General features: G+C 39.8%; 9 protein-coding genes across 17 annotated transcripts; 5 read left to right on the top strand and 4 right to left on the bottom strand.

Annotated features, from left to right (window-relative positions):
• Positions 1 to 3,325: 3,325 nt before the first annotated feature.
• LOC115729057 lies at positions 3,326 to 28,283 on the top strand. The gene is made up of 3 exons (XM_048283911.1): positions 3,326 to 3,339; positions 6,850 to 6,852; positions 27,930 to 28,283. The coding sequence occupies exon 3, from the start codon at positions 28,031 to 28,033 to the stop codon at positions 28,232 to 28,234; it is 204 nt and encodes a 67-aa protein (XP_048139868.1). The 5' UTR covers positions 3,326 to 3,339; positions 6,850 to 6,852; positions 27,930 to 28,030; the 3' UTR covers positions 28,235 to 28,283.
• On the bottom strand, positions 4,090 to 6,390 carry LOC115729896. Its single transcript, XM_030660529.2, has 3 exons — positions 5,884 to 6,390; positions 4,657 to 4,845; positions 4,090 to 4,575 (listed from the first exon to the last, which is right to left on the bottom strand). Exons 1-3 carry the CDS (start codon positions 6,388 to 6,390, stop codon positions 4,285 to 4,287), a joined length of 987 nt encoding a protein of 328 aa, XP_030516389.1. The 3' UTR covers positions 4,090 to 4,284.
• A 660-nt stretch (positions 28,284 to 28,943) lies between the features above and the next one.
• On the bottom strand, positions 28,944 to 32,116 carry LOC115729043. 2 transcript variants are annotated; one of them, XM_030659498.2, is made up of 6 exons: positions 31,730 to 32,116; positions 31,577 to 31,638; positions 31,304 to 31,359; positions 30,731 to 31,213; positions 30,128 to 30,299; positions 28,944 to 29,553 (listed from the first exon to the last, which is right to left on the bottom strand). In XM_030659498.2, exons 1-6 carry the CDS (start codon positions 31,881 to 31,883, stop codon positions 29,398 to 29,400), a joined length of 1,083 nt encoding a protein of 360 aa, XP_030515358.1. In that variant the 5' UTR covers positions 31,884 to 32,116; the 3' UTR covers positions 28,944 to 29,397. The 2 variants fall into 2 exon arrangements, with proteins under 2 accessions (XP_030515358.1, XP_030515333.2); XM_030659473.2 differs by having other exon boundaries at positions 30,128 to 30,302; positions 31,730 to 32,108.
• A 726-nt stretch (positions 32,117 to 32,842) lies between these two features.
• Positions 32,843 to 38,376, bottom strand: LOC115729044 (E3 ubiquitin-protein ligase BIG BROTHER-like). Of its 5 annotated transcripts, none has more exons than XM_048283907.1 (10): positions 38,088 to 38,376; positions 37,619 to 37,699; positions 37,458 to 37,501; positions 37,163 to 37,354; positions 36,371 to 36,599; positions 36,088 to 36,122; positions 35,538 to 35,582; positions 34,002 to 34,129; positions 33,284 to 33,392; positions 32,843 to 33,198 (listed from the first exon to the last, which is right to left on the bottom strand). In XM_048283907.1, exons 4-10 carry the CDS (start codon positions 37,304 to 37,306, stop codon positions 33,157 to 33,159), a joined length of 732 nt encoding a protein of 243 aa, XP_048139864.1. In that variant the 5' UTR covers positions 37,307 to 37,354; positions 37,458 to 37,501; positions 37,619 to 37,699; positions 38,088 to 38,376; the 3' UTR covers positions 32,843 to 33,156. The 5 variants fall into 5 exon arrangements, with proteins under 5 accessions (XP_048139864.1, XP_048139865.1, XP_048139866.1 ...); XM_048283908.1 differs by having other exon boundaries at positions 38,145 to 38,376; XM_048283909.1 differs by lacking the exon at positions 37,619 to 37,699 and having other exon boundaries at positions 37,163 to 37,357; positions 37,458 to 37,500.
• A 3,742-nt stretch (positions 38,377 to 42,118) lies between these two features.
• Positions 42,119 to 44,721, top strand: LOC115729047 (transcription initiation factor TFIID subunit 9-like). Its single transcript, XM_048284326.1, has 3 exons — positions 42,119 to 42,395; positions 42,748 to 42,950; positions 44,683 to 44,721. Exons 1-3 carry the CDS (start codon positions 42,119 to 42,121, stop codon positions 44,719 to 44,721), a joined length of 519 nt encoding a protein of 172 aa, XP_048140283.1.
• A 501-nt stretch (positions 44,722 to 45,222) lies between these two features.
• LOC115729055 (zinc finger protein WIP5-like) lies at positions 45,223 to 46,202 on the top strand. Its single transcript, XM_030659496.1, has 2 exons — positions 45,223 to 45,708; positions 45,783 to 46,202. Exons 1-2 carry the CDS (start codon positions 45,223 to 45,225, stop codon positions 46,200 to 46,202), a joined length of 906 nt encoding a protein of 301 aa, XP_030515356.1.
• A 459-nt stretch (positions 46,203 to 46,661) lies between these two features.
• On the top strand, positions 46,662 to 47,864 carry LOC115729045. The gene is made up of 2 exons (XM_030659481.2): positions 46,662 to 46,949; positions 47,562 to 47,864. Exons 1-2 carry the CDS (start codon positions 46,718 to 46,720, stop codon positions 47,789 to 47,791), a joined length of 462 nt encoding a protein of 153 aa, XP_030515341.1. The 5' UTR covers positions 46,662 to 46,717; the 3' UTR covers positions 47,792 to 47,864.
• A 2,717-nt stretch (positions 47,865 to 50,581) lies between these two features.
• On the top strand, positions 50,582 to 56,646 carry LOC115729052 (putative RING-type E3 ubiquitin transferase C3H69). Of its 4 annotated transcripts, none has more exons than XM_048283774.1 (9): positions 50,582 to 50,762; positions 51,515 to 51,602; positions 51,687 to 52,471; positions 52,895 to 52,964; positions 54,101 to 54,341; positions 55,102 to 55,190; positions 55,332 to 55,394; positions 55,604 to 55,676; positions 56,374 to 56,646. In XM_048283774.1, exons 1-6 carry the CDS (start codon positions 50,752 to 50,754, stop codon positions 55,155 to 55,157), a joined length of 1,251 nt encoding a protein of 416 aa, XP_048139731.1. In that variant the 5' UTR covers positions 50,582 to 50,751; the 3' UTR covers positions 55,158 to 55,190; positions 55,332 to 55,394; positions 55,604 to 55,676; positions 56,374 to 56,646. The 4 variants fall into 4 exon arrangements, with proteins under 4 accessions (XP_048139731.1, XP_030515348.1, XP_048139732.1 ...); XM_048283773.1 differs by having other exon boundaries at positions 50,583 to 50,762; positions 54,101 to 54,363; XM_030659488.2 differs by lacking the exon at positions 54,101 to 54,341.
• A 781-nt stretch (positions 56,647 to 57,427) lies between these two features.
• Positions 57,428 to 59,036, bottom strand: LOC115729050 (anthocyanidin 3-O-glucoside 6''-O-acyltransferase-like). The gene has a single exon (XM_030659484.2). It carries the CDS (start codon positions 59,009 to 59,011, stop codon positions 57,515 to 57,517), a length of 1,497 nt encoding a protein of 498 aa, XP_030515344.1. The 5' UTR covers positions 59,012 to 59,036; the 3' UTR covers positions 57,428 to 57,514.
• Positions 59,037 to 63,430: the final 4,394 nt, after the last annotated feature.

The following is a 63,430-nucleotide window of genomic DNA, read 5'->3' as shown; positions in this document are numbered from 1 at the left end:
TATTCCCATCCCAAAAATTTGGCATCGAGAACCACCCAAAACCAGGATTCCATCTGGTCCTGTCCGATTCTAACATTAATTTTTTAAGGTTAATAAATTAATAGAACGTATTTTAAAATGACTTCCTTGATAATCATAATTTTTCTCGATCGATTTGTAAAAATTTACAATTCCCTGACTGATAATTTATTTTAAGATTGTTTGGATTGGATGGATGAGATCTTTTGGCTCTGAATCGGACGGCTAATTTCATAAAGCCTGAGCTGAGTCAAGCAGTCAATCGAAGCAGCACCGTACGTGCAGAGGAATATTCCATTTCCGCGTCAATCGAGAGCGAGCTAGAGCGAGACGAGAGGGTGGGTGCGACGTTTGCTTTGACAAAGAGAAAGAAGGGAGAAGAAGCAGGAGGAAGGTGACGGCCATGGGAGGAGAAGAAGAGGAGCAGCAGCAACAGAGCAACGGTACAGAGGACCGTCCCGTTCGCCCATTCCCTCGAGCGGGCCAAGAAGCTGTATTTTCACCTCCCTGTTTGCGCGTTTCTGTTCTGCATGTGGACAGACTCGCGTGTTCCTGAGCTACATTTCTATTAGCTCGTACCCATGTGCCGTAATGTCCCACGAGTTTGCTCATCGTCTCTGTAAATGATCCGCTTTCTTGGCTAGTTCTTCGTAGTCTTGTAGGTTCATTTTGGATGGGTCATCATATCACAGTTGATGGTCTGAGTATGGAGTATCATTGGGTGCGCTTGGCATGGAAGAAGCTTAATGTCTTAGGCTACCGGGACCCATCTGCTTTAACTTGCCGTCTTGTGGTTTTGTGCTCTTATGCTTCTGGGTGCTTTGCAAATGTCTTCCCAGTTCTTGAGTTCTTCCCCCAATTGTATGCTTTTGTAGGTTTCCTAATACTTACCAGCTCGTTGGATGCTGTAATGATGAGCTCACTCACAAGAATATGGGGAAGACCGTCATGAATGAACAGGAGCGCTACGAATCTCTCCGCCACTGCAAGTAGGCTCACTGCTTCTGTTTTGGCCTCTGCAAAGTGGAGCAAGTTGACATTTGACTTACTTCATCCTGTTCGTCTGTGCTTTTTTCATTGCTTGCTCCATGGTGGAAGAAGGGATTAATTTACGTTTCTAACTAGTTTGGACTTGTAGCATTCGGACTCTCATTAACACATTGAATTCTAGGGAGGAATAAGTGTTGACACCTGATTTTTAATCTAACATTTTTTCCGATTTATTTTTGAGAAATTCATAAAAAAATTCGTAAAAATTTGAAAAATTGCAAAATCAACTTTGGTAAAAGCTGTGTAATATCTCCTTTGTACCTGGAATATTTCGAGTCATTACTCCAACAATATAAGTACATCTTGTTGGATATTTCAATAAGTTTTGAAATATTAAAAACTATTATTATTGTAATGGTTTTTTACTGTCATCAATTCGTAATGTTTTTTGTCCATCATTAATAAATAACGGTTTTGCAACGGTCTTATAATGGCTTTCTAACGATTTTCTAATGGCTGTACAACAATCACATAACGGTTTTGTAATGTTTGATTTATGACTTCATAAACATTGTATTATTTTGTAACAGCAATATAATAACCGTCAATTAATTATCAATTGATTCTTAATGGCTCTTTTGGTTGCATATAAAAATAGAACTTCAAAAGACAATCTTGACGATACAACGAATTTACAAAGAGAGATTCTTTTTCTTCTAAAAGCTTTATTTTTCCTTGCTGGATTATACACATAACGTTATTCCTGTTCCTTCTAATATTCAATGCGGGGTATAGAATAAGGTCTGTTGTATCTTGGGAAGATAGCGCTAGAAGCCTTACTCATCGAGTTTCATACTCCGAGGGGTGAAATTATCCTTAAGGGCAGTGCTTGCACATCTCGGACAATTATTCTTACTTTTCTCGTCTTTTCCAACATATTTTCTATAGTTGTTATTTTTCATCTTATTTTAATATTTTTCCAACACATCTACAGATGATTTCATACGTGTCATTAAGGCATGTTTGAAAAGAAATTAACAAATTTGCTTGTAATTTTGTACTATGATGAAGGAGGCAACTCCAATAGGGTTACACCAGTAGGGGTTTGCACTGATTCATCTTTTTCCTTGCACATACGCGAATATCATTATACAAATATCTTCAACCCAACTAAAATAGTCTAGATTATGTACAAACCCGACTGGACTAAGGAAATGGGATCTCAAGAATCTTTTAACCCTACTCGTTTATAAATTTCTCCTATCAAATATATCGAAATGGATTGGTTGAAAAAACTCTACCTACTTATGATCCTATGATATTCGGCTTTGACATTTGAGGTTGAATATATTGTGTTTCATGCAAAACTAGACACTTTCAATACTGTGATGCATCGACCAAAAAAAAAAAAAAAACTGGGATACAAGTATTGTTTTTTATTTTTTATTTTTTATTTTTTATTTTTGGGTTGCAAGGGATGTATTTACCTTAAAAATGGAAGTTGGACCATTCAGTTTATGTTTAGTAACAATAAAGATTACACCTGCATTGCACAAAAATAGAGGAGTTTTGTCCATTCAATTTACTGTTTAAAGAGAGGTGATTGTTCTTAGCAAACATGAAAGTAGGAAAAAATTTGCTATGGAATAACATACTCTAGACTACTCCTAAGAGATCTATTTGGCCTAAATGTATAGCTTCGAAGAGAGATATCAGAATATTAAGAACGTTTAAGTGAATTATGACCAGCATAAGAAAAATACTCTACGTTGCAGAAACAAATGTCTTCTAAATTACAATAAAAAATGACAAGACTGTGTCTATTCAAATACACATAGTTTGAATAGAAGTGCTGGATCATGCTAATAAAGAAAAGAAAAATGTACTATTTATTTGCACTATTTAAATCATACATACTATTTCAATGAAATCAATGACATTGTGAATATATATAGTTTTTAAAGAGAAGTATATAGATTGTATCGTTTTGTTGTACAACAGAAAACTACGATTTTGAAGACAATAATCTAATAATTAATCATGTATATTTTGCACGTAGTTTACGGAGAAGTAGATATTCAACGGCTAAATTGTGGACGGTAAGCTTACCTTGTTTTACGTTGAGTCAAGTGGTTGATTATCGTTGAGCGTTGGGAATTAGTAAAATTCCACCGCATTATCCTCGAAAATGTTATGTACAGGGTTCGGTGAGGACTTTTACCTGTAAAGTGAACAATAATAGCACTAGTGGTGGAAAGTCGCGTTGTCAAACCCTAACAATGTCACGTGGGGGATGTCTAGCTGAGCTGGTTCTTTTTCCTCTCTTTTTCTGTACTTTGTGACAGTGACTAATGTCTTGCTCAAATCGTGCTGCTAATTCCGAAACTCTGAATTCTTTTTGGTGGATGATACGTCATGAGAAAATGAACGCCTGTACTTTTTCGATCCTCTTAATCTAATCCATGGGATAATAACTAGTCTTTATCAATGAGATCCATTGTTATGTTGCATCCCTTATCTCACTTGTAAAGATATCTAATTTCTACGTAATACAGACAAGGTAGGAGATATAGATGAAATACTACGTCGAAAGTATATTTTTTTTTTTGGTCAAATGGACAATATCATCTCTCATAATTAAGGAACCTAATTTCTTGGAGGTCCACGAAATACGCAAAGTAATATTAGAATCTCACATTGAAAATTTGGAGGTTGAAAGAGCACTCGAGTGAATCTTTAGGTCGGCTGTTAATTTGAAGGAAGCCGCTAGCTTGACATTCTGAAAGTACTATCATTATTTCTAACCCCACCATATTCCAATTAATGAATGCTTTATATATAACACACATTGATGGTGTGTGGATCAATAATCAGAAATAACTGATAGTACCGTTAGACTATTAAATTAAAAAAGCATTTTCCTAATTGAAAGATGGTCAAACTTTATGGGAGAAATTAAATTCGAGTGGGCCGTAGAAATAGGTACCACCGATGTGACTCAAAACAAATGTGGGCAATGCATTCCCATGCGTTTTTAAGTTTGTAACTCATCAATCAAAGGCGGATAAAAAGTATGGTATGCAGAAAAATATGAGATTTTCGATGTGTATATTACCTTGAAATAGGCTCAAGCTATAGGATACATTACGTACTTGCAAAATTTTGCTCTTTCACATGTACACGATGATAATAAATGGAAGGAACTTCATCAGAAAGTTTCAGAATTTAAGATTTTGCACCTCCATTGCAGATGATACTAGAGCATGCATCAATGGATCAAGAAACTGTAGGTACGAGCATGCAGGTGCTGTGGAATGTCTGGGCGTCGTCGGCTTTGGACAGCAACACCGAGCAGTGGGCTTGGTGGTGGAACCGGACGTGCACCAGTCCCTCCACCACGCGAATGGTCGACCTCAATCTCACCCCAACCCTCAGAGCCAGGCCTCCCTTGCTTCCCTCCAGCATGTCTTGCATGCTCCTCCCCGCCCCGTACATCGCCTTGTTCCTCGTCCCCACATACATCCCGAACGACGTCGTCCCTCCACTCCCGGCGTATAACTCCCCACCCTACGAAGCTTAACAACATTAGCCACACGCTTATTTCGAATTGAATCGACTTGTGTTGAAGGAAAGGCGAGGGAAGCTCACATGACGTGCAATGGCGAGAGGTAGGCGACCGAAGTAGAGGTGAATGATCGGGGGTTGAATGTGAAGGCCGAAGAGCTTTGACTTGTTGTCCACCCAAAGTCGCATCGATATGTTGCAGCTCAAAATCTTTGTGGATACTCCCGTGTCGTCCACTCCCTCTCCCAATACGAAATTTGGGATCCCGTCCACCTAAAACCCGAATGCTATGTGCATCTTACTTTTATATTTTTATAGAGAAATCTAACTTTACATGTTGTTCTATTGCCTCCATGAATCTAGGAACTGCTAGTAATGGAATGAATTGATCTTTTGAAAGAACGCTTCTACTTGTTCTCTTATGTTTGGACCACCCCAGACTGTACCTATGTCGTATAGAAGAGTTCTTCTTTGGAAAGTCGTTGCGACCACTTCCAAGGAGAAAAGGATTATTCATGATATTGATCCGATTCAATATCATCAAGGTGTAATTCATCCCATTAAATTTATAGGCGAAAGATTTATCATCTCTATGGAATTAAATCCCGAGTTATTGCCAAATTAAAAAAAAATGAGATTATGGAAGTAAGTATTCTTGCATTTATTGCTACTGCACTTTTCATTCTAGTTCCCATTGGTTTTTTACTTTCTACTCGAGCTACATCACATACAGTTTACACTACAACTCAAGTGAATTATGCCCTTCATTCCACTTTCAGTTCCTATTTTAATAGGTAATGGGACTTCTACTTGGCAACAAAAAATTTTCGCCGTATGTGGGTTTTTCCTAGTATTTCATTGCTAAGTATAGTAATGATACTTTCGGTTAACCTCAGTTTTTCCAACGATAAAAAAAATCTTATTCTTTGTAATAAGATATGTGGGCTCTAGGACAACCATACATGTGAAGGATGGGACCCACTAACGCTAATCTAGCATTACCGTTGACAAAGGGACCGGACGGCCTAATTTTTTTTTAATCGAACCGGACGGCCTAATTGAAGAGTGAGAAAATGGCCAATCCGGTTTCTTAATCCTTCCAAAATTACCCAGTTGCTCAACTCTTAAATTCACAAATCAAAAAAATTACCTTTTATGGCTAAACGTTTAACAACATGATAATCCATATTTCATTGCAAAAATCTAAGCGTACCATGATAAGCTACTAGATTTCGTGAGAAGAAGCGTGTGTGAATCGAATCGTTTATGGCGAGGATATATTGCTAAACGCATGAGTATCGATTAAATTACCTTAACGGAAACGTCAGGTTTGGGGGGTTTGGTGGCTAAAAAGAAAACGAGCAATGCTACTCCCAAGCTCACCATCATCCTCCAACTTATCTGCAACAAAATCCAACCATTGGACGAGGGATTATAACCGAAGGACAAGTACCTCCACCACTTCACTTTCTCTTGGAAAGACACTTGCTCATCGTCATCCTCCTTATCATCGCCACCGCCCATGTCCCCATTGAAAGCAATGAGGCGCTTCTCGGCATTATCGGAGACCACGGGATCATCCCGGTGTTGGGGCAATATGGCCGAGGAGTAGTTGGACGCGCGGGAGGAGTGGCGGGAGAGGGTGTATGCGGAGGAGGAGATGGCTTGTTGGGTGGGATTGGGATGGCCGGGGAAGGATGTGGAGAGTCGCTCGTGGTTGCTGTAGTAGGCATGAGAGACTGTGGAAGGACTTTGCACGTAGAATCCGCACTCGTACGTTGGGAAGGGGAACGACCCTTCTGCCTCTTCCATCTCCATCGCTCTCTTGCTTCTTCCACATTGGAGTGCCCTGAATTTAAACTGGATTCGTGTCCCCACTCCGTTTTCTTGGCCACGAGATTGGATCCAATTTGCAACTTTTTATTAGAGTGGTACTAAAGAAATCGTTTAATGTTGGTGCTAGGATCACGGGGGAGCACGTTATCATAACAATTGATCATGAATATTGTAACATGATTCGACGTAACCCGAACATAATCAATCGAAAAAGCTGGCCTCAACATGATCGGCCATAAAACTCTCACAAATGATTTAACAGTGAAGATAATAATTCTTGCTTCAAAATCGACTATATTCGGTTGAAATCAACAATACGATAAAATTAGTTTAAAGTTGAAGGAAAAAAATATCGAAAAGTATTCTAAATGTAGCTTTATTGCAATTGCTTTATGCACCCCAGCTCTCGAGCTTATGGACATCCCCCACCCTATATTAAAGTCCGCAAATTTAGGATTTACAGCTCGAGCACTAATCCCACCTAAAGCGATTAGCCTTCGCTTTACACCGAATTGCCTTTATCCTTTTTTCCTCCACAACCTGAGAGACATGATGGCCTTGTAATCACGCCTTCCTAAATTGTTCTTTTATTGTCTTCCTTTTACGACATTGGAATAAACTAGTTGGGGTTTGTCAACAAAGAGAGGGCAAGCGGATCTTGATCCGAGGTGATATTGTCTTTCGATACATTCACAATCATTCATTTACTGCGAGGCCACATTCCACATGTATAATGAGGGTTAAGACCACGTATAAACTCCAAACAATTAATACACAAATGATAAATTTACCATTTGTTAGTTTTTTTTGTTAAATATTACCATTAAATTACTAAGTTAGATGATGCGCGGCAGTTGATGAGTATGCCGGTTTGGGATTTTTAGTGGTAGTAACCTAATTTTATGAAAACTAACGAAGGGTAAATTTGTCATAGGTGTACCAGTTTAGAGTTAATTGGCTACTGTATTTTGTGGTCAAAAATTAAATTTCGGTAAACTTATCACATGCGTATCGGTTTGGGATTTTTTTTTTCGTGATATAACCCACATAATAATGAAGCCTCTGTTCCGCAAGATCAATTTTAAGGTGCGTTTGTTTTGTGTAAAACTCATGATATAGGAAAACAACTTTTATGGAGATCTTTTTAAGGAAGATTATTAGTTTTTCGTCGACTAACCATTTGCAGCCAACCAAACACGTGAAAGGCTGGAAATCTAATTCATGGGAAGCTCTTTCATCGAAACAAACGACACCGTCAAAAGCGTTACATTGACTTCCTCTTGGGATGATTTTGATTAACGCGCACCATTTGTCTAACCTTTGTATCTTACTAGAGGAAGCTTTTTGAACCTTGGTGGCCGAGCGTATATACTTGCATTGGAGAAGGCCTTGTGAAATGATATTTGAGAACTGGAGAGAAATCTTTTTAGCACGGGCCAGTACAGATTGATCATGGATAAAAACGCATAGTGGTAGTGACTATGAATCCATGACTAATAAATTACGGTTGGCCGGCCAATTTCTTTGCCCAATAAGTTTCTTCCACAAGATAAAATGCTCACAAGATCCTAAATTTTATTTTTTTGGAGAAAAGAGTCGAAGCATTGCTTGCTCATGAAGCGATGAACCATGGATGGAGTCTAGAGTTGAACATGCGGTCATGATGAGAAGCAATGCAGGTGGTTGAGAAATATTGTAGTGTGTTGACACTTAAAATAATCCAAGAAAGACTCGTGATGAGCACGTGAGGAAGCGATAATCAGCTACGGGAAGGAACACCGAAGCAAGGTACGTGCCAATCAGAAAGGTGCCACGTGTCGGGGTAAACTCTGGCGCCACTTCCTTCTAGAGCAAGAAAAAGTGTGCGGAAGGAGGCCACGATCGAGGCAGTTGGCGGTAATCGCCACGAGGTAAAAAGAAAAGGCGCGAAGACTGGGAAACCGCCATCTACGTGGCTTATGGAAAAGAGCAAAGCGTGGGGCCAAAGGAAGAAACCGCTCAGCGGTTACCAAAGAGCTTGCCTATAAATACCTCGCAGTAGCAAGATGCACACACACACAACAAATCCAAAACACTTGCATTTTCAACTAGCTCTTAGCCTTTAACCTTTAGCCTAGCCTAGCTATAGTTTTTAGATCCCCATCATCGATTCAATTCCGGCGAGTATCATATCCAGAGTTGGGTGTCGTCGATTAGATTCCGGCGTCTACTTGTTAGATTCAGATCCGTTGATTAAATTCCGGTGTTGCACCCTTCACCCATCTTGTCCAAGACCGTCAATTTAATTCCGGTATTGTGTCCTACAATCCCCCGTCCAGTCTTGTTGATTGAATTCCAGCATTGTGTCCTATATCATCTCCCGATCCCGTCGATTTAATTCCGGGGTCGTGTCGAGACTTGTTATATACTGCTACTATTACACATATTGGGCCGTCGAAGTTGTTTTGTGACACACCTTTTGTATGAATCTACCGCATTTGACACTCTCTGTCCAAAACCGACCCAGAACTCCTTTTCAAAAAACGAACGGATTAAGTTCGATAAAAGATTCTCGCGTTATTAACCCTTTTTGGGCCATAGTCGTTTTAGGCCTAGAACCCATAAACAGAAAAAAGCCCTGTCGAAGGATTTCGACGCGCAATATAGTGAAAAAGAATTTTTTGGCTTTTACTCCAAGGCATTGAGAATTGCACTATTCCCCCATCATTATCTAAAAATGAACTGATAATCATTTTAAAAATGAAAAGTTGTGTGTGTGTGTGTGTTTTTTTTTTTATAATTTTCTTAAATAGACATGGATTTCCGACAAAAAAAAATTTAAAAAGAGACATGTATTACTTGTGTGATATAAGGGCTACAGATGTTATATCATCAAATTCTAAAGAAAATTTTATTCAATTATATTTCCTAATATAAATACTTTTGTAGATTGTAAATAGTTAATTTTCTTATGTTTTTTTTTAATCATAATCTTTTGTTCCTTACGCTAAAATTAGCATCATAATAGAAAAAAGCATGAGTATACGTTTTATATGTCGTGTGATAGAAGTTAATTAAGGCTTAGTACATTTTGCAAAGAGTTTAATGCATCCGTGAAAAAATATTTCCTTTTCAAAAAGAAATTTACAACAAATTTTCCTTGAAATTATAAACGTAACCATTTTCTAGGTGCTTTTTTCCATAGTGGGCCTCACTTACTGCTCATCATGGGCTTTAAACCTGACTTGAGCCCAACTATTTGCTTATTATATTCGGTTTCAGCTGACTTCTCCTAATTAGATGTAAGCAAGTTGAATTGATCGAATCGGGAACCTCCCCGGACTAAGGCGGACTAGTGGTCCGGTTTCCGATTTCCGGAGGGTGGCAATCTAGTTCCAAGTCGTTAAAATTGGAATCAGAGTTCGGGTGGTCTGCTTTCCAATTCCATAGGCTATAGGATCGGACCGGACTAGATCGAAAGATTTTAATTTTTCCTAGCAATTCTACTCTTTAATGTTCTTTCTGATGGATAAGACATCATTGAATGAACTCACAGGTAAGAGACTGCTAGTAAATTGTACAAAACTATAGTGTGTTTCTATGAATTTCTCTATTTTTGCACTGCGGGTCACTGGCTAAAGAAATGTGATCCGTATGGATGTATGGTCTCTTTAGTCTAGTCAACAGGACATAGTCTCTTTGGAGACTATCAATAAATCTGGGTTGCTTTTCAATTCCTAGGCTATTTTCTATTTGGTTGGTTTCGTTCCATTTTTTTGGTGCAAGTAACGGCACTCATTTGGTTGTTTTGATTGTTTGGGCCGCGTTTCTTTCTTCAGACTTGTTGTTCAGGAGCAGAACAAAAATTTGTGAAGGGGGTTGCTGCTAGTTCATGAATCCCTTCCTGGGATTTCCTCAGTCATTTACTATTGAAAACGCTGGAACAGCTTCTTTGAAAATCATATGATGACTAGTTTGCATCGAAATCAGCCGCACTAGAAAGATGAACTTCATGTCAAACTATATGGGAATCCTTTGGACCGGTTTTATTGGACCGCCAGGGAACCGGTCCCGTCCCCGGGTTCGAAAGGTGGGAATCGAGACCACCGATCCGGTTTCTGATTCTTGAGAGAAATTGGACCGGACCGAAAACCGATTATCCCTACTCGTAATTGTTCTTCTAATTTCATATATATTATTTCCCTCGTTCCTCGTTCACAATAAGAATTAATCCCTTAAATCCTCTTAACAACTCAATTATAGCAAGCCATGGAAACTCAAAAATATGAATGGACGGAAATTGGGTAGTCGGATCAGTGGAATGAAGAAAGGTGGGGAGAGAATAATCTTTCTATTAGGGCACTTTAAAGTACATTCTATGATTGTAAGGTCCAGGTGAATGGCATAGGAGCTATGTTCATTGTTCACTAGATGGACATTGCCTCCCGAGATGGATCCAAAGGCATTTAAGACTTCGTCCCATCCCATGTACATCGTCACGCCATGCATTGGACCGACAAATCTCAAAGCGCCTCCTCTATCTTGATTGGAAAACATAAATGGGTGCACTTCCTCAGGTGCGCTCATCTCCATTAACTGAGAGCTCTACTGAAACCGACAGCACACAGTAAGAAGTTTGACTTCACTTGTCCCAAGACGTATTAGGGCACATACTTCTTGGGGACACGTCCCGTCTAGGTATTGACTATCTGGTGCGGAAGAACTCACAATATTATCCACATCAGAAGCTGTGGGATTGACTCCGAGACGTAGAAGAGAAAGAGAGAGATGGATGGTGTCCGTGGAGAGATGGATGGTGTCCGTGGAGAGACCGTTGGTGGTGGAAGAATGAGTAGTTACGACAAGGCTGTTGGAGAAGAAGGAGAAGAAGCAGAAGAGACGGCACGCAGTGTGTCTCCCAAGCCCAGCTTTGATTGAATTACGTGACACGATCATCTTTTTATTTTATTTTTTGGTCGAAAAAGATACTTTGTCCTTTAAGTGTCGTAGTTACAACGTAGATGTTTGATATCACAATTAGAGGATAGAACATTCCTACTGGTAGCTTTGGCGATCCAGTCAGCCCCTTCATTTGCTTCTCTCGGACAGCGCACTAGTAAAACACTTTTAAATTGGGCCAGACATCTCTTACAATCTTCTATAACATTTTGGACTTGCCAAGTGCTTGGATGAACACCTAAAACAAGCCCAACAACTGATGGACTATCATAGTGGAGTTCAACAGTGGCACGATTAGTGTTGATGCATGAGTTTTTGTAATTTTTTTTTAAAATGTCGAATTTTTTTTCCTTTTCATTTCCTTTTCTTCTTCCATATTTCCCTCTGCTAGCCAAGGTTTCCTTGGCGATTGTCGGGCCATAGGCGAGGGCTTCATGGCCCTCCCCGGTGGCTGGCATGGGTTGCCGGGCCTTTGCCCGTAGCCCCCTCCCCCCCCAAAAAAAAAAAAAACAAGTATCCCAGAATCTGAAATTGTAGCATATGATCACCATATAACAAAACTTCATGGTATTGTCAAGTGAAGCAGTTAGTGTCTATCTTGACAGGTCCACGCAAGATCCATAATTGCATAATAGTTTTCGGACACTTGCCCATAACCCTTGCTGGTTTGACTCATTTATGCCTAATTACATCTTCTCGATTCGTAATGTTATTTTGACTTGTGATTAACTGCAGGTGGGATGGGTGGTCAGCGAAGTTCTGCGGCTGAATAGCCCAAGGATGGATGTGCTAAGACAGGCACCGGAGGATATTACAGTACACAACATGGTGATTCCTATGGGAACGAGTATGTGGACTGATGTGGTGTCGATGAATCATGACCCCACTTTGTGGGAGGACCACGTGAACTAATATTTCCATTTTTCTATGGAGGGAGAATGTGCGTCCGTTGGAACTTGAACACGTAATGGAGTACAAGATTGTCTTTAACCCTAATTCTCTCCGAGTTATCCTTTTCTGTTTCACCAAGCTGTTCCCACTCTCTTTCGATTTTGCTCTCTCTTTGACCTTCCCAAGGCTTGCCTCTCATAGTCAAGCCTCTTCAGGATAATCAGCAACAATACTACTTTAGGTTGAAGAATAATAATGTGTACCATTAATAACATAGAATCTCATGTACTTATCAATGATAATGTGTACCATTAACAAGTGCTTATCAAAAGAGACTTGCGTAAATTGGTTATTCTAATATGATGTGGCCACAAGATAGTTTTCCCTTATACAATGGCCGGCCATGATGATGAAAGTCACAGAAGTACACTTTGGGCATGTTTGGATTTCTTCTTACAACTTTAATAACGAGAGCTTTCCCGAAGTTGAGATTGAGATGATTTTTGGATTTCTTCTTACAACTTTAGTAACGAGAGCTTTCCTAAAGTTGAGATTGAGACTGGATTTTCAATGTAGTTGCGAGTTTACTGTTGGGTGGTCTTGGACCATTCTAATCTCAAAAGCTAGCTCAAAGGATGAGATTTTCCCTCAAACTTATAAATAGACCACCGGCTCTTTCCACAACCGATATGGGATAAACCCCAACAATCTCCTTCTCACATATCAAGGCATTGGTCGGAGTTGCAAAAACTCGTATCTCTCCCGTGTGACTATTGAGTTCAAACTTGTTGCTAACCTAAGCTTTAATATGGAATATGAGATAAAAACTATGACCTCGTTTGTGGTTGGGATGGATTTTTGCATGTTGAATTCACTTTGTTACTGTTTGGGAAGGTGCTGCTAAATGTGGCCCACCGGAGGAACAAAATTCACGCAAAATAGAGAACTAGCACGTGACTTGAAAAATGAGACTAAGGCACTCTATCGACTCATTGGTCACCGGTAAGTGATTTAACATGAGTATGGCTTCGAAAATTATTTATATTTCTACTTTAGTCCACGCTAGAGCACCACGATTTTAAAATCGTATGATTCCATTAAACAATGAATCGTAATTGATTGAATGCTAAATCTATAGTTACTGAAGAATACATCCTTTCATTATGAGAATCATCATCGATTATAATATCTGGTGTGAACAAATTAAGTATGTCAAACTAATATTCACTAGAAGCCTAATGAAGAACCCTCAACATTCACAATCCGTCCCAACATGTTGTAGCCTGGCTAATCTCATCTCTGGCCCTAAATTAGGTCACCAAGAGATTATCATTTGAGAACCGGGCCCGAATAGAAATGACACTCCAAATCCGATTGGGTTAAACCTAACTTTGGGCTATACATTATGCAGATCGACACTCTTCGAGTTAATGCGTGTCGGATTTTCGACACATGGTCAACTCTTCTGACATGCCAAATCCGACACGTACGAGTCAATTTTGAAAATTTTCAATCTTTTAGGGGTAAAAATGCAAATTTATAAAAACCTAATATTGTAAAAAAACAAAAAACAAAAACTCCACCAAGAAATGGTGGATTATTATAATGGAATGTTGTTGAATTTGTCAATTCAAAACAATGAATGATACTAATAAATGAAGGATTAATGTTTTTAGTGTAAATTCATTGTAAGATCTTTTTATTTATTTATGGATTTGAATCAAATTAATTTGATTGAAATAATCATAAGAATCATAATTTATTATGTATATATATAAAAATATGCATTTAAAATATAACATATCCCAACATGTCGAATTTTCTATAGTTTTCTAGCGTTCTCTATAGAATTCTCAAGGGTGGGCAATATGGTAATTGTCCCGTGCTCTATAACCTTCTCATTTAATGTCCGTAGTTGAGTAGATGGAAGATACGATCTTAATCTTTGGATCGACAAAGGATCAACGATTGTAACAAGATGCCCTTCATTATATAAAGATCGAGATAGGATCAACGGTTGTAACGAGAGATCCTCCACTATATAAAAACGTGTTCCCCTCATTTTGATCATCCGCTTCTCTCTCTAGAACTCCCTCTCTACGCTAAGTTAGGCTAAATTTAGGCGCTCCAACGATCAAAGGAAACTACACTCTTACCTTACCCAAAAAAAAAAAAAAAGGAAACTTAAGGTGGTACACGGATTGACCCTTAAAAGTATGCTAGTGACACTTGTAGGATGAGCTCGTGACACTTGTACGAGGACAAGCGCCAGCAGGAAGCACCTTTGTACCCACTTGTGCATCTACATGAATCGGTGGTCTCTTGCATTCACTTAGACACTAATCCCATTTTACAGTCATGATGCTCAAGATTAAACGGCATGCTCAACATTGGGAGCAACTTGGTAATTACAATATAAGCTAAAGGCTTATGCACATATTAGCCGCATCATGATATAAATATAAATCTTAATCATCGATACCACATGCCCAAATCCGTTTGGGGGTTTTAAGCATGGTTTGTCGAACAAAAGAGGAAAAGGGGAAAAAGCTCGGTCTTTGAAGACGCTTGATTAGTTCGAGAAGAATAATTAACTTGACTATGGGAAGAATAAGAATGTTTCTATGTTTGTTTTGTGGTCAAGTAATCAACTCCATGCACTTTTTGCTGGGTCTTGAATATACAATTACAAATCTCACATTGTTAAATTGGAAAATTCCGGTGTGTACGATGAAAGATTCCCTATTACTCTGAGACAATAGAAGAGCCAGTGCCCCATGCTCTAGTCTGGATAAGACTTGCCTCATTGATTGTTGTTGTACTTCCAAAACAAGTTGCATCTAACGGTGTTGAAGTTTTGGTGAAGTAGCAACGTTTTAGGGTTTCAAGCTTCTTGTTGCTTTGTCTCGTTGATTGGTCACTGCTATTGCTTCGGAATGGTATGCTGATTCGGGATGAGTAAGAGTTCTTCTGTCATTATTTTAACCTCAACTTTTGCTATAGAACTAAAGAAAAAGCGTGCCATTTTTCCTTGGAAGATGACATATTGAACATATGTGTTGGCGTGGATCCTCATCTTCTTGCGATGGGCTGTGCATTAGATTTCAAACGATCTTCCCAAGCAAAAATAGAAATGAAAATCGCCTGAACTTGCAGCTCTTTGGATCACTATCATCAACAACACCAAAGGGGAGAAAAAGATTAACAGAAAAAATCAGATCGACAATGAAGATAAGAAAATTACAGAACAAAGCATCAGAATAAAAGAACCCCGAAACCATAACCATGTCCTAAAAAGAGAATAGCCAAAACGCACGAACATAGAAAGAAAAAGGGCCGTTAGCATGTATGGGAAAAGTTTTGCAATCTATTTGTATATTAGGCCAAGCCATGTCAACATGCTTATAAAATCATATCTACACAAATCAATTAGAAATAAATATGTTAACTGGGAAAAAGTAACAAAAGATTCGCCACATTAAGCTAAAAAATCAATTTTTCCAATGCCATAGAATGTAGAGAAGTTTTTGCTAGGTGCCTAAGGACATTTAACTTTGACAAAAACAAATGAGAATCTATCTACACACTTGTAGCCTGCTCTAAAAGTGAGGATGATCTTCTTTGATATTATGTATATCAACTAATGTAAGGTTAGTTACATAGGCATCTCCATCGACATCTGGTTTAATGTGCTACTCACTTCCAGTAACACCACTTGGTAACAGCAAATCACATATTGTGTGGTTGTATATCTTCAACATGTAAGCTTAAATTGCAACTCCATATCAGCCAACAAAACAAATCAAACAAAAAAAAAAAACAAAATATAATATGCAGAAATTTACTTCTAATCGGTACTTCCACCCTTGCGCTGGGCGAGGATGATCTTTTTGAATTATCCATGACTTTCCAACGATGCGAAGGCCTTGTTAACACCTAAATTTTGATTTTTAGTAAATCATTCATTTAAGTATAAAATGAGAATTATCATAGTTCTCACGATTACGGCGCGCCTTACAAGCCCATTCGTCTATAGAGCATGTGGCCTCTAAGAAAAGAAAGACCGTTTGATTTCTTGCTTTGCTTAGAAAGTTGAGTCATGTCTTTACTTTCATAGGTCGATTGTTTAGGAATTTCATTATCATGTTTCTAATTTTGTACTTTATGACTTCGATTCCGTAGTCTTTACATTAATAGTAACTTCATCAGTTTCCCTCAATTCTGATTTGTCTTGTTCTGTTGCGCAATTTTTACTAAATTCTACGATCAAGCTTCGAGTAAACACTCTCAACAAAAGTTGTGGGCAATGTAATAATCTCCAACATTTAAAAAATCCAGAACTAAAGGGATTTATTTACTTGGGACGAAGTGAAAGAGAACTCACGTTTTTTCTGATGCACAGAAACTGCAATGTATTTTGACTGGCAGACCTTCATTCATTCGGTGATTTTTCTAACCCTTTTCCGTTCACAATTCAACAAACTCTTCTTCATGAAAAATGTTCGGAAGATCATAATATATCAGAATTAAATTTTTCGTGACAATCCAATGTATTTTCCATTTAATAAGGAATTAATAGTCAAGATAGAGCGGGCTGGAATTTCACACGTTTTCAGACTCCAGAATCATTCTACGGTTTAGTATCGGAAAACGTGCCCTTTTTGCAGAATGTCCAAACACAAAAGTTGTAGGTCTATACTTCATCTAATAGTCTACAAAATTTCATAATTAAATTCACAATTTAAGTGGGCCCTCCGTTCTTTCAACAATAGGCGGATAGAACAGTTTTCTGAACATGAGTTTTCGAAAATACACATTAAATTGATTTTATTCGTCCATTTCTAGTATGACCACCCAACATGAAAGTTGTTCGTAAGCCTCTCGGCTACAAGGTTGTAAATTTTTACATCATTTTGACCATTAAGTGACTTTTCATGAATTTTCCTCTAAAGTCCGATGAAACTGAAATTCCCTGCAATAAGGTAATGAGTCTAGTCATGCACTGTCTGTGAGTCTAGTTACGCCATGGATAGACTTGACGTCTCTCGGGTATTGTACTCGTAAGCCTCTCGGCTACAAGGTTGTAAATTTTTACATCATTTTGACCATTAAGTGACTTTTCATGAATTTTCCTCTAAAGTCCGATGAAACTGAAATTCCCTGCAATAAGGTAATGAGTCTAGTCATGCACTGTCCGTGAGTCTAGTTACGCCATGGATAGACTTGACGTCTCTCGGGTATTGTACTCACCATGTCATCTCCTTATGCAGGTAATTTATCACGGATTCTCTACACATTACTCGATCAGTAGCGAGAAAAATACCCGAAAGAGCAGATATCAATGTTGCTGTCCAGGATGCTCTGAAGGAGCAGTTTGAAGCCATGAACCAGCATTTCGAAAGCATGATTTCCCAGATATTTTGATGTCTCGATAGAAATAAAAACACAAGAACATAGAACGAAAAAGGGCCATTAGCATGCAACATGAAAAGTTTTGGAATCTATTTGAAGATTAGGCCGAGCCATGTCAACATGTTGATGAAATTAGATCTACACAAATCAATTAGAAATAGATACGTTAACTGGGCAAAAGTAACAAGAGATTCACTATATTAAGCTAAAAAATCAATTTTTCCAATGCCATAGAATGTAGAGAAGTTTTTGTTAGGTGCCTAAGAACATCTAAATTTGACAAAAACAAATGAGAATCTATCTACACCAAAAGCTAAAAAACTCGTAGCCTGCGCCAAAAGCGAGGATGATCTTCTTTGATACTGTGTATATCAACTAGGGTGAGGTTAGCTACATAGGCATCTCTATCGACAACATGTTTAATGAGGTACTTACTTCCAGTAACATCACTTAGTAATAGCAAATCACGTATTGTGTGGTTGTATGTCTCTAATATGTAAGCCTAAATTGTAACTCCATATCAGCCAACAAAACAAATCAAACAAAAAAATATAATATAATATGCAGAAATTTACTTCTAATCGGTACTCCCACCCTTGCGTTGAGAGAGGATGATCTTTTTGAATTGTCTCTGGCTTTCCAACGACGCGAAGGCCTAGGACCAAATTGATGTCAACATGCTCAGCCTAGTTTACCGGGGCAAAAGTCTAGGAATCTATTTAAAGACTAGGCCGAGCCATATCAACACACTCATAAAATCAAATTTACACCCAAATCAATTGGAAATAAAAGCGTCAACGGGAAAAACTCATCATCAGCCAAAAGGGGAGATATTACGCATACAAAAAATTAGAAAGAATAACCAGTGTGCCTAAATTACTTGTAGGAATGCAAGGCAACCACCAACGCTTATCAAGCATGACAATACCCAAGCATAGTAGGGTACTTCACACAAATCACGAAGAACTCATAGTAGTATAAAGCTAATTTATCATATACCCTTCTTCTAAATCTTCTACCTCTTTAAAACTAATTTCTCTTTTCGAGATTCACAAGTAAATGTGAACTTAGCCATTCTACGAGGTTTTTTTCGTCATATTATTACATGTTATTTTTAATTTCTTGTGGTTCTTGCACTATATTATCTTGTATCTTTGTTCTTGTAATTGAATTTGAGATTTTCTCGAATGTAGAAGCTCATGAAATTGACAATGCCAAAGAAAAAATAAATTATGATGTAAATGTGATTGATTGATACTCATGTTTCAAATGTGTAATGCATCGAAAATTTGCTCGTAGAAATAGAAATGTTTGATGTACTACTCATCTAAGTTAATTATATTCAATCACGGCAAACAGATTGCTATCGAGGAAAATATTGTGATCATTTTGAAACAATTGGATTACCGATTTTCCGTTGGTGTAAAAATCGAGTTAATCGGAGATCGAATAAAAACATGATGTTTGATCAAAGTTTAGCCAAATTCGATAGAACCCGTGTACTGAAAGGTAAATGCATTTCTCTTTAACTGTTTTGATGCCTTAATAGATATAAAAACACATGAACATAGAAAGAAAAAGGGTCATTAGCATGCATGGGGAAAAGTTTTGGAATCTATTTGAAGATTAGACATAGTCATGTCAACACTTTCATGAAATCGGATCTACACAAATCAATTGGAAATAGATTCGTTAACCGGGCAAAAGTATTAACAAATTCGCCTTCAATGCCATAGAATGTAGAGAATTTTTTGCTAGGCGCCTAAGAACATCTAAATTTGACAAAAACAATTGAGGATCTATCTACACACCTACAGCCTACTCCAAAAGCGAGGATGATCTTCTTTGATACTGTGTATATCAACTAGGGTGAGGTTAGCTACGTAGACATCTCCATCGGCATCATGTTTGATGGGGTTCTTCCAATAACACCACTTGGTAACAACAAATCAGGTATTGTATGGTTGTACATCTCCAATAAGGAAGCCTAAATTGCAACTCCATAACAACCAGCAAAAAAGATCAAACAAAAAAATATAATATAATATGCAAAAATTTACTTCTAATCGGTATTTTCACCCCTGCGCCGAGAGAGGATGATCTTCTCGAATTATTATTGGCTTCCCAATGACAAGAAGGCCCAGGACCAAAACGACGTCAACACACTCGACCTAGTTAACCAGGGCAAAAGTCCGAGAATCTATTTGAAAACTAGGCTGAGCCATGTAACACGCTCATAAAACCAAATCTACACAAATCAATTGGAAATAAAAACGTCAATCGGGTAAAACTCCTCATCATAATCCAAAAGGGGAGATATTTTGCACACAAATAATTAAAAAGAATAACCAGTGTACTTAAAATACCTATAGGAGTGCAAGGCAACCACCGACGCTTGCTATAGTTTGCCCCTTTCTTTTACTTACTCAAAATGTTGTATTGTCAAGTACAGTCATACCCCAAGCATAATAGGGTACTTCATACAAATCACGAAGAATTTATAGTAGTATAAAACTAATTTATTTTCTACACATTCTTCTAAATCTTCTATCTCTTTAAAACTAATTTCTCTTTCCAAGATTCACAAGTAAATGTGAACTTAGTTGTTCTACTTCCGTTGAGGTTTTTTCTTTGGTATTATTGCATGTTATTTTAATTTCTTGTGGTTCTTTTACTGGATTTTCTTGTATCTTTATTCTTGTAATTGAATTTGGGGTTCCCTCGAAAGTAGAAGCTCATGAAATTGACAATGTCAAAGAAAAAATATACTATGATGTAAATGGGATTGATTGATACTCATGTTTGAAATATTTGATGCACCGAAAATTTGCTCGTAAATATAGAAATGTTTGATGCATTAATCATATAAGTTAATTATATCCAATCACAGCAAACGGATTGGTATTGAGGAAAATATTGTGACCATTTTGAAACAATTGGATTACCGGTCTTCCATTAGTGCAAAAATCGAGTTATCGAAGATCGGATGAAAACGTGATGTTTAATCAAAGTTTAGCCAAATTCGATAGAAACTGTATCTTGAAAGATAAATACTTTTCTCTTTAAATGTTTTAATACATCAATATAAAGAAAAATACACGAACATAAAAAGAAAAAGGGCTATTGGCATGCATAGGGAAAAGTTGTGGAATCTTGAAGATTAGGCCGAGCCATGTCAACATGCTCATGAAATCATATCTACACAAACTAATTAGAAATAGATACGTTAACCGGGAAAAAGTAATAATACATTTGCCACATTAAGCCTAAAAATGAAAATTTTCAATGCCATAAGGATGATCTTTTTTGATACTGTGTATATCAACTAGGATGATGTTAGCTATATAGACATCTTCATCAGCATCATGTTTAATGGGATACTTACTTCCAATAACATCACTTGATAACAGTAAATCACGTATTGTGTGGTTATATATGTCCAACATGGAAGCCTAAATTGCAACTCCATATCAGCCAGCAAAAAAGATCAAAGTTTAGCCAAATTCGATAGAACTAATGTATTGGAAGATAGATGCAATTCTCTTTAAATGTTTTGATACCTCGATAGAAAAAAAAAACACACACAAGCATAGAAAAAAAAAGGAAAACAATAAACTGTCCGTTTGATCACCTACTCATCTTTTAGTTTCTCAAATGCTTCCTTGAACCACGATATTACATGAGACATAATGTCTTCCCATCGGGATATACGGGGAAATGTCTGAAAATCTATTTGAAAATAGGCTGAGCCATATTAACATGCTCATAAAATCAAATCTATACAAATCAATTGAAAATGAAAATGTCAATCGAGCAAAATTCATCACTAGCCAAAAGGGGATATTTCGTACACATATAATTAAAAAGAATAACCAGTGTACCTAAAATACCTTCATGAATGCAAGACAGCCTCCAACGCTTGCCACGGCTTGCCCCTTTCTCTAACTCACCAAGAATGTTAGATTGTCAAACACGTCCATATCCCAAATATAGTTGGGTACTTCATCCAAATCATGAAGAATGGTGAGGTAGTGAGAATCAATATCCCCATCAGAAGAAGGGAAAAGAAAACTCACAAAGACAAACATGAGAAAGGTTTTCCTAAAATCCTCATTTGCTTTGTCACCAAGCGAATCCAGTCTATCCTTAAGATATCTATAAGTAATCTTTCTGGTATTATGATTAGCCTAATTATTTCAAATCCTAGAGAAGCTGATCTTCTTGAATTATTGCCAATTTCCCAATGATGCTTAGGCCTAGTACCAAAGCGTCGTCCATGGGAGTCCTGGATATTTCATAATTATCTAGTTGGAAGGCATGTCTCTCACAGCTCCATTTGTCTAGCAATTTAGTTTAGAGAGTCTCGTTGACAACGAGGTTTGGTATTACCAACAGGTTACCAAACCATGTCTTCATTATTGAGTGCCGTTGATTGGCACTTAACTTTTTAAGTCTAAGTGCAAGAGACCATGCCGAATGCGCGACGTTGATGGGCTACATATCCTTAACAGGAAGCTTTCCTTTCCTCCATGAAAAACTCATAGTAGTATAAAGTTCACCTATCTTCTACGCCTTTTTCTAGATCTTGCACCTCTTTAAAACTAATTTCTCTTTCCGAAATTCACAAGAGGATGTGAACTTAACTGTTCTACTTCCCTCAAGGTTTTTTTTTTTGTATTATTGCATGTTTTGTTTTTTAATTTCTTGTGGTTCTTCCATTGGAGTTTCTTGTATCTTTTTTTTTTTTCCAATTGAATTCGGGGTTTTCTCAATTGTAGAAGCTCATGAAGTTGACAATGTCAAAGCAAAAATAGACTATGATGTAAGTGAGATTGATTGATGTTCATGTTTGAAATGTTTGATGCATAAAAAAATTGCTCGTGGAAAGAGAAATGTTTGATGCCTTAATTATCTAAGTTAATTATATTCAATCACGGCAAATGAATTGTTATCGAGGAAAATATTGTGACCATTTTGAAACAATTGGATTACCAGTCTTCCGTTGGTGCAAAAATCGAGTTAATCGGAGATTGGATGAAAAAGTTATGTTTGATCAAAATTTAGCCAAATTTGATAGAACCCGCGTATTGGAAGATAAATGCATTTTTCTTAAAATGTTTTGATGCCTTGATAGAAAGGAAAACACACGAACATATAAAGAAAAAGGACCATTAGTATGAATGGGGAAAAGTTTTGTAATCTATTTGAAGATTAGGCCAAGCCATGTCAACATGCTTATGAAATCGGATCTACACAAATCAATTAGAAATAGATACGTTAATTGGGCAAAAGTCATAACTAGCCAAATGGGGAGAAATTTCACACACAAATAATTAGATATATATTTTGGGCATGTATGTCAAGATTTAACAATGAATAACCAGCGCGTCTAAAATACTTGAAGAAATGAAAGATAACCTCCAATCCATCACACACATTTTTTCTTTCTTCTAATCACTAACATTGTTAAATTTTCAAGCATAGCTGACCCCATTCCAACCGGTGTACCTCATAGAAATTATGAAGGAGAGTAAGATAATGAGAATTACTATCCCCATTCAAACTCGGTTTAAGAAAACTCACAAATACAAATAGCAGAAAGGTCCTTGTAAAATCGGTATCGGCTACGTTCCCATGTGAAGCCCTAGAACCAAAGTAACGTTCGACGCAGTCATGGAAATTTCACTATGGGCACATCCAAAGTCATGCCTCCCGTAGCTCCATCTCTCTATCAACTCGCTTAACGTAATCTTATTAAGATTGCAGTTTGGTGTGAATAGCAGGTTACCGGACCCCGTACTTATTATCGCATCTCGTTGATTGGCGCTTAACTTCTCGAGTCAACTCGCAAAGGATGGTGTCAATTACGCAACCACGATGGTTTGCATATTCTCGACAGGCCTTTATCTTCTAATGCACGATGTCGAGATTACATGAATAGATATGCTTTCGAGGCATCAAAACATTTAAAAAGAAATGCCTTTATCTTCCAATGCACGGGTTCTATCGAATTTGGCTAAATTTTGATCAAATATAATTTTTCCATCCGACCTCCCATTAACTCAATTTTTGCCCCAACGAAAAACCAGTAATCCAATTATTTTAGGGTTAATACCATGGAAAACCCCAAACTGGTACACTTGTGACAAATTTACCCCAAATTATTTTTTTGACCACAAAAAACCCTAAACCGGTACACACGTGACAAATTTACCCTAAACCGGTACACATGTGACAAATTTACCCTCTGTTAATTTTCATTAAATTTAACTATCAAATTGTTGATTTAGTGACATGTGATAGTTGACGGGTATACCAATATGGGGTTTTAACCATCTATTTGTTACAGGTTTATCAATTTGAGATAGGCGATCTTCGGATCTAACAGGTGCGGTCTCGTGGAAGGCAAAAGCATTAGAGACGAGGTCTTCGAGCCATCGCCTTTCTTTGTAAGATCGAAGACTTGCTTTCCGTATCATTGTTACCGGGTTATCCCCATGGTCTCCATGGTCGGGATCTTCGCCGCCGGCTGCCCATAAGGCTTACCTATTTATGTCAAATCGTGAACCTCCTTCCTTCGGTAGTCTCTTCTTGTACGATGACACCATCCATAGCGCACGGATGGGTGGAGCACCAAGGGTTGTGTCCTCCCATACCGTAGCGAACCAAAAGCCAAAACAAAGTGACGATTTAACGGGGGGTGAATTTGTCACATGTGTACCGGTTTAGGGTATTTCGTGGTCAAAATAATTAGTTTATGGTAAATTTGTCACAAATATACCAGTTTAGGGTTTTTGGTGGTAAAAAAAATAGTTTGGGGTAAATTTGTCACATATGTACCGGTTTGGGGTTTTTCGTGGTCAAAAAAATAGTTTGGGGTAAATTTGTCACGGGTGTACCAGTTTAGGGTTTTTCATGGTATTAACCCATTATTTTATAGTGGCCTTTTGTAGCTTAGTCGTGTCACTTATGTTAAAATGGACGGTCACTAATATTTTCCTCTATAATAATCCGTTCGCCGTGATTGAATATAACTAATTTAGATAATTAGTGCATCAAACATTTCTCTTTCAACGAGCAAAGTTTTCATGCATCAAAACTTTGCTACAAATGAGAAAACTCCAAATTCAATCACAAGAACAAACATATAAGAAAAACCATTCGAAGAAACACAAGAAATTAAAAATAACATGCAATAATAATAATAATAAAAAACCTCGAGGGGAAATAGAACAACTAAGTTCACATTGTCTTGTGAATTTGTGCACATCCATTCATACAGCCAAAACTTGTCCGATTATTACAGCTTCCAACTCAACTGCAGGAGGCTAAAACTCCCCCATTTTCTAGTACATGCAAAAAATGTAGACTTAACAAATTGTCACCAGTGTCCTTAATACTAGTTTAGATGTTCGAAACACATGTAAGTTACTTCTCTTTCCTAAACAAAAACAATAATGGAACTATAATTCTTTAAAATGTGATGCAAGAATGACATTAAAAAAAGAAAAGAAAAAAACAATAACCTCAAAGTGCAATATAAGAATTAGATCAAATGAACATTGTTTCATGTTTGTGATTATCTGAATCTTGGAAATTAACAGTTTTAGGTGCCCCCAACTTAAATGGAGAGCATTAATGGCAATCTTGCGCGAGCCGGAGGCGTTAAGCATCCAGTCCTCGTTGATCTGGATCTACTCCTAAACTAAATTGCTTAGAACGATTGAAGCACGTCGAATGCAATTTGTGACAGAGCATGGTGGATGTGTCCAATGGCTAGACTCGAAGAGGCCCAGGTCAGTGCTTTGCGTCAACTTTGGGAGCATAGCATCTGTGATGCACCAACAACTGGTGGAGTTTGCGATGGGAGTGGCCAATACCGAGGAATATTTCTTGTGGGGTCATAAGGCCAGACATGGCGATGGATACAAGTGGAATGGATCTTCCTGGTGAGTTTCTTGAAGAAATTACGAGCGACAGATGTTTTCTCTCAAGAGAAGGTGTTGAATGGCCCTTCTGTCGATCGGAGGGTTCTTGACTCACTGCAGATGGAAATCAGCCCTCGGGAGCTCGACGGCTAGAGTATCAACAATTTGCTGGCCGTGTCTGGCCGGTCCATGTAAGTACGTTTGTAATGAGCGGGAGTTTGGGTTGGAGTTTGCGAGTATGTCAAGAGTGAGGAGGTGGAGGGGGCTGTGAGGGAGTCGATGATGGACGGAGAGCTGGGGAACAATATGAAGAAGAGGGCCATGGAGTGTAAGGAGCTTGCTCCACATGGTTCATCCGCCAATAATTTGGACCAGATTATCAAGGAAGTTTTATGTGTAAATAATTAGTTGATGTCATGATGAGCTTAGTTTTCTAATAGTAGTACTTACTTTTATCATGTCTGTGGTTTTTTCTACAGAATATGATCCTGGTAAGCTGCACGAGAGTTGTATTTTTTCTCCATTCCTTGATTGGAGGATCAGACTTCTCGATAGTATACTACAAAATATATTATTCACATTTTTATACGAATGATGTTTATATTCATAATCCACCAATCAAACGCATGGTTTCTCTAAAAGGGTGGAGATAACATAAAGCCCACGTAAAAAAGGAATAAAAAATAAAAGCAAATAAACATGAATCGTTTCAATTAATCATCATGCTATTAAGAGATCATTTATCTAGTAATCTCTTCGAACTATAATATGTCAAGTAAACTAACAATTTTGCTAGTTAAGTGTTAGTTAGGAGGTAGTCATTTAACCGCATCAGTTGGGACATCCCGCCTTTACTTCATATGAGAATTACCTATTGGATCTTGAACTTGACTCGGGCTAAACACCCCTACTGAATCAATGGTTTTTTTTTTCCTTATCAAACATGACTAGACCATGGGAATGGGATTTCAAAACCCGTTTGTGTTCATTCGTTTGTACTGTGGAAAGATTACTTGAAGAAAATTTGTGTAGTGTCGGCACATTGGTTAAGTAAGTTGTGTCGTGCACAAGCCGGCCGCCGCTTCCGCCACCATGGATGCAAGTATGTAGTGTTATAGTTCAAGTGATTAATGATTCAGCACCATCGATGTCGACGGAAGTAAATATAATTCTCTAGAGTTTGTACATCATGTACGTATACTTAACATCTGGGAAACAATGTGGGCCGTGCTCATGATTTTAATGAAGCTGAAGTAAAAGCATGATCAGTTTGTCTTGTCGAAAAAAGGCAAGAACGGGAAAGCGATGCATCCTCATTTATCCTATTATCAATCCTGGATAAATCCATTCAAACTTGAATCTTTCTGCAACCCTTCCAGTTCATCGGGATACCACGCCAATTATGTCTCTCATGAACAGTACAGAAATCAAATTTCCATTTCTGAGTTTTTTTATGTGGCCCCTATCGCGTATCGGTGGATCGAGAGCAATAATGACCACAAGTTGCAAGAAATAAAGGAGAAAAAGACTGCGAGTTCAAAGGTTGGGTCGACCAAAATTGTTGAAATGACTACAAAGATTAGGCCCAGAAGGAGAAAATGACTAGAAAGACTATCCCAGTGAAGCTAAATTCAGATTCATCTGACGAGGTTGTTCAGACTTCTGTTGCCCTTCTTAAAAACCTTGTTGAGCAGCCGTAAGAGCGCGAATCAGAGTTCACATGTACTTAAATTTGTTTGCTATTTACAGTACTTGTCCGTAACAGATCTAGCTTAGGAATGCCTATCCAAATTAGGTTCGCGAATAAAACTCACTTTCAACTTAGACCGAATTGTTGCAACGGGATGTCGTATCAGTCATGTGATACCGCCAAAAACTTGATGAAGATGAATCAAGTTTCCAAACATAGAGCCGGACGACTTAATCGTGAATTTGAAAAGAAACGTGGATTGAAAAATGATGGTAACCCAATAAAATATGATCTAATCATGACAAAAAAAAAACATTAAATGCTACATTTGGACGATGAAAGAAAAGAAAAAGGTCAGGTCAAATGTGAGAGAATCTAAAAATGTTTGGTTTGTCTTTGGAAGTGTTTGATTCCCCTTTTATTTTTATTTTTTTTCCCCTTGCCAAACATGGTGTTACATCTAGACCATTCCCGATTCGTCAAATTTTTGTATAGCTTTTATAAAATTTCCCGTGGACGGGGGAGATCGAAACGAATGACATTTAGTATCCATATAATTTACGAGTCAACCCCTACCTGAAAAGCCAACAACCAGTCAGTTCTTGCAGCATCCCCAGTTTTCAAGGGTTTCTTCAGATTTCCAGACCTCTCCCCCCTCCCAGTCCTCTGTCCTGATCTCAAAAGGCCCTGTAATTCCCGGATCTTCCATCGTCGCTCTCATCCTCAACGACCCATTTCGAGCTTCTTCGGATCCTGAGTTCAGATGGTGTTGCAGTTGTTCTTCACGGTGGCCTTCTCGGCGGTGCCTCTCACGCTGTATGTGCCCCCGATAAGGAGCTTGAATCTGTTCGTGGAGACGATGGAGGATCTGCTGCGAGAGTCCAGGACCTACACGCACCGAGTCTATCCTCGCGTTCGCCATGCCTGGGTCCGGATGGTGGACTGTCTTCTTTGTAGTACAGCCTAAGCCTGATCTTCCATACCCGATTCTCCTGTGAAGCTTTTTTTTTTCCTTTGCCTTTGGGTTTTTGGTAGGAAGTCATTTGGTTGGTGGAGGAGGGAGGGAGAGGCTGTATTCCTTTATGGTGGTGCTTTCTCTTTTTCTTTTTCGATTTGCGGGATGGACATCGTCGTGTTCACGCCATTCAAGAAACCAGGAATAGAGAACTTTTGAAGGCATGCATATAATACATCTGGGCCATCTTCCTCTCTTGATCATCCTATAGAAATCTTTCTTTCTTTCTCTCTCTTTTTTAATCTGTATGTGGAGAGCAGATTGGATCATTTTTCTCCACAGAGTGGAATCTGGCAAGGATCTGAGAATCTTGAGTTCTGCAAGACTGGCGACTGCATGTATGGCTTGATCCTACACTTTTCTTCAAACAAACCCAGAGTGGAATTCGGAAAATCATGGGAAAAAAGAAAATCGTGTTTGGTTTGGTTCTTGATCCTGACGATATTCACAACACACCAGAAGAACCGATATTTCACTAGTCACTTTTACCAGTTTCCTATCCCCTGTTCTTGCAAGAACACTTGATGGAATGACAGAGGAAGGGCGGTTTTGTGAATTGTCCACTTGCTAATCAGGATTCGCTTCGTCGTCACCCCCAACAATCTACTGGAACAAGTGAAAGAAGACATACAAGAGACAAAACTTGACAAGACATCATAGGATAAGGCCCGGGACCATACTCTGAATTATCAGTACTTATCCTCCTCAGTCCAACACCTCGAGTTCTCAGAACGAGTTATTTTCTAGCTACAGGACACTCCATGCATAGTAGTACATGAATAAGATAGTTATCCAAACTGGATTGGGGAAGGAGGCTTGTGCAGCTGTCTCATCCTGAATTCTTATCTAAAATACAGTAGTAACGTGACCTGCCTTGGTTTTTATTCTGTCCATCGGTACAATGAATACACGTTTGGATGTTGTATCCCATCAATAAGGAAACATATACGAAGGCCAATTGTGCAGAGCAGGTGAAAAAGTTAAATGGGAAAGTAATGAAGGAAAGAATGAATGAATATTTTGCTACTACACTTTGATACCCGCGACTTGAGCAACCGTTTGAAGACTCTTCCCTTGGATCTCTCTAAGAAACTACTCCCTCGAAATTTCTAGTTTCAGCTTGACAGAGTGCAGGGCTTCAGAAACCAAAACATGTCGAGCTGCCTTGCGTCTCTTCCATCAACCATAGAAATGGTTTTTCCTTTGTCGGGCGTTTCCTCCTTTGCCACGGCCCCTCTGTTCAACTTCACCTCTTGAAGGATTTGTCTCTCCTAGTAACCAGAATATCACAAGTGTTAATATTTATAGCAACATAATGTGCAGATTTGGGGGGATGGCAAAATAATCCGGTTTAAATCCAGATATATGAGATATATTAGGTCAGTTTCTGTTGAGAACTACCCATAAGATCACAGGTTTAATGCATATGGCTAAGCAATTCATAACGGGCCAATTACGTGGCTGACATATCTAGTCCCAATTTCCTCCACCAACTTCAACTTGACCATTTTTTCTGTTTCGCAAGCCCTTGATTTGCAGCCCAATGCGTCTTTCAAAAACATCAGTTCACCCAAAATGTGAAAAACAACTGAGGAGATCACCCTCAATTTTCCAGACTGGCATTCTCTCCTTAAACTTAAGATTAACGGAGGCATGTTCCAACATTATCTTGATGTTTAGTGTCCCTGTTATGCATCAAGCTGGATTTTGGCTTCCAGAAACTTTTGTATTGTCTCTTAGAAGGCACCAACCAGATTGAAATGGTTGGGAGCCAACCCAATACATTCTGGTGGTGGAAAAAGGCCAGGAAAAACATGCTGAAAAGAAGATGAGACAGTAACATACCATAAACCTAGATCTGGTAGCTTTTGAAGGAGTCGGTTTGCCAGGTTCACGGGTGGCTGAAAAACACTGGGGAGTGGGAGGGCTAGTGCGGATTTGCGACAAGCTCTCCTTCCCATTGTGCCTCACATTCTCCAAGTCTAGCTTGATTGGAACATTTTCAGCCTCTTCAACTCTTCTGTACAGTAAGTCATCAAAGTCAATTACCCAGTGACAACACCAGGCACATGATATAACAGATAGATCATATGCAGTCTAATCTCCTCAAAACCACCAGGAGCTCAATAAACGTGGCACCTCTCTGGGGCTAATTTGCATAAATTCTGAATAACTGGCCTGGAGATTCTTTCATATGATGAAAATTAGCTTTCACTGAGTACGACAAATCAACTTGGGCAAACCATAACCTAGCAAACTGTCATTCTAGACAGAAAACTAGGATTTTTGTACAACACTGCTATTTCCTACTAAAGGTGCGCATGAAACCAAAAACAGGCCAGCTGATCCTTCCTCCATGCACACCCCAACATATTCTTACAAGCACACAAACATCCACCCCCACACTCACGCACGTGCAAGAGAGAGAGAGAGAGAGAGAGAGATTACTTAATCCGTCGGCCCTTTTCCTTGGTGTTGCTCTTCTTCATGCCATCGGATTTCTCAATACTGACTTCAATTAGCGGCTTTCTCTCTTTCCCTTCGCCACCTAACTCCTCCAAAACATCACTAGGTTTGTCCTTTTCTGTAGGAGCTACATCCTTCCCCGCATTCCGCTTCTCCGCATTTTCTTTCTCCTTGGTCCTGGTCGCCAGCTTCTTTAGTTCGCTGCAAAATTCTGAAATCTGATTCAAAATGTCACGACCAGCGAACAAATTCCTTGCTGAGAGTGTGCTTTTGAGTCTTGGAAAAGCAGTAGCCTCCGACGCATCGTCCGCTGCTTTCTTCTTTTCAGTGCTTGATTTGATCGTTTCTTTGGTGATAGAATAGAGATTGAGGGGTGTAGACAAATTGGGGTTCTGATTTTCACTATCTTGATTGGCTATGTTGGGACTTTTACTTGGTGGAACTCTTCTCTTGAAGACAACATCTCTAAATGGAAAACGAAAACGCATGGGATTCAGCTAAATGTACAGAGTATTATCACAATAACCTGTTTGGAGAGAAGGTCATCAATAGTACCTTAGATTCCGGTCACCAAGCGGAAGGATTTCGTACATATTAGCTGGTCTCCGGAGCTTCACCACCCAAAAGGGAGGAAAAAAAAAAGGCAAGCATACATTAGGACGGAAAAACCAGTCGATTCTGTGTTTAGTAAGTCGAGTTTCACTTGAGATAGGCCTATTACAAGGGCCAGTTTAGGTAAGAGGGACCAGCTTTCATAGCCGAGATCTTGATCGGACCTGCTTCTACACTGATATAGCAAGAAACAGAAAAGAGACGGAGATGGGAAACCTTGGAGGTCGAGGTGGGGGTTGATTTGAAGAAATCCTCGGCCGTCTTCGGATGCTTGCATTCTGCGAAAGTAAAAAAGAAACCCTTTTTCCTGGTGAGGAGGCGTGGAAGTGAAGAGTGGGGAGAGAGCGCTTGCGGGAGCGTTCAAGTTACCGGGTCTGCAGAAGAAGCGGGCGTCGGCGTCGTCGTCGTCAAGGTGGGGGGAGGAGGAGAGATCGACCCATTTGGGGGCGTCGAAGTGCTCGTACAGGTCGTCTTCCACGAACACCGACTCGATCTTCCTCCAGTCGATCTTTGCCGGTTCCATTTGCTTCCCCCGCCACAAAGGGTGTCTGCGTGTTTCGTTGGGCGCGTCGGAGAGACCCAAGATTTCCTCCTCTGGCTCACCGTATCACACTACACTGTAGGAGTTGCTTGGGAAGGTAGACAGAGAGAGAGAGAGAGACGTTGGGAGGAGAGAGAGATGGGTAAGTGAACGTTATGCGAGGTTTGTTAATATGGTGACCGTTGGGAGATTCGCTTTATTTAGCATATCATTCGTTTTTACTTAGGAGACAAAGCGATCTCCAAAAACCAGAGGAACAGCGCCCAGCAGGGGAGCTGAAACCATCCACGTTCTCCTTAAGACAGTAGTACAAACTTACTGCGTTGACTCGACTCTCGGCCCGACACCCGTTAAACCACCATCCCAAATTCAATGTGGCTATAGACCTGAAGCTGAAAGAACCCTAAATTTATATCCCCTCTAAACTCTCGTCAAATTTACCGTTGAAAAAATAACGTCTGGTGTAGGGTTAAGATGCGGGGTTAATACCGGCACAAGGTGCACGGACCAAGCCTATCACCATGTCAGCTTTTTAACCGTGGATCCCGAATGCAAAATTTGTACTCTTTTTCTCGGACAAATGAATAGTTCATGTGAGATTGGGCCATAGTCATAAATTTGTGCTTTTCTAAAAAAGAAAAAGAAAAAAAGAATTAGGCCAAACATTGAAATGAAAGTCATAATTTGGACAGACAATACTCATTTTGTGTGGCGAATCATTCTTCGTTTCTTGACCTCTCTTTTAGCTCTAGTACATATCCCACTCATCGCCCATCATCCCATCCCATCCCCTCAAGGATAATAAACCAATCAACCAGCCATGTATCAAATGTGGAGTTAGATTTTCTCTGAGACAATCATACCTCTTCATGGGGTCGAATGCTTGGAAACTGGGAAAAGAGAAAAATTTATCAAAACTATAGCCTACTGCATAGTGAATATGCTCCAAGACGTTGTTGGATCTGACATAGATCATGCAGAAAAAAGAAGAAAGCTAGACAAAATCCTCCGTCACACAATTACATATACACTTTGCTAATATAGCCTGGAACATACTTGGGAAATTACGATCCAACTCAATAGTAGGACCTGCATGAGACCCGGACCCTAGTATAGTCCCCTATACCTATATCATATCTCGTGTACAAAAATCGAACCCAAAGTTTTCCTCCTAAAGAAGAAAGAAGCCTCCAGCTGCAAAAAAGCGTCTAATCCCCACCGGCATTCTCAGCAGTACGTTGATCCCTCCATCCTTTCATTCCTTGCCAAATACCTCGACATTGCAGACCGGGCATATCTGTCAGATAAATACACTGATATCAGCTTTCACATGTAAAAAGAGTAGGGAGCAGGGTCATCTTAAATGGTGGAACGCCGTTGACCTTGTTGATGCCCAACCATTTGGTGATGCATTCACCGTGGTATGCGTGTTTGCAGGGCAGCTTTATTCGCCGATCACCAATCTTGTACCTCATTTGGCATATCACACATCTATGTTGCAGATATGGACTACACTTGTTAGGGAAGCAATAATATATATGAAAAAGAGGCAAAGTCCATTATCCACAAAAACCGATATATGTCATCAAAAAGAGATATGTTATCTGGTTGTAGAAGTTAGAAAAATATATAATTAATGAGATAATACCTGAAAAAATAAAACAAAAAATAAAAGAAGAGACAATTCCTGGAAAGAGTTGAGATAGACTCAAAGAGAATCCTGAAAAATTAAGCTTAAAAATTAGTCAATTTGTCCATGGCACTCGTTCTGGTCATTCCCCAGAGGTCAAACCAGATCATTCCCCAGAGGTCAAACCAGAAAGCTTTTGCAGACTTGTTTGTCACCCATTTGTTGGTAAAATGACAAGCACGTTACATATGCAGCGACGAAAACTAGCATGATTTAGCTCACGCTGATGATGCCTGAACTTCTAATAAAAATTCCACATCAACATTTTCATGAAAAGGATATTCGCCAGTAACTTTAGTGGGGTCAATCTAAAGGAGCAAAAGAGTTCAAAGACCTTTTCCATTAAAGATTAAAACAATCCATCCATTTTATCTCTAGGAGTCTGGAGCACCAAAACAACAGAATGATACCTCTCCCCAGATTTTTTTCTGGTAAAGAAACCACCAAGCTTGTATTTTGAGGTTGGAAGCAGACTAATGAGCTCTTGGGGAAGACCTCTATTCTGAGTTCCAATTGCCTCACCTAAATCAAGCAGTTCCTGGAAATAGGAGCAACAATGAAAATAATCATTTGCATCATCTAAAGATGACCTTCAGCAATGAAAATAATCATTTCCAAATACTCCATTCAACTTTGGTTTTTCTGAATATAGACGCTGAGGACCAATCCTTCTCAAATTAAAAAATCCAAATGCCTCCAAGATCTCTCTCCAGTATCTTCTATCATCTAAACAATTACAAGGCATGTAGTAGTCCCCATCAATTAAAACCTTTATGGCAGACTTTATAAGTAAGAATTTAAACTCGATATGTAGGACTTAACAGTGGTTCCGCTGCATAAAAACAAATAGCTCGTTGGCTTTACAAAGCAGAAGTTTCACATGATTCTTCTTTTCTTAATAATTGTCAGAACTATCAGCTTTCGAACAAAAACATGGTGCTTATGCCTATTATCCCTTCATGGTGCAGATAAACATCTCCATGGAAAATATATACACGAAGAAATGGAAATGGAGCCAGTTCCTGGCACGTTTCTGGACATTTTACTTCCCATATTCCTGCTGGGTGATGATGTTAAAATATGGGGCATCTAAGAGGATAGTTTTAAAGGCCATCGTGTATAGTCAATCCTCCCAAATTACTTGTATAAAGAGAGTGGAATTCATTGAGAGCTCCTTATTACTTGGGAAGACATGATATCCTTCCCACACTCAATTTATATCAGTTGTATTACACGTCAACTTCACTTCATATATGTTTCTAGTCATGAAGAAGACACAAAAGAGGAAAATGAGTAAAAAGTAGACATAGATACATACATTGGATGAGAAGTAATGTGAGATCTCCATCTATATATCTGAAAGCCTAACCTTGTAAATGACCGCATCATTATAATTCTATTACCCTGACACTTGTCATATCACTATTATGTATAGATTGGGATTTAATATTAGCCGAGACCATGCAAATTAATTACACAGTGAGACAAAGAAGGGACAGATCCTCAGCTAAACTGGTATTGAAAATTAGGATCACCACAATTTGTTTAAGCTAATATATAAGGCCTGGTGTAAAAAAAGGTCTAATGTAAGGAGCACAGAGACTACACATAGAAGAATCTAGCAAAACTATTCGTCGGTGTCAATGCACATTCCCTTTATTTGAATTTTAACATGGGTATCATAAAGAAAACATACAAATGTAATTGAACCTTGGAAGTAAAAAAGCTATGATTGGACATCTATAAGATGGAGGTTATGTGCTTTCAAGCTACTTTGTGATAATTGCCTCAGCATTGATGCATCATGGCATCTTAATTTAATTGCCCACTGTCCAGTTAGCATTCACACAAATGCAACTATATCCATCAAGGAACTGTGCATGCTCATTATTCGGAGCAAAAGAAAAGGTCTCGTAAGCTGATTACATATACTAATAAGAGCAAACCTCATATGTCATGTTGTCCGGATCAATGTCATCTTGCCAAACAGCCTGCAGTAATTCACAGAGGCATCAGAAGACTTTTCTTTAAATTCTACATTTTCTAGATCTTCTTCAAAAGTCTGAAAAAAAAAATATATCTTCTTCAAAAGAGAATTTATCTGGTTGATGGGATATGAAGAAGAATGTCTTAACCAGTGAAAGGTCAATAAAAGAAGTTTGTCAAATTTCAGGTTGATGGGATATGAAAAAGAATTGTCTTAACCAGTGAAAGCTCAATAAAAGAAGTTTGTCAAACATCATTAGCTTTATAAACGAGAAATTTTGATCAATCTACCGAGTAGTGACTAAGGCTGTAATTAGGCACTTTCAAGTGGGATGGCAGAAGGAATTGGTCCTAATAACAATAAGCTGTAACAGAGTAAGCCAAACATCGATAGTTTCATTCACACCAGTTCGATTTTACATAGAGACCTAGCCACAAGGTAGAGTTCACATACAAAAACCACTCTCAGTGATCAAGTGCTTAAAGCCTCTTAGCAAGCAACATGAATACCTGAGACTCATCAGGAGATTGATGATTCGGGCTACCTGAAATAATAGAGCAAATTCTTGGTTAAATATGAGTGGACAAATTACAGAAGTCTGAATCTTAGCAAGGCTGAGGAACACTTTCTTCTCCCTCAATTTAAGCTCGTGCATTACAGGAAATCCCGAAAGCTGATCAATTGACCTCAGCTCACGCGCATTACCAATTAATCAGTGGGACGCCATTCTTTGAAGTCATTATTTGCAATATTGAACAGTCAACCAGATAAAAAGTAATTGATTGCACTAACATTCTTCCGGATTCCCACCCACACTTGTGGATGCATGTTCCTCAGATTGAGTGTCTATTCTGGCAGACTCTTCAACACCAAATCTCGAAGACTGCTCCCAGCCACTCCCAGTGACCTCTGTTCTTGGCATTTGATCATTTGTCTCATAAGAACTGTAATAGGAATTACTCCCCTCGTTAGCTGAGCCAAATTTGTATGCATTCATGCTCATCGGCCAGTACATGCTTTCCTGACAGAGAAGAACATATTAAAGCATAAGCAAGAGTGCAATGAGAAGCTTCTATAACATCTGACTACTTAATGGTACGGCATACTTCCTAGCCCTTCAAAATCCCTTCAACATCTCATTTATTTAAAGTTTCCTGCATAACCTAAAGTAAGATTAACAGGATAAAACACAAATCTTCCTTGGAGTCACCTAATTGCTTTAAAAGGAAAACATGTGAATTCAAAGCCTTTCTCTTTATTGGAAAAGGTAAATCAAGCCAACAGTTGATGACGATTTGGCTAACCTGGATTTCATTGTTCACCTTTTAACCATACAGTTCCATGGAATGAAAATCAGTACCGAGTATCCAGCACAGATAAAGGAAACATATGCAATATGAACAAGCAACATTATAGTTGACTGCAGAGTAATACAACCTCAACCCCAGTGCTCATCAAGGAGTATCAATGGATGTGGAAGGTTTGCATCAATCGGTGATGAAAGCATGAAGGGACAATTGGTTTTTGACAGAGTGCTTTGTTACATACACACAACAGAGAGAAAGACATAATCTCCCATCCCACCTGACCAAGCAATGATCCAGCTGGAGGAGTATAGCTCACTGGGGCATGAGTAAAGCCTTCAAAGAAGTTCATGAAGCTTTCATTGTTGGGGTAAGGGTACCCAGGATTTACATAATGTGGTTGCATCCATCCATTGGATTCCATCACGAGAAGAACTTTACCAGCTCGAAATTGCAAATCAGAAGGACACAGCTACAGTGGAAACAAGGTAAGGAGTCGAAACCTGATGCAACCGAAAAATAGCAAGGAAAACCTTTTTATCAACTATTTATCAATGTCTACATAAAGTTCTTACATGATCAAGTTGTTCCCTTGGATTCAAGTGTTATTCATTTATCCTGCAAGAAGTAAGCTTCAGACTCCACATCATAACTGCACAAAAGAATACATAGTAGTAGACAAACCATCTAGGCATGAGTTAAGAGAAACTACATAGAAAAACTCGAAGAACTAAGAATGCAAATGAAGTTGTTTTGCTCGCGAGAGTTCAAGCCGCATATTTGGCATCAGTTCCTACAGAAACATCGGTTGGCCCTCCTACATGGATGGAAAAAGGAAAGAGAAGAACGTCATGTGAAAACTGTGTTTTTGAACTATAAAAGAGCAAGAGATTGAGTCCAAAACAACCCCTTCGATTAGTATATTGAGCATTTCACAAACACATCAGCGGCGTTTGGTGTTAACATAAAAAAGAACAAAACAAGATGGACAAATATCGTTGCATTTTCTAATCTGTTCGGTCATTTCGCTTACTGAGCAGTATTTCACGATAAATTTCTCGACAGATTGGAAACCCATGAAGCAAATCGCCCCGCATTGCAGCAATTTCATTCCACCAGAGATAAAAGATAGCAACTTTCGCAACAGAACCAGATTTAATAACTAACAGCGACAAAAATACAGAGAGAGAACGAAGAGCAGACACCTAAAACTCGAACAAATAGAGATGACGAGACTCGTGAAGAGGAGACAGGAGACACACATTGTTGAGATGGGTGCACAAGAAGAGGCAACTGAACCGCTCTCACTCTCTCTCTCTCCCCCTTCGCTCCTCTCTTCTCTCTCTACAAGTCTGTGAGTGGGGGCTGTGGCGCTTTATGCTGAGTTTCAGGGACACGTTTCCTCCAAAATTATACATTCAGAGAGAGGGAGAGAGAAAGAGAGATTGTAGCCTGCTTGCTTTTGCTTGTTTGTAGGTGCCAAAAAAAGGATAGAAGACCGCCCCACTTTTTTTTTTTTTTTTCTTCTCTGTTTTTGTTACTTTCTCTGCAGTTAATAAGCCTAAAAAAATAATATTTATGGAGGTCGTTTCTCAGAAGAAGCTCAAACAGATTTCAGCTGTCTGTCCCTGTCTACCATGAATACGACAACGTTTTTCGGGTCAAGACAAGAGCTGGATTACCACGGGGGAGGGTGGGTAACACCCCATTACAGTACCAATCCGAGCAGAGAATGTTTGTTGAGAACATGGGAACCATCTGGAACCCATTGAATGAGTCTGTTGCTGCTCTCTACAGAGCAACAGGTTAGTTACTTTTGGTTGAATCCGTTGTCCCATCATCTGATTAATCTCCATTGCCCGCAGAAATAAACGGCATGGTCAGCCTCCACAGCACTTATCCGGTTGTACAGCGCATGAAAATATCGTAATTTTTGCAGACATTTGAAAAATGGATAAAAGTAACGTTGATGTTGATTTGAAAAATGAATAAAGTAGTCTAGCTTCACCCACTTCCAATATATTAAATTATATGTATGTCTTCTTTCTATATTTAAAAGCATGTTCGTCTACCATGGCTTCCTAATTAGAACAATTGGCTTAACCTGAACCGAACGTAAACAATAAGGAAAAAAAAAAGTACTTTAATTGTTTTGAAGGAGATGAATCGGGGAAAGGAAGAAAGAAGAGCAGAACATAGGAGAAACAATGTAGATTGTAGCCAACAATGTCTTGTTGTCTCCTTTTTATTGTTATGTTCTGCTTCTACATGCAGTGTCCCTGGGCTAGTCCTGTCAAGGAGAAAGCTCCGATAGTGTCATCCCCAATCTTTTCTGGTGCGTGCTGATTGAAAGCCTTCATTTTGGCACTAGTGCAATATAAAGATTCAACCTTTTAGCTCAAGAGGTGTTGGAAGACAGACAACTGTTGATTGATTAGTCAGTGATTCTGCATCTACACCACAGTTCATAGAAGCCCTTGTTAGTTATGTTACACCTAATCAAAAGTATTGTCATAAACCTCATCACCACACCCAGAGGCCAAAAGCTAAATTTTTTTAATAGTATAGCCACTACGCAAATGCCTAGCATGGTGGAGAAGAAGTTTTAATAAGCAGATAATGAAGAAAGAGAAAGGTGTGGATGACTGTGCAACGGGAAGGAAGAGAGAGGGGTGGGGGTGGGGTTGGGGGTGGGGGTGGGGGTGGGGATGGGGATTGACCAAGCCAAGACAAGAGAGGAAAAAGCCAAGTCCACAGCCGGGGGAAGCCGCATTTGGCAGAGGAGGATGAGAGAGATCATTGCCGTACACAGTAGTGACAAATCTTGAAAAAGAAAAGGAAAAAGCAAAATAACCTTCTTCAGTTTTTCGTTTTTCTTTTTTCTCCTGATCCCTACATTTTGTTCCCACAAGACTTGCTCCTTGGTCCCCTAAACTGCAGCAGCCTTGAAGTAATAAAACTAAAATAAGATAAGGTAAAAAAAACATTTCATGCAATTAACAAATACACGACAGTGTTGAGAAGGAAACAAAAAGATCACAAAACCAAAGTCACTGGGGTGGTGGTGGTGGTGGTGGTGGTGGTGGTTTTGTGTCTTCCCCTGGCCTGTGAGCGTGCAGTGAGAGTCCATCTCATCCCATCCTACACAGTACTACTGCTGCTGCCTCTGCCTCTGCCTGTGCAGTCACAGTGTGAAGCCAGGCCAAGCAGAGCAGAGCAAGCAAAGAAGGGGAGAAGGAAGCTGAGCTGAGGGTGATCTGCTGACAAACACAATATTTGTCTTGTCTTTAGTCCTTAGGATCATGCTGCGGCCCCTACGTCCCTAACCTACCCCTGCCCCTGTCTTTTTCTCCAGAAACAAATGAGACTTTACCCCCAATTAGGCTCCCTTTCTTGTCCCATTCATTCTCAAAAGTTAAATGACCCCAACCCCCCTACTTTTAATGATTTTCTTGCTTATAAGCTCACACCCAAACTAGCCTAACTTTAGGCCGATGCCTCCACTTTACGAGTCCGAGTCGCATCCGAAAATTACTTATTGTGATAACTTAGTTCGTTTTGTGACATGAGTGAATCTTCGACTAGCCTATGCATTAGGCATTTGTTATTTTGTGTACCATTCTGGCTTCTAACATGCTAATGGAACTTCAGTGACAAGGCTCCTATACCTACAAGTGGAATGAGTACTTACGGCCCAAAAGGGCATTTGTAGTGGGTGTGGAAACCTTATGGTTATGGTCAGAGGAAGTGGGAGTGGTAACGGTAATCGTCCTTTCCCACTTTTTTTTACTTAATTAAATAGAATCACATCTTTTTTTTTTGGTCCAATAAATAGAATCACATCTTAAAAGGGTACTTTTTGGTACAAACTTGCTCGACCTTTTCAATTTGATTGGACAAATGATGATGAACCATATCTTGATGCAAAATCCACATCGTTATTGCCGGCATTCTGTGCAGTGCTATTGCGAAATTGTTCATAAATCTTATGCTTCATCTTTTCTATTCAACTTGCTAGCGAAAGCAATGACACATTTCTACAATCTAGTGGCATCGACGCCCTTCTTTTTGCTTTGGCTGTATATTCTCTTTCCCTTTCTTCAAAAATAAATCCGCTTTTAGTTCATTCAAGTCCTATACAACTTCTTGTATTTATAGAAAGCATCTAATCAAGTCCCTCCAGCACAAAATCAAACCAAATCCAATCGAGGTGAGGATGCTGAAGCGTGACATGGACAAAATATTGTTTATGTAATCACCCACCCTGTAGCTTGGATGGCGTATAGATTAATTGTTCTATTTTCTTGAGTAAAAATCGTTGTTGGAGGATATCCCAAGTAAGACTTGATTGTTCGTGTTCGTGTAACGAGAATTTATGTTAATTTACATCAAAATTGGAGCGTCCTAACTTATAAATGATACGAGGAATTATCAACTTACTCCATAAGCAAGTCAAGTCGTGTCCTCCTCATCCTCCTCAACACTCTCTGAATTCCAAATGCTCGAATTGCTTGTTTGTTAGGAATGAAGCTATCTTTATGCTTGGAAAATGGGTTGCTTCCATGCTTGACATCAGTTAGCAGAAGTAAGTGCTGATCTCGTGCAAACCATCTTCTTCTGCTGCAGTTTCTCCCTATCTGTAAATAGCTTCTCTCTTTCTGTTTTTATTTGAGAGAGAAACATAATTGTTGCTCGTTTTTTGCATGCTTCACTCTTGGTATAGTGGTGGCGACTGTTGGGTGGTTGCTTACCATCAGCTACTCCTTGATGTTCTGTTGCATCGTACCAACCTGAAGATGGGAAATTTTGAGCATAAGTCTCTTTGAAAACATCGAGATAGGACTGAGTGCCCAGCGGATAAAATAGAAAAAGCTTTAAGGGTTGTAGAGTGTGAGAGGATCCGATACGCTGAAGAATGCTTGTTCATTGATATTTACAGCATGTGCTTCGGCAAGTTCTCAGTAGACGCTGCATTTGCTGAATTTGTGTCTCCGAGTGATGCTTCCCTTCAACTCTTCTCTATCGTCTCGCAAATAAGCTAGTCTGGTTTTTAGGATATGCACACATCTCTCTCACATTTGGTTCTTATGGCATGGACCTGTTCCTGCTGTTCAGAGTCCACCGTCATATTCTGTGACATCTAGCTCCTCAGCAAAGTGTCAGTTTGCTGTTGCAAATTCACATTTGGATGACACTTGCACGTTCCCTATTTGATGCGGCTGACTATAAAAGAGAAATGGCAGAAAAGGATGAAGATTTCCAGATCCGGAGGGATGCCAAAATCATCAAATATCTACTGCCGTCAATAGGCATTGAGGAATATGAACCTTGTGTTGTTGACCGAATGCTAGAGCTATGGTACAAATATGCCGGTGATGCATTGACACAGCATGCCGGCAAGGGCAAGGTTTTAATCGACTCTGATGACATTAAAGCTTGTGATTCAGTCAAAGGTCAACGTCACCTTCTCATAACCTCCTCCTCCCCCAGGAGGCTAATCTGCCTGGAAGCCAGTGATTGACTTTTACTGAGTTTGATAATGGTTCTTTTATGTTTTCCATCTTATGATGCCTGAAGTACTCTTTTGCGGTCATTCCCCTAGCTTTCGTTGGGGTTAGTCACAACAAAATATGATGGTCTGCAGCTTGGTGCTATTATTCAATCTCTATCAGTGAAAATTGAGTGATTCTTTACATCGTTCAATTTCCATCCTCCTAAGAATTTCCTTTAGAGAGATCTCCCTGGCTGCCCACTTAACCAAAAGTGAAAAAAGCAAAGAAACAAACGCGAGGTTAATGTGTGCTAGATTTGCTTTGTGCTTTTGTTGAAAATCAAATGACAGCAACTAAACAGATTGCTTATCAGGTCTTGCTAGAGCTGGCAAAAAACAGAAACAAGATTCCATTACCCCCAGAACAGTGGCAGGACCCGGCACCCTCCTCCCATCTGAACAGACTCTGATTTCCCCAAATTACCAGCTTGCAATTCCAGAGAAGCAATCTTTGGAAGAAGCAGAGCAGGATGAGGTAGCCAAGCTCAACCCATCTCTAGAGCAGAGCACGGAGTTGGTGCAACATAGGCATCAGAGAGTTTCATTTCCCCTTTCTAAGCAAACAAATTGACCAATGTCTCGTTGTGCAACTGAATGTTGCAGAGGATGTTCAGCAGAAATACTTTGCGGTTGGGTTAGCTATTAATTTTAAGTAAGGCTAGGATTTTTAGCCACCTCGACTTTGAAATTTCTGTTAATGTCTAGTGTTGCCAACTGCTATGCCGCCACCTTGAATTGTATTTCCTCTGATTATAAACGGAAGTATGTCTTGTTCTGGCCGAAAAAAGTGAAAAACAGACAGATGCAGATTTGCCTTGGATATGAGTAATGGAAGCTGTTACACCATAGGGTCCTATTTGCTTAGTAGAATGTCATTGTTGAGGAAGTGGTTCTTGCTTCCCCTTTCTTATACCTAGCTAGTGTAAGGCAGAGCTCTTCTGCAAAGTAATCTGATCTCGTTTCAGCCATAGACGAATTATGATGTCCTCTTGGTTATGCAAATCCATCATTACACCAAGTTTTCCCCCCTTTCATGAAAATGCCTATTCTAAAATAGAAAGTTGACATCTTTTTCTGCGTTGATTGTTGTAGATACTTTTGTAACATTATAGATAGGCATTAATGGGGAGTGAACAATTCATGGATGTGTTGGTTCAAGCCAGTTCTCGGTTCTACTCAAGAATTAAGTTTGTTTTTGAAAAGTAGCTTATTCTCTATAATTTTTCCACAGCTCATGTCATGCATTCCGTTGGTAGTCAAGTGGCTTCGTGCGGGGGCACTGGTTGGGTTATAATCATAAAGCTCGGGGAAAGGCTACATCCAGTACAGACAGGGTTCCAACTGATAGTCCCTTTCAGTGAACCTCCCTTGTCTTCTAGGGGTTAATGGGCGAGTCAGGGGAGGTTGTAAACTGTAGAAGAATATTTTCCTCTATATTGAATGAATCTATACAGCATTACAATCGTTCTTATATACAATACAAACGCTAACCCTAGCATCTCAATAAATCAGGAAAAAACTGTAATAAAAAAAAATCCCTAATTTATAGAAAATACAGATCACGCCAACATAAACCTCATACTCGAGTCTGGGGGGTTGAATCTCCATGGTTGCAACTGGCTTGGTTGGTTGGTTATTGTGTAGAACCAGCGGTTCAGAGGATAAAAATGGGAACTGAACTAGCCAACTCCAGTGTCCATGAACCTACCCGGTTCATCTGATAACCGGCCTGCTCGGTTTAGTTCTTGAGTTAAATCGAGACCGATGCTCACCTGTAATATTAGCAGTTTTAAAGGAAAGAAAGCAGGGTTGCCTCTACTCTAAGGGATGTTGTCTCTTATGTCGAGTCTGGGCTCTTGATGGTTTTCCAAGGCAGATTTCTCTCTAAGGGGTTACAAAACCATTCTTGGAAAAAGAGACACTAGTGTGGTCTTTGGGAATGATAAATACGCGCAAAAATTTTAATTTCCTTCGAGTTTCTGACCAAATACTCGTCCATTTTCTCTCTTTTGCCAGAAAATCTAATTGCACATGCCTTAGGTGGTCAGGACCTTCTGATCAGATTAACGGTCATACTGTCAATGAATTCAACTGTGAACAAAACCATTCTCATCATCTTAAGTACTACACTCAAGTGACGAGGACATCCATTTGAGCTCGTAAATGTAGAATCTTCATGATCTATCTAGATTTGAATCAACTTTGGATGCACTGTATTGTCCACTTGTGCCTGCATCTGTTGCTTGTAGGAGGAAGAAATGGAAATGAATGATTCTTGGGAGGAGTAGAATTTATTACTGTTTCTTTTTTTTCTTTTTTTAATGAGTTAGCATCAAACGAGGGCATATAAAACTCTACCCCCACGACCACGAAGGGTGGCATTCGAGATTGCACGAGCGGGGGGTTGGGTGATTCTTCCAAAGATTTGAAGTCAAACATATTCCTCTTTGACAACCCCCATAAGACTCTTCATCAAGAACAAGTGGCTTAGGTTCTGCAGTTTTCGAGGATAATTGAACCCTTATCTTCTCTCAAGAGAGAAAAGTCATGCACGTTTGAATCAGTCATGTGGTTTTCAGACAGGAAAATCTATGCATACTCCGGTTAATCTGGTCGAGCACGTCAAGCCAAGAGCTGCATTAAATATTCCTGTTGGTGGACTCAACCTTCTTACATGAGAGACATTAACATAGAATATGTCATTGGTAGTTACACCCCGCACCCGAGTGCTCATACGAGCTTGAGTACCTTGCTGAACTTCTCCTGATATTGCTCCCCCTGCTGTCAGAATGAAAGACCCTTGTTCCCATAGTGTGATTCAATGGTCCAACTCCATGTTTTTGCCTCTTCACCCTCACCATTCTCGGCCCTTTTCCTACTTCTCATCAGGTAACTTGGTTGCTGGCACTCCCTGCCATGCATCTGCTTCCTCCCCTCCGTTCGAAGCTCTTCCTCTCATCAACTTCCTAGGCCTTCATATGCCCAACGAGCCTTCACCCTCTCATGGCACGTCGAAACGAGATGAGAGCCTGTTTCTGCAGAAAGCCGGTGCTGACGGTGATAATTATAATGGCGTAACCGTGGCTCTACAGATAGGACTCCCCATAACTCCTAGTCCGGCTCCAGAGCTAAGAAAAGAGGAAACAACCGTGGATGTGGCCGATGCCATCAGGTGTCACTACTGGATCCCTACTCCTAAGCAGAGTCTGGCTGGTCCTCCACAATTCTCATGTCCCGTTTGTCACAAGACCTTCAACAGACATAATAACCTTCAGGTATTAATTGACGCTTTCTCACCAGGGTGAAATTCTTAGGAAGCTTGAATTATCGATGGCGGTTTGCATTGCAGATGCATATGTGGGGACACGGATCGGAGTACAGGAAAGGGCCCGAGTCATTGAAAGGAACAACAGGGAGTAGAAAAGCACGAGCACAAGAAGGTGGTGATGGCCTGATGCTGCAAAGGATGCCGTGCTATTGCTGCGCACCTGGGTGCAAACACAACATCCGACACCCGAAAGCAAGGCCACTCAAGGACTTCAGGACCCTTCAGACCCACTTCAAGAGAAGGCATGGCTATGGAAGCAAGCCATTCACTTGTCGAAAATGTAGCAACAAGTCATTCGCAGTGAAAGGCGACTGGAGAACCCACGAGAAAAACTGCGGCAAGATTTGGTACTGCATCTGTGGCTCGGACTTCAAGCACAAGAGATCCTTGAACGACCATGTTAGGGCCTTTGGCATTGGCCATGCTCCTTCATTTACTTGACCTGCCTTATGCCCCCATTAAGTTTTTTTTTCTCTAGAGACTTGAGGACGAACAGTAATCAATTTCAAGAAGTGGCGCTGATGTTTCAATTTGCTGTTCGTCGGGCCCTCATTCATTTTGGCAATCACGATGTAAAATGAACTTCAGACCGTAGCATATGCTTACAGTTACGTAACACATGCAATAGAAATAGAAGCAGAATGAATACGACAGGTCATGATAAAAGGCCTCGATCGAGCGAGAGTGTGGTCGACTGTAAGCGGCCATTGCATGGCATGGCATTTGCAGGAACAGAATTAATCAGTTCAAGGGGGATAGCTTTGGGCCCTGTGGCTAATAGAAAGGCCTCTCACTCTCACTGAAAATGGGCTTCCCATAATTATCATCCTCTTGTCGTGTCGGCCCACTCTCAGCGTCTCTTCTCTCTCTCTCTCTCTCTCTCTCTCTCTCTCTCGCACACCACCATCACAAGTTCGATTTGTATTGAATGTGATTCAGAGCTGGGGGGAAAGAAGATGGCTATGGCGTTAAGCATCGCTTGCAGTCATGGCCCTGTCAGTATTGGTTGCAGGGCTGTGATGGGCGTGCCATACTCGAATCGTGTGAAGAGTAAGATTCGGTGTTCTTCTTCAGACATTGAAAAAGAGAGAAGGAATCAGCCCCAGAAGAGATGCCTGAGGTGCAACAATTTCTATGTGGATGCCCATAATTCTACCACCGCTTGCTCTTTTCACGGCCACACCACCGGTACTTCCCTGCTCCACGGCAGAACTGAAGCTGTTTTTTTTTTTTTTACTCCTCCTTTTTGTTGCTTCATACACCCATCCATGTTCTATCATTCCTGTTCTAATTTATGGTTTGATAGATGTCATCCGCAAAGGAAATTTTTGAAAATTTAGGTGCTCTCAAGGTTCTTTGCTCATTCTCTTGTCAAGATTATGACCTTTTTTGGGAGCTTAAAGCCCTTTAATGCTCGTCAGTTGAACCTTCTTGTTTTCCATAAAATAAGAAAAAAATTGAGGACGAGTTTAAGGCCTCGAACCAACCCTTTGATCAAAGACCCACATGATTCTGTGAGATTGTGCTGCTTGTTATACATTATGTCGAAGTTTAATGTTGTTTTTTAATCGGTGAGAAGGGCACTCACCAGCTATGTTCATAGTGGACATAGTAGCAGAGCTGCTGAAAGTACGTTGTTATCCCCAAGAAATGTCCTGTATGTCTTGAGGATTTGTGCCCTTGTCCTTAACAATCTGTTTTCACATTCTTTTTCGCCGCCCGCCCATCATCTTAAGCTAGGGAATGTAGTGGCATTGCGAATTAAACGTGCGGGACTGAAGTTTGGTCGATTCTTGATAGGGGAGAAAGGGTTGTTTGCATTGGCTCCGCCGCACCAAGGCGTGGATGGGGAGTGGAGTGACCTATCTGGAGTAATCGTGTACCGCTGGAATGAGAAGAGCGACAGACCAAACACAGGGAGGGCCAATTGGAAGAGGAGATGGAGCTGCTGCGCGGAGTATGACGAGAATGCTCCCCCTTGTCGACGAGGACAGCATGTTTCCTATGACGATGGCTTCACTTTGTACTAGCCAAACGCCTGTCTCCTATCAATCCTAACTGCTGCTTTGCCCCCATTGTTACATAGAAGCAGCGGTAGCCATCCAATTCCAGAATGTTTGGGATGCATACGCAACTACAGAGACCCGAGCATGTCGCGTCATCCCTTCTACTGGATGGAGCCTTTCTCTGACGAAACGGCAAATGCTGTGTACCGGTTGAGCAATGTACTTTCCAAATTTCAGCTCCGTCCCCTGATTTTACATTTCATATCGCAGCTATTGTATGCATAGGCACTCGCAGTTTATGTGACGAGCTTCTGACCTTGTCTGCACATCATAAGAAACTATGCAGGAAGTTGAAGTGAGTTTTACATCACAAAGCAGACAGCTGCAAACCGAGGCTAGTGACGACGGTTCTTTGCAGGATCACATTCCCATCGTAGTGTTTTGCTGGCCAGGGTGGAGACAATTCATTGCCTTACCACGAAATGTTCAGCACATGAGTTCCGCTAGGTGATCCCAGCATGTTCACCTTATATCTGCGCCTGTAATTTGTGTATCAATGCGACTCCGGGATGGCTATCAATCTATGGATCTGTTCTCTCGATATGTTTGTTCGTGATCGCTGATCAACCTTCATACTTTGCCTGTCTTCATTTGACATGAGCTTGACAACGGAACGACAATACATAAATCGGTTCAAGAAAAGAAAGACCAGCGATTGATCCTTTCTGGCTTAACACGACTTCCCTGGAGATGGAATGCAAAACACCTTCCACCTTTCAGCTCTAGTCCTTGCTCAATGATACAGGCTTCAGAACTGTTGGAGATGTGTAGGTTAATGATGACGGAAACCCACAATAATATCACACTCTATGCAAAACTTTTGCACGAACTTTTTTTATCTGAAAAACTTGTTGAAAACCCCTCTCAAAATCAACGTTACTCTACTTTCGTGTTGTCCTTCAATTGACAAGAATGAAATTGAAAAGTCGTATGATCCAAAGCCATGTTTGAAACCATCGGCTTAAAAATTAATGGACTGCGCATTTAAAGATGGGGTTCCCAAAGGAAGAATTGAGTTATATCCCACTAATAATGCAAGATTTTACTGCCAACTTCATGATTATATCTAAGCAATTCTCTTAACTTTCTTTACGAATTATTGTGCAACCAATCATGGAGTATTAAATATTACCACTTGCTATCTTTCCCCAAGAATTACTCCATATTTGATTAAGATGAACCATCTAGTGAGCTCTTGAGTTACTTAAATAATACCCACTACTTTGACCCCAAAAAAAAAAAAACTAGAGCCAACACGTGCTATGTGCATTATATGTGGTGTATCAAACACTATCAATGCCTAGTGAAACATAAAAGTGTTGGTCAAGTCACTTATTTGAGTATTCGACAAAAAAAAAACAAAAGTCACTTGTTTGAGTATGATCATTAACATAGGCAAGATAGAAATTAAAGAAAACTATGAAGGACAACGTTCGATTTTTTTCTTTTGTTTTCACCAAAAGTGAATGAATTTAAAAATATTTTTTTAAGAATGATTGGTTGCGTAACTTACATAAATGAAAAAGTTTTCGAAAATATATCTATTGTCCATGAAATTATTTAGATATGAATTATTGATGGCAATGAAAAAAATTAATTGATTAATCATTTTAAACGACGCAAACGATCATTTTTAAGCTTCGTATAAAAGAATGCATGCATCTAGACATGCCATTTCAAAATTGATGTCCATGTCCGAGCACTTCATATAACTGAATATAATCCATAAGAAAAAAAAAATGGAGCTCTTAAAATGAATTAGTTGAACAAAGGAAATTGCAAATAGTAATTAGTGAAAGAGTGGAAATTCAAATATATTTTAGGGAAAAATCCAAAAAAAGGCCTCAAGTCCTTATATTTTCTCAAATAAGGGCCCTAAATGAATATCGTTTCGAAAAAGGGCCCAGAGTCCTCATGTTTTCTCAAATAAGGGCCATAAGTGAATACGGTTTCAAAAAAGGGCCCGAAATCCTCATGTTTTCTCAAATAAGGCTCCAAATGAACATCGTTTCAAATAAAGACTTGAAATGACCATAAAATCTCAAAAAAGGGCCTGATTTAAGCACATTTTAGTCTTTTTACTTATTTAATTTTTTTATTTTTTATTATATTTTTTGTTATCTGTTTTCTCAAAAAAAAGAAGAAGGAGAAAGTGGATGTTCACAGGCGGGAGGGGCGGCCCTCTAGCTCGTGGCCACCGTCCCATTGCCGAAGGGCGATAGGCGGGGGTGGCAAAGGTTGGTGGGGTCGCCGATGCCTCGGCGAGGGCCGGCGACCAAACCGGCCTTCGCCGCGCCCGTCGACCCCCAACCGGTGGTGGGCTCAAGGCCATAGGTGGGAGGGGCGGTCCTCCCGCCTGTGCGTGGCTTTTTTTTTTTTTTAAATCAGGAAAAATAAAAAAATGAATGAAAAAATTAAAATGTGAAATGACGAAAACGCCATTCGAGTCAAACCCTTTTTTGATACATTAGAACCACTTCGAGCCTTTAATTGAAACGTACTATGTCACTTTGGGCCCTTATTTAAAACATAGTTTATTTTGGACCCTTATTTGAAAAAACAAGAGGACTTGATGCCCTTTTTTGGATTTTTTTCCTGTATTTTATGTGTTTGGTAAGAGAGGAACTCAAAAGGAGAAACCGAAAAAAAAAAAAAAGAGGATGGAAGAGAGTTCCCCCACGCACGTGCGACGCGTGAGAGTTCTTGAAGGGGCGGAGGGCGATACCGCCCAAAATGAAGAAAAAGCCCTAAATCCAGGCGGGGTGTGAAGGGCGTTTCATTTTCATCCTCAATTTCTCTTCTTCCATCCGAAAGAATCCTCTCTTCCGATTGAAATCGCTCATAACAGATACTGCAGATTGCATCTGTGTATTTATTCGTCCTGTTTTTTTCTTTTCTTTTTTTTTTGTTCAATTCTCGTCGCCATGTCCAAGAGGTGAATTTCCCTTTCTCCCTGCTTATTTTTCTTTCAGCGGATTCGTTTTCTAATCATCACGGGGCTATTCAGAGTTGTTGTTGCGGCTTCTCTTGTGGTGAATGGTAATGGGCAGCTAGCCTTTGTTTACGATTGCGACGGTGGTCATTGATGAACGAGATTTCTGTTCATCGAACGAAAAGACAAGCGTTCCTATTCATGTTCTTTGGTTTCTCCTTAATGATTACGTGCCTTAATTATTTGAAAAAGCAGTCTTTATCCGTTTTTGCCCTTTTTCTTTCAGATGGGTGCATCGATACATGTCAGAAGCTTAGGTTTTTAGCGTCGGTTTGGTCGAGGCGTGGAAATCTTTTTGCCTTGACGTTAGGTTGCTCGAGGCGCAATAGGGTTCTCTTGAATTCAGTCATTTCGGTTGCCTGTGATTGTGAATTTTTTGTTGAATGACCATGAAATGGCTTCTGGATTTTGATGAGACGTTCTTATTTGTTGGTGGATTAGACGTGTAACTGACAAAAAGGAAAAAAGACTGTTTTTGAAAATGCTTGATCATTGCTAGGGCGCTGCCAGTTTTATTTAGCGTAGATCATGAAGCTGCAGTGTATCTGGTTATGAAAAAAATCTATCTGCTTCTTTGTATTCTGTTCTGAAAATGGTTTCTTCTCTGACTAATTACCATGCGACACTCTTCGGAAGCCATTCTGTCATCTAGCCTTCTTTGACAAATGGCCTTATGATTCTAGTTGTGCTTGCAGAGTTCTTTGCAAGTTCTTTGCACATGGTGCTTGTTTGAAAGGGGAGCACTGTGAGTATTCACATGACTGGACAGCTCCATCAAACAATGTATTTGTCGGCTTCCACAGGCTTTTACAATTAACCCAGATCAATTCTCTGTATTTGCTATTGATCCCCTTGATTTTTGCACAGATATGTACCTTCTATCAGAAAGGAATATGTACCTATGGAAATCGATGCAGATATGAGCACGTTAAGGCTTCTCGTCCATGGTCCGGTGCATCATCATCATCATCGAGAACTTCCTCACAGCCCCCCATTTCAGGGTCTCTTCCTCAAGTCTTGTCTTCTAGGAGTGGAGTCCATTCCATCTCCAATTCTGTTGAGGTTTCTTCACGAAGTAGACCTTCAGGCCCCCGCGACCAACCTGCATGGAATCGAGGCTTTGAGCAGCGTGATTATGTTGATGGCAGTGACGTCATAGAGTCTAGAACTGTCAGACCAGCTGATCAGTCTATTTGCTCATTTGCCGCCGCTGGCGATTGTCCTCGTGGAGAAGCTTGCCCTCATATTCATGGAGATTTATGCCCTACCTGTGGAAAGCACTGCTTGCATCCTTTTAGACCTGAAGAAAGAGAGGAGCATATGAAGACTTGTGAGAAAAAGCAAAAGCAGCTTGAGGCATTGAAACTTAGTCAAGAAATAGAATGCAGTGTATGCTTGGATCGTGTTCTTTCGAAACCCACTGCAGCTGAAAGGAAGTTTGGTATATTGTCAGAATGTGATCATGCGTTTTGCATAACGTGCATCAGGAACTGGCGTAGTAGCTCACCAACTACTGGAATGGATGTGAATAGTTCATTGAGGGCCTGCCCGATATGTCGCAAGCTTTCTTACTTTGTCATACCCAGTGTCATTTGGTACACCACAAAAGAAGAAAAAGAGGAAATTATCGACAACTACAAGTCCAAACTCAAGTAAGGACATAAAAGTATCCTACATACAAAAATATACGTATATGTGTGTTTGTCCGTGCACGCGTTGCATATATAAAATTGCTTAGAAATTTTCATTTTCTTGTTGGCCAATCGCTGGGTATGTTATGAGGTGAACTAAGAATATATTTAGCTTTATGGTTCCTGAGGACCAACTGTTAATCATCTTTGGGTTGGTTCCAGTAGATCTTGTCTGGAATTTGTTGAGATTTACCAGCAGTAATAGTTGCAAACTTTGGTCATTTGTACAAACATGCTACACGCTTATGATCTGCTTCTTGACTGCAAGGGATAGAAATACTTTCTGTAAAACTTAACCATGTGGCTCTGCAGAACTTGCGCATGTTCCTTTTCTTTCTTCTTCTATTCTCAAATTGACCTCTCCAGCCTATTCCTAATTTGCAGGTCAATTGATTGTAAGCACTTCAATTTTGGAGATGGAAACTGCCCATTTGGGACTAGTTGTTTTTACAAGGTAATGCAGTTCCAAGCTTGAGAGTATTCTGATTTCATTACAGAGCTTGCCTTGCCCTATGTATACTTTGAGTGAGGCTTCTGTGATGGAATTCATTTTTGGCCTACTTGCTTTCTCCTGCCGGCAATTGTGAAAGGATATGCATTTTCTCCACTTTTTTAGTGCCTGTATTGGTTGCATCTCTCAAAAGAAGGTATCTCATTGGTAAAGTGAGCATGGAGATGAGCACATACAATTTATGTAGCTCTGCCTCTTTACAATATTGAAGTATTGGAGCAAAAATGGATAAGTTACTTGTTCTCGTAGAGAAGTTGAAAACAATATCGGGCTGATGTGCTTTTCTGTGCTATATCTGCTTCTTTTTGCCATTTGGTGCAGACTAATGATCTGAATTGTGGCACCTTTGATGGGTGAATATTAGAATAATTATACTTTCTTCCTTGTTTGCCATCAGGAGCACCACGCAGCTTTAAGTGTATACCTGAACACGTTCCCCTGTGCATCTAAATGACTAGGTAGCTTTAGAATGGTGTCAAAGAGAAGAAGACACCCACACTGAGTGAGACTAATGTTGTTTAGAAATTATATTTCTTATTATCGTTACGTCGAGTTTGATTGCTGAAAATAAGTCTTCTTCCGACTGACTAGGATATGCAATCTCCGATTCTCCCTTGTAGGCTTGGTTTGCTCCTCATATTGCCGATTAAGAGCGGATTTCCATTTATTTAGAACTTCATGTTGGAGTTCTCTTGTTGCTGTCACACTGACTTCGTTTAATAACAGCCTCTTGTCCGGAATTTGAACAAACCCTTGATTTTTAATTTCAATAAACTTCATGTGAAACGGCCGTTCTTCAGGATGAGGTGTATGATGACTGGTGTATTTCAACGCTGATATTTGAAAAGAAGACGAAGAAGAGGTGGTGCTGTCTATGTATAATTCTTTTGGGTCCTATATAGAGAATAAGCTTGTCTCTTAAGTAGTTAGTTGCATTGTTGTGGTCAAGATGAAATCTTGTCCTCGTCTGACTTCTGTCCTTAGAATTATGAACCTACTTGTCATTTAATGTACACTCACCCCAAAGATCTTTAGGCAATGGATAATACCCTAATGGGTATCGTGTTTGTTGTTTCCAGCATACGGTCAAGCCAGGGTCATACACATGGATACATCACAGGCCACCTCCCCGCAGGCGCAGGCGCAGGCGCAATCCTGCAAATATGGATGCAATGTTTGGTGTTTTTGAGCATTTACTTTTTCTTGAGAGCCTTATGGGAGATGAAGACTTGGATATCTATAATGTTGAAGACACCGATGACGATGATTTAACACCTATGGAGATGGCTTTTTTATTGGCACAACTGGGGATTAACTCGGGTGATTCATCAAGTGATAGGGAGTAGGGGTCCTTGTTCCAGATTTTAGCCTGTTGTCGTTGAGTTTGATTTGAGATTTGGAAGTCTGGCAGTTTTGCATAAGAAAAGAAGATGAAGTTTGTAGTTTGTTTCTCTTCCTATCAAAATTCTGTAATTATGAATCATGAACTAGGTTTTAATTTGTGTGGGCTTTTTATTCGATTGAAGTCGGTGGTTTGATGCACCAATGTTTGATAGGCATGGAAAGACATTTTCCTTAACATTTCTGTGGAGATGATTGGAAATTAATCGAGCTATGTCAGATTCTGCAAGTGTTTGTTTGGTTGTATTTTAATGCTAGTGTCCATGCCAGCAGGCATCTTGAAACCTTTGCTTTACGCTCATGCCTCTCGCTGATATTTTCGGAAATGTATTGGGAGAGAGCTGACGAAGCTATGAATTATGGGATGGGATTCTACTTACTGGTGCCTCTACTGGATGTGTGCTACTTAGCGAAGGATGCTTTTACTGGATTAGCACTGTTATGTGATTTGTCATTCTTGCAGACATGAAAATTTTAGCACTGTTATGTGATTTGTCATTCTTGCAGACATGAAAATTTGGTGGTTTGTCTTTATTATATCGTAGTACTTGTAAAGTTTCTATGTGACGGTTGACTGTTTACTGGTAGATGTCCCTTTTCCATTTGAGTAAATCTTCAGCTATCATGTGATGGATCAGATTGTCAAAATGCCTACATAATTCATGTTATGTGATTGCAGCACGCATACAGAGACGGACAGCTGGAGGAAGTTGTTTTGAGGCATCTAGGAGCTGAAGATGGAGAAACAGTGATAGCTAAGGATATTAGGTTTTTCCTTAGTGCTCTTTATGTCTCGCTTTAATGTCTTGTTGACTATCATCTGCGGTTGCTAATTCTAAATGCTCAGTTTTGGCCTTCTATTGTTTATATTCTATTAGCTTCTGCTAACCAAGTTTAATATATCTTTAGGCTGTCGGACTTTCTTGGTGACCTACGGATTAGTTAAGCATATGTCTTTAGTACACTCCAAGGGTGAGTTAATTCGTTATTTCCAGTGTATAGTTCGATAATCTCTCCTGTTGTAAGTTCCAAGCTCCAATGAATTTGCATTAACAATTGAATTTTGATTCCAACGTCAGAACTAGCCTCTTTATTTTTCCCTAGCCAGATATTAGACTAGCATTTGTGTAAAACGAGAAGTCTGTACAGGGTAATGATAATGTTTTCATCATTTTTTTCAGGATGAATGCCTATTTGAAGTATTTGTGAATTTTCCTTATCTGTTGGCATGGCATCTCTTCATCGGTTGTTGAGGTGAGTTTGAATTTTAGGTTTTCCAGTTTTCCAATCTGATAAGAAAACATTTTGCTTCCCCAATTATGTCTGCCTCGGTTGGACTGCTTGATGATAACTTTCCACCTAGGGATAAAACCTGTTGTTTGCATTGTTCTTGTACTTTTGAGGCACAAGGAGTTAAATGCCTTTTACTGTCTGAAGTGATACAAAGTCCATGTGAGCATGTGCCCTTTTTCTGCACTGGCCTGATGCTTATGTTGAATGTGAAAATGACAACTTTTTATAAGAACTTGAGACCTAAGTGGAAGGTTTGCTGGAGCATTAGGTCTTAGTTCTCTATACACCCTTGCTAATTGCTATGAGGCTTGTCGCTTTCACGTCTTTAGACTGAAATAACAAAGGCTCTTTGTTGTTGTTAGATGCTTCTTCTGTTAGTGGTTGCTCTTAGCAACATTCGTGAGATACTTTCGCACTATATGTGCTTATCTGTCCCATTGTGTAGACCATGGGGGATTGTTTTTGCTAATCTGCTTGGCTTTGTTAAGAGGGAAAGCTTTGTTTCCAATGTATCCTGGAGTTTGTAGAATAAGTGGGCCTTGCAGAACATTTAGTCCTCGATATCTTATTCTGGGTAATTTGAGAGACGGTGCTACTGGACAGCGAGGAATGATGTATAAATCTCTTTCTTATGACTCATCCTTTTTGTTTGCATCAGATCCGGAGTTGTCTGCCCTAATTTGGATCCTTTGGATATGCAGAGCTTTACAATAAAGTAAATTGTATCTGGAAAAGAATAAAGGGTGAAGAAACATGGGGAGCTTATATGCACATGTTTGTTGGGCATGGTTTTCTCCATTTGGCTCTGGTCTGTGCATGTATAATACTTGTTGCAACACTCCACAGTCTGGAGCAATGGGATACTCGTAAAAAAAAAAAAATTGGTCTAGTGTTTATATTGATTTGGCTTCAAAGCGAAGTCACAAAAGCATTTCTGCGTGCGCTCAAAATGAAGGATCATTAGCAAAATCCCAATCCCAACATCTTAGAAAATAGCAAACCGTTGTGGCGTCTGGAGGAGCGGGACCTGACCTTTGAAGATCCCCTGCATCTTGCAAGTGGTGGCTGGTGGTACCGTTCTATTATAGTCCGATGGCGAACCACTAATGATTATGGGTTCCTGGAAAATATCTTGTCTAAAGGAATGGCAAGGGAGAACGAGCCCCACATGCCCGGCCAAGAAAATAGTGAATGGCGGAAACTGAGGTACCATGTATCGATAGCTGATAGTCTTCATTAAAATGGAATGGGAAAACTGGACCTTTTCAATTGAGCAAAGCTAATAGCTCGTGCAAAGTTTGGAGCAATCTTTACGGTCTCACAACATCACAATGGGGTCTTTTCCCAAGGGAATTACGTAGTGTAGAGGCCGCCATTCTAAGACCCTTTTTGTTGTTTGGGCCGAGCAGTTGCGCAATACCTACCTACGAAAGTAAAACTAGGCAGAGGCCGAGTCATTTAAGTACGTTTCATTCAACTCGGTTGAATTTTTCCCGACTAGAAATGCTACTTGCAATGTGAGTTTACTTCACTATCGCAACCGAATTTTAGTCGATAATTTTGCTAACCATATGTTGTACATGAAAACATCGATTGACAATTACGAAGAGCGGAATGTGAGCGATTTGGAATGAATGCAACCTTGCTAGGGCCAGCAAATGAATGACTGCGAACGAATTGAAATGCAATTGCCAAACACAATCGGCGGGTCGCCTTATTCGTGGAATAGCACAACATGAGCTCAGTGAGAAAACAATGGAAGGTGGCCAACGACACCACATATGGAGACTTGAAGAAAGCTATGGATTGGGATTTGGGAGCGCCGTTTGCTTCATCATCATGACCTTGAGACCAGCTGTGAAGAGAGAGGTGAAGGCATCCATTTGGGGCTTGGGTAGAGCTACCCCCACTTCTATCCCACCTTCCCCATCTCTGCTCTCATGCAAAGAAATGGCTCTGCTCTTATCAATCGATATATCCTCTATCTTCCTAGGCCTCCCCCACCCGAAATCCGTGTCATACAGGTCCACTTTGGGCGACCCGGCAATGGTCACGTGGAGTTCCGACTCCGAGAAGGCCCTCCAATCTGAGATCCAACGCTCCGCATCTGCGAAAAGGTCCTTGTCCAACCTCTTGACCGTGCTCCCTAGCGCATTTGCTGCTACCACAATGCAATTTTCTCCCACCAGCTCGTGGGCTGTGGCCTCCACCCGGCCGAACCCAACACAGTTGCCGAAGTAAGAAGCGGGTACCGGATAGCCCAAGCGGGTGAGGCCGCCCGCTATGAATCCGAAGTAAACCGGGCTGCAGAGATTGGGTTTTGGATTGTTGTGGGCCTGAAGGGAGAAATGGGCTTTCACCCAAACGACCCAAAGGAATGCACAGGTGAGAACATAAGGAGACAAATGGGGTGGGCGGGAGAGATTTCCGGAGTTGCACCGAGAGAGGATCCATTCTCGGATGCCGTCCATTTCAGTGGTGCCCACAACAAAAGTGGATCGGACCCTGTCGGGAGTACCGACAGTACCATGGTCTGACGAAGAAGGGGACTGCCATTTGGAGCCGCACCACTCGGAGAGGAATCTGTGGAGGAGGCCGCGTGGATCCCTGAGGACCGTCCGGTCGTAGTAGGGAGGCGTGGTGAAGAAGCCACGGAGCGACGATGGGTGAGGAGCAGGAGAGGAAAGCTGGCGGGAGAGGGAGGCCCAGGCCTTGAGGAAGAGGTTGAAGGTACGGGCGTCGGCGACGACATGGTGACAGGCGAGGCCGAGGCAAAGGCCGGAGTTGGGAAAGACGGTCACTTGGGCGGCGAAGAGAGGGACGGGGGCGTTGGAGGAGGAATTGGAAATGGGAATGGCGGGCAAGGAAGGGACAAGAGGGTGGAAAAGGGAAGCGTCTCTGGGGTGGTGGGTGGAGAGACGGTCGAAGACATCATCATCATCGGCATCGGCATCGGCGGCGGCGGCAACGGCAACAGTGAGAGAGACAGTGTGGGAGGAGGAGCAGAGGAGGAAGGGAGGGGAAGGGTGGAGATGGAGGCGGGCGGAGAGAGGGAAGGAGAGGAGGAGGGAGCGGGAGAGGGAGAGCTTGAGGAGAGGGAGGGCGGTGGAGGTGAAGTGGAAGAGAGAGTGGGGGTAGCGGTAGAGGAAGAGGGGTTGGGTGGGAGAGAAGAAGAGCCACGGGATGTCCATCATGCTCAACCCCACCACCGCCGCCTCCACCACCTCCCTCTCTTCCAACTCTCCGGTGGCTGGACTGATCTCGCAATGCTCCACCACCTCTACATCAATCCCCATCTCTGCCTCTCTCTCTCTCTCTCTCGATCTCAAGGAGCTGAAGTCGCTTTGGCCTAGTAGTACAGAAATGAAAACACGAGATCAGTACGTGGGACCTCTCTTTAATTTACTGTGATATTCGTGTTGCTTCTCCACGCGTACTCCAAAAGGCAATGTCTTCTTAGAGACATGATACTAAAGAACAGCAAAATATCTGTCTCCACGCCGAGGGGTTAGAAGCAAGTGTTCACAAGGTGTGTTTTACTTATATTGTTTCACGAAACCCACTTTCAATCTCTCATAACTGAAATGAAAGTATGCACACGAAAACACCTTTGCACTGACTTACATTTTTACTAATATTCAGCAGGTAATTCCTAGTCTTCGAAAGCTAATTCAACTTATTCTCGGGATAAATGTGTATGACTTATCTCTTTAGAATTTCAGTTTGTTTTAAATTTATCTTTCTTCTTTAAATAATTAGATTAAAAAAAAATCCTTACAAAGGTTGCAAAGGATAATGTCATCGTGTATAATGTTCATAAAAGAATTTGAATTTTGATTTTTTTGGTTGGGGCAGGTATTAGGGCTACGAAAGCGTGTGTTCTTACCTTAATGGTGAAGCGGGAGACAGGAAAAATGTTGGCTTTACGCTTCGTGATTGTCAAAATTACTTAAAATCAAAGAGATAGACTTGATTAGTGCGGGTGATTGTCAAATTCTCATTAACCATTTTAATTGCTTACAATCAAATGGAAGTATTTTTTTCTTTAAATTTCAATTGGGTAAGGAGCAAAGACTGACCATTCTTTTTTGGTTTGATGATGTATCCAAGCTAGATTATGAAACTTTTGGCGATGTTGAGGAATTTATTTGATACTACTTATGCACAAATAGATACAATATGACATGTGCACCTTTTGTTGGCTTGAATTATCATTGAAAAAATGTTATATTTGATTGTCCATTTCTATTGGATGACACTATTGCTTCTTTTGTGTGGGCATTTCAATCCTTTAGAGGCAATGGGTAATAAAGTACCCAAGACTATTTTTAATTATCAAGATCATGCAATGGTAAATGCCATTAAAACTATTCTTCCGAACAATAATCATCGTTTATTTTTATGGCATATGGGGAAAAATGTTACGCATCATATTGCACATCTTTTGAAAAGTCGGGCTTTGAAAATAAATTTTGGCACAAACTTTTATATGAGTATCATGAGTGGAACTTGGAGGACAACAAGTGGTGGAATAATATGTATTGCCTGCGTCATAAATGAAATCCTGCATTTGCCTAGGATATTTTTTCTGCGGGAATTAGATCCACACAAAGAAGTGATAGCACTAATAACATCTTTCAAGATATTACATGTAAGACCATACCGCCCCCTACATATTTGATACATTTTCCAAAAATTGGCACTAACCCTAGATCCTTGCCCCGAGAAGATGACTTTGTCTGAATTTGTTAATCAGATTGAGTGTGCTCGAGGAAAGCCGCGATAGTGAAATATTGAAACATTCTACACATGTTTACACTCATGTCATTTATAGGAATTTCCAGGCTGAGTTATTGCATGCTTTGTCTGAACATAGATGATGGGCCATTGCACACTTATTGTCAAAGAAAGCATATTGGCCATGTTTGTCCAACAAATTCTACCATTACATGTAGTTACAAATTATTTAAAATGCAAGGATGGTTGTGCAGGTATAGATTATGTATCCTCGACACATGTTGCAAATGCTACAAGCATTCCATCACAATACTTGTAGACATGGAGAAAACCCGCAAAACAAAGTAGTCATTGTGATGATCTTGGAAAAAGCTCTCTTGATGTGATAAAGTCAAAAACATTGCGCTTGAAGAGGACGGTACAATTGGCTTTTGGTGTTATGAACATCGGTGCGAATCATGATGTTACGGAAAAGATCGCTACTACAACCTTGCTGCATCTTCGCTCTCGTATCATGAACAAAATGTAATCTCTCGCATGTAAAGATGATGTTAGTTTCTTGCTAGAAAATGATGAATATGAATACGCAGAAAATTATGGAATTCAAATACTTGATCCCCCTCAGAGAAGGCCAAAAGGTGTACCAAACACTCGGTTTAAAGGCGCTAATGAGAAGCAAAAGACAAAGGAATCTTTGTGCACAGGAGGGACCTCATACTAGGTGCATGATATGAGAAAAGCCTTTCCTTTCCTTTCCTTTTTGTGGTTCTAGTCTTGTTGTATATAAGTTGTACATGGCATGATATGAGGAAGTACACCATTCTTTTCATCTTGTAGTTTCGATTAATCCTTGTAGTTTGAAATTCGTCCTTTTTTATCAGATGAAGACAACAGCAGTAGGTGTTAATGGTGTTTTATGACATCAACAAAAAGCACAATTCTTAGTTGATAGTAGCAGCTTCCTGCAAATAACACTTGATCCATGCTCAATTTTTCCCGTTAGAGAGTAGATTGATAACAACTATTTATCTTCATGCTTCAGAAAGCTTCGGAAGCACAACTCCCTCTTTGGCTAATAGGTGCCTTTCTCTTGTAACCAATAGCTTGCCAATTGCTAGCAACTTGACAATGTCAATTTTTGCTAATATTGAGCTTACATGTTGCTTTCTTTTTGGAAGAGTCTATTGTTTGCACTCCCTTTTGAATGCCCTATATTCCATCATCCTTCAATTAGAAATAACTACAGCCGGATAGAAGTGGTACTGATGCCACTATCCCATTCTTATGAGTATAGTCATCTTTTAATTGCTAGTGAACTTCCTTTGTCATGCGTTTCTTTGCTCGGCCCTCTTTTGTATCAAGTCCTCTTCTTGTTGTGCATAGTAGTAATAGGGCAATAAATTGAGTCAACCCGATGTAGTAACGATTTCAAACTCGAGTTCAATTCGACTAGATAATGGAATCGAAACCAGACGGGCCAATGTCAAATAATCATCGATCACCTCTGCTTATTCATCTCAAGAAAGACAAAATTCATTATACTAGTTTCTTTAAAATCATATTAGATCAAGTTCTACATAATCATCAAAATTGACTCCCATAATTACCGATATAGTAATATAGAAATCACAATTCCAAGAAGAAAAGATATGATGAGTCCATATAATATTATTATTGACATAATGAAGCCTATGTTTCTTCTAATTTACTTCACATCTCCTTTTATGATTGCCAATTCTTCATTTTCGCTTGGTGCCTCTCTAGAATTGACTATGTCCACATTGTTAGGTGAATAGATCTTGCTTTCCTCGATATAATAATATTCAACCCATTGCACAAACCTGTTTGGAAAAAAATTTAGTGTACAACAATATCAAGTATTACAACATGTCACTACATGCACAATATGCTAAACTTTGGGACTTACATTGCAAGTCGAGGCATAATATAATCTTCCTCGTTTAATAGAATTCTTTTGCACTTCTTTTTTATTGTGCATAATTTCCCTTGAGGACATGGACATATCTTGGATGGACAATCAACCAACCAATTCAAAGATTCTCGAAATCGAGATGTCGTGCTAAAATAATAATGTCATATCATCAAATTAGAATAGACTCAATCAACGAAAATAATTCAATAAACAATTTTAGAATAACAAATAAATGTGATAAATATGTAACAAGCTTCACAACAAAACTAGCAACAACCTTTTTATTTTATTTAACAAAGTCACTTATCTGCAAGCTATTGAAAGAAAAAAACTAAGTCACAAACCAAAAAATTGCAAGCTACCAACAACAACAAAAAAAATCTTATCGTTACTTGTGGCTATGTTCTTTCTCCAGATTTTTAAAACAATTTCGTGGGTCTGTTCTGTCTTTATTTCTTCATTTTTTTTTTCAAAAACAATAGAAAGGAGAAGAGAAAGCAATACATCCGAACTTTAGATTTTCCCCATCCTCTTAGTTTTTAACCTCAGATTTCTCTATCCCCTCCTTTTGGAACCAAAATATTAAAAAGAAAAGTTGACATTGCCTTTTAGTTCTTGAAATAAACAAAATCTTATTAGCATATAATGATATATGTTATTTTTGTGATATTGGACAAGACGGTTACCAAAATGGTATTGTGTCGTTTCTTTCTCCATTGTTATACTTTATTAGAATATGTCTCGAGTTTGAGGCCGAAGCGAAAATCTGAATTGCGGAAATAAATAAATAAAGTCCGCTTGTTTAAAGGAAAGTCTAAAAATTGATTATATGTGGACATCCACTATGGAAATATAGATTTCATGTTCGGTTATGGAGAAGAAAGAAAAGGTCATGTTTTGTTCCCAACGACGCGAAGCCCCAGGACCAAAGCGACGTCCATGGAAGTCATGGAAATATCATAATTATCAAGTTGGAAGGCATGCCTCTCGGAGCTCTATTTAATCTAGCAATTCAGTTAAGAGAGTCTTGCTGAAATAGTGAGTT

The sequence above is a fragment of the Rhodamnia argentea genome, chromosome 8, assembly GCF_020921035.1.
Source record: "Rhodamnia argentea isolate NSW1041297 chromosome 8, ASM2092103v1, whole genome shotgun sequence".
NCBI classification, from domain to species: Eukaryota; Viridiplantae; Streptophyta; class Magnoliopsida; order Myrtales; family Myrtaceae; genus Rhodamnia; species Rhodamnia argentea.
The sequence above is the reverse complement of the archived record's forward strand: the minus strand, read 5'-3'. Positions and strand labels throughout refer to the sequence as shown.

Coding starts and splice junctions, on each gene's coding strand:
- LOC115729896 (XM_030660529.2), bottom strand. CDS start 6,390: ATGGAGATGGAAGAGGCAGAAGGGTCGTTCCCCTTCCCAACGTACGAG. Junction 4,846..5,883: donor AACCTGACGTTTCCGTTAAG/GTAATTTAATCG, acceptor TTCGGGTTTTAG/GTGGACGGGATCCCAAATTT. Junction 4,576..4,656: donor CTCTCGCCATTGCACGTCAT/GTGAGCTTCCCT, acceptor TAAGCTTCGTAG/GGTGGGGAGTTATACGCCGG.
- LOC115729057 (XM_048283911.1), top strand. CDS start 28,031: ATGGTGTTGCAGTTGTTCTTCACGGTGGCCTTCTCGGCGGTGCCTCTC.
- LOC115729043 (XM_030659473.2), bottom strand. CDS start 31,883: ATGGAACCGGCAAAGATCGACTGGAGGAAGATCGAGTCGGTGTTCGTG. Junction 31,360..31,576: donor CCCCCACCTCGACCTCCAAG/GTTTCCCATCTC, acceptor TGGGTGGTGAAG/CTCCGGAGACCAGCTAATAT. Junction 30,303..30,730: donor GAAAAGGGCCGACGGATTAA/GTAATCTCTCTC, acceptor CTTACTGTACAG/AAGAGTTGAAGAGGCTGAAA.
- LOC115729044 (XM_048283907.1), bottom strand. CDS start 37,306: ATGGAATCCAATGGATGGATGCAACCACATTATGTAAATCCTGGGTAC. Junction 34,130..35,537: donor CGGACAACATGACATATGAG/GTTTGCTCTTAT, acceptor TCCTATTTCCAG/GAACTGCTTGATTTAGGTGA. Junction 33,199..33,283: donor AATGGTTGGGCATCAACAAG/GTCAACGGCGTT, acceptor TTTATCTGACAG/ATATGCCCGGTCTGCAATGT.
- LOC115729047 (XM_048284326.1), top strand. CDS start 42,119: ATGGCAGAAAAGGATGAAGATTTCCAGATCCGGAGGGATGCCAAAATC. Junction 42,396..42,747: donor GCTAATCTGCCTGGAAGCCA/GTGATTGACTTT, acceptor ATTGCTTATCAG/GTCTTGCTAGAGCTGGCAAA. Junction 42,951..44,682: donor TAGAGCAGAGCACGGAGTTG/GTGCAACATAGG, acceptor TGTTGCTTGTAG/GAGGAAGAAATGGAAATGAA.
- LOC115729055 (XM_030659496.1), top strand. CDS start 45,223: ATGAAAGACCCTTGTTCCCATAGTGTGATTCAATGGTCCAACTCCATG. Junction 45,709..45,782: donor ACAGACATAATAACCTTCAG/GTATTAATTGAC, acceptor TTTGCATTGCAG/ATGCATATGTGGGGACACGG.
- LOC115729045 (XM_030659481.2), top strand. CDS start 46,718: ATGGCTATGGCGTTAAGCATCGCTTGCAGTCATGGCCCTGTCAGTATT. Junction 46,950..47,561: donor TTTTCACGGCCACACCACCG/GTACTTCCCTGC, acceptor GATTCTTGATAG/GGGAGAAAGGGTTGTTTGCA.
- LOC115729052 (XM_048283773.1), top strand. Junction 52,472..52,894: donor AACTACAAGTCCAAACTCAA/GTAAGGACATAA, acceptor CCTAATTTGCAG/GTCAATTGATTGTAAGCACT. Junction 54,364..55,101: donor GATTCATCAAGTGATAGGGA/GTAGGGGTCCTT, acceptor ATGTGATTGCAG/CACGCATACAGAGACGGACA.
- LOC115729050 (XM_030659484.2), bottom strand. CDS start 59,011: ATGGGGATTGATGTAGAGGTGGTGGAGCATTGCGAGATCAGTCCAGCC.